The sequence below is a fragment of the Nicotiana tomentosiformis genome, chromosome 1, assembly GCF_000390325.3.
Source record: "Nicotiana tomentosiformis chromosome 1, ASM39032v3, whole genome shotgun sequence".
In the NCBI taxonomy this organism is placed as follows: Eukaryota; Viridiplantae; Streptophyta; class Magnoliopsida; order Solanales; family Solanaceae; genus Nicotiana; species Nicotiana tomentosiformis.
The window spans coordinates 103163040-103234577 of NC_090812.1; the positions used below are offsets into that span (position 1 = coordinate 103163040).

The window sequence follows — 71538 nt, forward strand, 5'->3', positions numbered from 1 at the left end:
TGTCTGGAACGATTTTTCCGTCGCCGCGAGCGCCCAGGGTAGCGTGGGGCGCTAGCCCTGGCGCTGGGAATTTTGGGATACTGGAAACTGCGCCACAAGCAGCGCCCCACACTACCTGTGATGCGCGAAACAACTGAGAGTTTATAAAATGGGATTCTTGTCATTTTTACTTATTTTTGAGTTTATGGAGCTCGGTTTAGGCGATTTTTGGGCGATTTTCATCGGAAAACATTGGGGTAAATGTTCCTTATCCTATATTAATTATATTTTATGATTCCATATTCATTTACATCATGAATCCATGAATTTATGGAAGAAAAATTAGATTTTTATAAAATCTTCCAAAAATATAAAATGAAGATTTGAATGTCAATCCGATGTCGGAATTTGATAATTTTTGTATGGTTGGACTCGTATCGGAACGGGTGTTCAGATTTTATAACTTTTGTCGGTTTCCGAGATGTGGGTCCCATGGGCTATTTTTGAGCTAAATTTTGGATTTTTATGAAAAATTAGTATTTTCATATGGAATTGATTCCTATACCTCGTGTTGATTGTATCGAATTATTTTGACTAAGATTCGAGGTGTTCGGAGGCCGAATCACGAGGAAAAGGTTTATTGGAATAAAGAATTTGTTTGGATTGAGGTAAGTAACTCTTCTAATCTTGGAGTTGAGGGTATGAACCCTGAATATATGTATTTTGTGAATTGTTGGGAGGTGGCGCACATGCTAGGTGACGGGCGTGTGAGCGTGCACTATAGAAATTGTGACATAATTGTTTATGTGGAATGTTATAGTTAAATAACCTTGGTATTTTCCATGCGATTTTATGTGTTAAAGAAATTGAGCTGAAAAGCATATTACAAATCATGTTGAGGCTATGTGCCAGTATTATTAGGACCCACAGAGGTCATATTGCTGTGAATTATTGTGTTAAATTGAAAATTCATACTCAGTCATATTCATTTCATTGCATATCACAACTCAGTTTTATGACTCTATTTTGATGCATAAAAATATTTTGGGCCGAATGCCCTGTTTTACTGAGATGCCCGAGTGGCTTGAGAGGTTTATGACTGAGTGAGGCCAAGGGCCTGATTTATGTTTCATATTCATGGGATCGGGCTGCATGCCGCAGCATGTTGCATATTTATGGGATCGGGCTGCACGCCGCAGCATGTTGCATATTCATGGGATCGGGCTGCACGCCGCAGCATGTTTGATATCGGCCGAGGGCCTGATTTGTGAGGATGAGTGTGGATCGGGGCTGCCCGCCTGCAGCATACCTGAGTGAGGCCGAGGGCCTGAATTGTGAGGATGAGTATGGATCGGGGCTGCCCGCCTGCAGCATACTTTATTATTATCGCACGTGAGTTGTCCGTGCAGATTATAGCGCTTGGGATGAAGGATCCCCTCCGGAGTCTGTACACACCCCTAGTGAGCGCAGGTACCTACTGAGTACCGAGTGCCGAGTGCTGAGTGACTGGGAGGCATGAGTGATTGTGAGGTATGCCCGAATGGCAAGAGTGATTGTGAGGTATGCCCGAGTGGCAAGAGTGATTGTGAGGTATGCCCGAGTGGCACAAGTGACTGTGAGATTTTTGCCTGAGGGGATGTATATGAGTGATATTCTTCCTGAGGGGCTGTTTATGATTTTATCATTGAGTTGCATCGCATTGGCATGCACACATGACATACAGGCATAGAGATGTATTTTTCCTCATGCTGTACAACATCACATCATTCATGATTTCTCACACATTTTTGACAGATGGGCATAGTGATGCATTTATTTTACACTGGTTATCCGGAAGGAAAATGAAACATCTTATTTATTATTGACAAGATTTTGGGAGAAATTTATTGTTTTCAAACTATTTATATTATTGGAAACTTCGGCAAACGATTTGGGTTTTCACTGAGATAATTGAAAGGAAGAACTATAATTTTTGAAATCATTATTTGGCTGAGTATTTTATCCCTAAGTTATTTCTGGTATTATTTGCTTTATGTTGTTATGGATTATTGTGTACTATTGGTTGTGGACCCGACCTTGGTAGAAACTCATCACTACTTTCAACATACGGCTAGGTTTGTTACTTACTCAGTACATGGGGTCGGTTGTACTGATACTATACTTCTGCACATTGCGTGCAGATGTTGGCTGTTGTTGTTGTTGTGCTCGATGGTTGCGGGACTTGAAGATGTACCTGCATTCCTGTTGTAGCTGCCTCTTGTTCAGGGTAGCCTTAGATTTATAAAAGCTCTGTTTATATATTATTCAAATAGACTATGTATTTATTTCATTTCCGCTTTGTATACTCTATTCTTAGAAGCTCATGATTTGTTCTACCAGTTCTTGGGGAGATGTATCAGTTTTAGATAATTTCTTTTAATTAATTTCATTGGAATTGGATAGTTGAAAATTGGCTTACCTAACGGGTTGGGTTAGGTACCATCACGACTAGTGGGATTTTGGGTCGTGACAATATAGATCTTCCACAAAGATTTAAGAGTCAGGGGGAGTATAAACCAGTATGTAGACTCAAAAAATCCTTGTATGGGCTTAAGCAAGTACCAAGACAATGGAATGCAAAGCTGACAGAAGCCTTACTAAAGTTCCAGTTTATTCAGAGTCCATTCGATCATTCCATATTTGTAAAGAAAACTGACAGTGGAACTATTGTAGTGCTAGTTTATGTAGATGATATGCTTTTAGCAGGAGACAACCTAAAACTGGTGCAAGACACTAAAGCAGCTCTACAGCAAACCTTCAAAATGAAGGATTTAGGGGAACTAAAATATTTTTTTGGGATAGAATTTGCAAGATCAAAACAAGGAATTCTGATGCATCAGAGAAAATACTCCTTGGAACTTATATCAGAACTTGGATTAGCAGCATCTAAACCTATCAATACACTTATTGACACAAGCATAAAGCTCACTACAAGAGAGTTTGATGAACACTTCTCCAAAACTAATCTGGCAGAAGATGAACTACTAGCATACCAAGGCAGGTATCAAAGACTCATAGGTAAACTACTATACTTAATAGTTACTAGGTCTGATATATCTTTCAGTGTTCGGACACTCAGTCAATATCTACAACAGCCAAAAAATCCCACATGGAAGCTGCATTAAGAATTGTTAGATATATCAAGAGTCAACCAGGACAAGGCATTCTATTGTCTAGCAACAACAATGAAACAGTTACAGCCTTTTGTGATGCTGATTGGGTAGCTTGTCCACACACCAGGAAGTTAATCACATGGTATTTGATCGAGGTAGGTGATTCACTAGTCTCATGGAATTCCAAGAAACAAACTATAATATCCAGAAGCTCTGCTGAAGTAGAATACAGGAGCCTAGCATCTACTGTTGCTGAGTTAACATGGTTACTAGGGTTAATGAAAGAGATTGATGTAAAAATTGATCAGCCAGTTACTATTTTTTGCGACAACAAAGTTGCTATTCAAATGCCAGCCAACCCAGTCTATCATGAAAGAACAAAACATATAGAGATTGACTGCCATTTCATAAGAGAAAAGATTCAACAAGGCATGGTAAAAACTGAGTACATTCCTACAAAAGAGCAGCCTGCAGATATGTTTACAAAAGGATTGAACAGAGTGTGCAATATCAGTATTTGAGCTCCAAGCTAGGGATGTTAAATGTCTTTATGCCCCTAGCTTGGGGGGAGTGTTGAGAAAAATGTCACTTAACCAATGAGGGCACTTTAGTCATTTCACCCTAAGTTAGTTATTCTGTTAATTGTCAGGGATTAAGTTAGTTAGGTAGTTAATCTCACTTAGCATAATTTAGCTCACTAATATATATTCATATGTATTCGCCATATCAGACTAACTTTCAATAACGAAGACTTATCTTTTCTCTCTCTCTCTCTACCTTCTCTCTATCAAGTTGCTCCTACTTCTCTCTGCTCCTTCATTCTCTTGTTCTTAATTTTATCTTCTGTACTTCAAATTTGAGCATACACACTGTTTTGATGTCACATAAAGAAATTTTCATACTCGATTTGGACATGAATATTAGGTTATAATAGCACATGTAAATTTATTAAGAAGTATAGAGAAAAAGTTTCTCTTTTAAGAAAATGACACATTTTTCGGAATAAAAGGCATAAAACAAAGAGAAGGATATTAATTTCGATATATAGAGTTTAGATAACCCTTTTCGACTCTGTCACCTAACCACTTGAAGGATCAAAATATCCTTTTACTATCACATTTTGCTACATTTTATTAAATACTAAAAGTTATAAAAAAAACTACGACTTTATAGTATTCTTTTATGTAATTTAAATATATAAATCTCACTTAAAATGAAAACGAATTGATCTTCGAATTAAATTGAAAACTAAATAATTTATTGACCCTCATACTTCAAAGTCCGAACACCACCATTCTTTTAGAATGGAACGAGGTATTGTATTTTGCATCGAAACGTTTTAAATTTCAAAATTTTAATAAAATTATAGTACTTGCAAAAGTACGTCAAGCCTTTTAAAATGCCAATAACAAAACAAAGCGATACACAGTTTTGGATAGGGGGACACCTCTCCCCCCTATATTTAAACTTGAAAGAAAAAGGCCAAAGTTGGCTTCAGTTTCTATTTGAGCACTTCAACTAAGGTCATTACCTATTGAATACTTAAACTCTAACAAAAATGTACCTATTGAACACGAATGCTGACATGACATAGTATGTGAAATCACACCCTCTTTTGAGAGCGTGGAAAGGAAAAGCAAAGAAAATAATTTTTTAAATTTTAAATTTTTATCTTCTCTCCTAAATTTTAATTTTTGAGTTTAATTAGGAAATAATTTTTTGTTGTCATCACCTTTAGGACAGCTCTCCCGATAGCCACGACCTCCGACACCAACTCCATCTCCTTTGATTTGGAGTTCTAATTTCATTTTAAAGTTGGATTCCTTCACTGAATTGATTTTATTCATCGTTTTTGCTACCTAAGAATCTAATTTGAGGAGAAAATTTTGACTTCCATTGGAGCATCGAGCTTGAATTAAAAAAAAAATAGATCTGAAAATTCTGAGTAAAAATCAATTGGTTGTTATAGATTCTAGCCGGAAACATTTGTTAGAATCTGAATCTAAAGTTTGAGTGCATTTTTGAGCTGGTTCGAATTGGATTCTTGGGTCAAATATTTCAGAGCTGCTCGACGAGGAAGATGACCTGGGTTTCCTTAAGTTCGAGTCTGTTTGATCAAATTAATTACTGAATTTTGTTCTAATTGTCATTCAGAGTCTATAGTTACATTTGAGTTCGATTGGAGATGTATAGGTCGAGATCGGATTAACAGAAACCTAAGCAAATTTGAAGAACACCAACTCAGTTTATTTTAATTTGTTATTGATTTGTTCGGATAATTTGTGGTTGCTTCTACTCATTATTTGGAGAAGATGGGGCAGGAAAAATTTGGCCAGTGAGGAGTTGGGGATGACGGCGGTAAGGACTACGCAGGGTTGGGGACGATGCAGGCAGGAAATTTTTGTTTTCTTTTATTTTCTTTTTTTCCCTTCAAAGTTTAGCTTTTTCTTGTCTTTGTTGACATGTCATTTTATCATTGGTCTTGTTTGCCAAGTAGATAGCAACTGATATTCACGCACCAAAGATGATTTGAGATTATCAAAGTTGTGTTTAATAGATACACTTTTGTTGGAGTTGAAGTATTCAATGCACCAAAGATGATTTGGGATTATCAAAGTTATGTTTAATAGGTACACTTTTGTTGGAGTTAAAGTATTCAATGGGTAATGACCTTAGTTGAAGTGTCAAAATGAAAATTGAAGCCAACTTTAAGGGCCGCGTATATATTTGGCCAAAAGAAAAATTAGATAGTATCACATCATTGTAGGGATAGTAAAAATAATATAAAGTAAATTCTTTGCTACTCTTTTGTACACCAAATAAACAAGAGATTGTGGTAGCTTTCAAGTTGCCATCAGAAAATGGCAACTTGTGACCCAATTATATTATTTTATATATATAGAAAATGAATAAAGGATAGGGCATTATCAGCACTTTAGATTTTATCCAAGGGAGGGAAGCAATCAATTATGCAGCAGTCTCTTTCAAGAAAAGAAAGAAAGGTTCCACATTGTTCATGTCACATCACTATTCAAGCATTAATTACTTGCTAATCAATAAGGGGGGTTCACATCATTATCCAAGCATTAATTTCTTTTATTGGTAATTATGATGCCTTGTTTCTGTCTTGTCTTCTTAGAAGGGAGAAAGGGATAGCTCATATATGACTCTGCATTATTTAATTGATTAACTACCCCACCCCGAAAAAAAAAATACTACAGTCTCCCAAGTTCTCCTAGAAATCTCAATTAAATCATCACGGATAATAGTGCACATCACTAGACTAACCAAGACAATTATATGTGAATTAAGTGCAAAAACGACATTATATATGTCACCTGTCAACCTGTCATTCAGCCTAATCATGTCATATTTCTATTTTCTTATGAATAGAGCAATAAGAGTAATAATCCAAGTAATGTTAACAGATTGCCAAGATTCATGATATACATCCAAACTCAATTTCAACGATAACTGATTATAAAGGTAGCCTCCTACTGGAGTGCACTCATTCCTGTAACGAGAATGCAATAATGCTCCAGCTTTACCCGAGGCCAATACTCCTCATAACTTGCACCACTAACACATCCTGTGGCTGAAGCTGAACTATGATTTGGTTCTAATACATGGACTTTTTTGTTCATTTGACTAACAGGAAATCACCAAAAAGAAAGATTAAGGTACACTTGATTGAAAATAAGACAAAACATGCCCACTGCTTTTATAGAAAAGAATCAAGTAGCGCAACGAGCTAATTTATCTCCAAAATTTTAGAGAAACCTTGATGCAAATACATGTATTTTTCATGTTAAAATTGCCAGTATTCAAGGTATGAACAGAGCTTCACTTCAAAAACCAACAGCTATGAGCAAAGAGGATTCTACATGCGAGGTAAGGAAGCGGCCAGAAAGATACATCTCACACCTAGCACCTTGCCAGCACAACTCAAACCCTCTTTGAAGCAGTTTATCCAAAGAAAACTGCAACGAAATTCAATTCATTATGCATGACCTATATTCTCATCTGCGTGCAGCCAAGGATCGTTCCTCTACACCTTGTCATTGGATTAACTTGACGCCACACTGACCTCTCACTTCCGAGCGTCAGAACATCAACATCAGAAATCAATTTAATGTCCCAATTCCAGCGCTCTGGTCCAATAACCCCTCCAACGATATAGATATCATCTCCCAGACCTATCATTGCAAAACCAATTCTTCTACGATATTCAGATGCCGAAACTACCATCTTCCGTGTTTCTCTTTCCTGCTTGTAAATGAGCCAATGACTCAGTACATAAAGCTCATCCCTAACGACAGCCATGGGGCCTTGGAGCCAACCATACTCATGGACTGTCCAACCTTGCTTCACATTTTCCAGAACCTGAACAGTTGACAAACCTTTGTGCAATACGTGAACTTTACCGGCAATAACCACTCCCGAGCATGCAGAGTTGTGTGTGCGATGGAGATCAGGTATCGGATCCCAAACATTATTCTCGGGATCATAGATTTCCGCTCTTGATATTGATTTTCTGCAGTTAGTAAAACCCCCTGCAACAACTATCTTCCCATCAAACACACAACAAGCGAACATGGCACGAGGCACAATCATAGATGCGCAGAGACTCCATTCTCTGGTTACCGGGTCATACGACCATACCTCATCAGTGGCAAAACTCCCATCTTGGTCACCAGTTAATGGATCCACAGCATCACTGCCACCACCTAGAACAAAGAGTTTTCCAGCAGTAGAGACCACACCAAAGTGAGCAAGATGTCTGATATTCGAGGGAAGAACAGGGAGGGTAATCCAAAGATCACGCATAGGATCGTAAAGCTGCCACAAATTATCAGGGTCAAAGGCGCAGACACATAAAAATTCTTCAGATGAATTGACCTCCTTTCTTGCCTTAAATAGTTCGCGACTTCGAATAGCAGCTTGCCAGGAACGGGAAACAAGTTCTAGTTTGGGATGAAGATATAACGGAACCCGTGCAAGACACCTGAGTGCAACAGCATCAGGGAGCCCTTCGATGAGTACAGACATTACGGTCAAGCTCGCATCTACCTCAATCAGGAAATACTGAAGTGATGGTGATAACTGTTATTTTTTGAAAGTCAACCTGAAACATTAAAAAGACAAATTAATGTAAAGACACTATAAACCATACAGCTGTACTGAAAATTCCAAATGTCAATTATCTTTATCCATCGATCCCATGACCAAAGCTCCATGTGCATTCTAAATGCCCTCCCCCCACCCCCCCCCACCCAATCTTTATGTTCATTTGGACATGTAAGAAGAAGACAACAGGCCACCTCTCTCCAGACACAAAAAAGGAGTGGGAAAAAAAGAACCTTTAGTAGCACGAACAACAAACCCGCAGGGTTGAAGAGGGAGACAACAAAGAATTTGGTTTATCAACTGCACTCACGTCCCCCTCTATTAGAGATTTGACTATTTGATATCCTCGTCAGGCACTAACAGAAGTGCTACTACATGGAAAAGTCGCAACAATCTTTCTAGAGCACAAAACTTTCATTTGGAAAAGTTAGATTTAAAGACCACCCAATAGGAGAAATGAAAGATTCTCCTTTATAATTTCAATATGCCTCATAAGATCCAAAGCACCAGAGAATAGTGAAGTCACATTAGCATAGGCAATGACAAACTACAGACCTGGAAAGCATTTTCGTTGCAGAGCCATATTAGTCAAATATCATCTGTTCTTTTTATTTTTTGCCGAGAAGGCAAATATTATATGTTCTACATCTATGAACCTCCAAATCATTTCAAAGAGAAGAAAGCTTTTTTTAACAAAGACTAAGAAGGCACCGTATCAAGTACTTGACGTGTCAACTAATTTTCCTGATTTTAGCAAAAGAATATAGCCCTACATGAAGTAGCTACAAAGTCCAAAACTAAGCCAAGTTTTAATTGTGATTAAGGTCTTATACGAGAGACGCCTAGTGTAAACTTGTTCCAAAATTAATCGACTCTTCAACAATCCCAACGTGATGAGCAATGATAGGTAGCATTTCTTTTCATCACTGAACAATTTCCTCGAAAATAGCCTACTTCAATACTCCATTATTTAAAAAGTAAGTTGATATTTTTTCCTACTTCCAACCCAGAAATGCTTTAGAGTGTTATTTAACTTTTGGCAAGAGTTGATGGTTGACACCTCAATAAGTACCGAGTGCTTTAAAATTAAGCAGATCTTATGGCTGGAGAAAATGTATCATTTTCTTTTTGACGAGAAGTAATTGGAGTAAATGAATCTTTACAATATCTCTCAGAAATTTATCACAGTTGATGGATTCACATTAAATTTGCTAAAAGAAAACCCCAAAAACTCAGCTTGCATAAACTGACCAATGAAACTTCTGGCGGACCTGATTTCTCAATGCATCGACAATTTACTATGCCTTAAAAATGCTCATTCGACAAAAGCATACAACTGTATTTTAGCAAAACCCTCCAAACAGCTAGATATACATATTCAGATGTGCTGCCAACCTGATCTCTCAAAATAATTTTGGAACTTAAGAGATAAAATGTACATCTATATTATCAAAATTAATAAATAAATTAATAATAATCATGTACATCTACAGACTCTGGTTGTATCTCATCCCAGAGCGGAGAAAGCACTCGTAGTTTCCTAGAAAAGGGTGAAAAGGGCAGGAAATTTCAAGGAAATCTAGGGGAACAACCAAAGATAAAAGGGGAAAAGACAGTTAAAGTATAGAATAATATGGCTACCACAAATCCTAAAGTAATAATTTATTCAATTTGCATTATCTTCCTTGTCAGTATGTTAAGTCTGAAGACAGCTAAAATGTTACTACCAATTACTGTAGTTAAATACCTGGGCAAAACTGTTCCCTGTGTGATATCTCCTCAGCTACTTTCTGAATAACCAAAATAAAAATGTTAAACAGAAACTAAAAAGACAGTTCAGCAATAAACTCTGGTCGTGACATCACCTACAGATGCGACCACTATCCCTCTTCCTTCTTTGCACATGGTAGAGTAAACAGGAATTGCTCCACCAAAATTCAGCAACCTGGATCGACATTTGGGGAGATTAAGAAAATAAACTTACAATAAAGTTAAGGTACATAAAGATAAGATTAAGTGTTGGAGGATGTAAAAGAAGCAAAAGATTTCCTATTAAAGCTGAAAAGACACCAAATTAAAGTTGTACTTTCACTTGATTGAAACACCTTCCCTTCAAGGAAATAATTCGATTTTCCTTACTTAAAAAAAATTCGAATAGCGAACGGATTAATTTGAAATAATATTTATCTATTTAGAGATTCCCTTGCTAGTGGAGACATATTAGACAGAGAAACTGCCAGCAAGAAGGAAAGAGAACATTAAGACATGGAGAATAAGGTTAACCAAGGATGGATAGAATGCCATCAGTTGACTTGGTTCTTGTAATGGTGAATCAAGTTTCTCCCTACATTACAGCCCCCAAAGCATGGCCTAAAAGCAGAGGAGTTGTTGTAATAACCTCTGAAAACAAAGTTTGAACCCCAGCAGATGCGACACTAGGTGATTCTTCCTATCAGTTTAACCCTAGGTGGTCAGAGTTATCTGATACTTAAATTGGTGGGAGGTAGCACGAAACCTGGGAACTAGTCAAGGTGTTCTCAAGCTGGCCTAAACACTATAGTAATTAAACAAAAAGGATAATCTCTACATTATCAAAAGCAGCATTTGCCCCCACTATAAAATAAAACAGGACAAGGAAGCATTGAAAGGACTCAAAGGAGCTTATCCATTTGTACTTAAAAGAGCATTATCAGCGACCAAAAAGTATAACAATGGACCTTTAAGCCCCTAAAGCATGGAAAATTTAAATAAGGGAAATTTAGGACACAAGTTTCATTGTATACAATCCTAGAAGTAGCGTCAAATAGTTCCAAAAAAATTGACTGTGAGAGATTTAGGACAAAAGTCATGCTATATACCCTACAAAAAGTAGTAAAATTTTATCCTATGCCTATACAAAAGTCCTCATGATAAACCATTTCCATTTTGGGACTTCCTGTTTGTTTTGATTGGAAGAAGGAAAGGGTAGTTATAGATAAAGCAAATCTAACACAGGAGAAGTGGAAGGCCAAATAAATGAAACAGCCAAAAAAGAATGCTAAGAGGTCATTTTAGATCCACAAATAAAGCAAAGTAAGAAATGATAGGCGACACTGACATTGAGGAATAAGCATAAAACTAAGCAATTATCACAATCAAATGCGGAAATCTGGAGGTATTATACAAGTATAAACGATTAGATCCGACAGAATGTGCAAGTAGAATACATAAAAGTATAAATTGAGAGGAGGTTGCTGAAAATGATTTGGCCATGTCCGATATAGACTTCCAAATGCACCGGCTTGTAAGTGCCACTATGATGATTGAATGTGTCAAAAGGGGGACAAGGTACATCTAAAATCATGCGGTCTTAGTCTTAGATAAGAAGAAAACACAATAAGAACAAATGATCTATATAGGCAATACACACTAGTTTGGATTAGGATTATCATTGTGTACAACTTACATTATGTTCGGCATTTTTCAAGAATCTTTTTACTTTGGTTACAGTATCATACAGTGGCAGAACCAAGATTTTGAAGTCATGGTGCTCGCCGAAAAAATTCCAAAAGAAGAGGGAAAAGGAGTTTAGTTTTGGGTGCTCACACAATGCTTATCTAAAATTTTTGATAATTGCCTATTTAAATCTATTAAATTTGGTTAAAGGCGGTGCTTAAGCACCCATAATACTCCATGTAGATCCGCTACTGGTATCATATGTTGGCTTAGAGATAATTGTGAGATTTACATAACCTCTAGTTGTAGAAACTCTTGATTTGTCTCGGAAAGAAAAAATTTGAGTATTAAAATGAAAATAGGCCCAAATCGAATGGTATGGATCATATTCCCGACCCTAGCTAGTTTTGAGTTTGACGCACAGTTGTTGTTCTCTTGAGACCCTCCAGCTTAGTTCTTTAGCCGCAATAATAGAGTAGTAATATATACACCAGCGGCGGAAGCAACAATGACTCAGTCATATACTTAATGTGTCAATATAGTAATTGGACAAAAATCCCATACCTTGATGACAAAAGCCTCATAAAGGGCTGCATTGCTAAGTTGCTACAACTATGTGTTTATTTATTTGGAAATGGAAATCAAAAACCAATTCTTTCACCCATCCAGTTAAATATATTCTGTCTATAAACTAAAAGGTTTTTTTTAAACCCAAAGGAGTCACTTTAGGAAAATATACTAAAAGTACTAAGATTCAGAAGCTCATAAATGGTTGCATCTATAGATTATCAACAAAGAATTGAAGATCAAATGGATTTCTAAAGCTAGGTAATTAACTCTGAGCAAACAAAAACACCCAAATCTTAACATGATGAATCAAATGATGGGCAGCTGAAAAAGTACATAAAAATCATTTCCAAATTAAAACCCAAATCCCTAACATAAATAAAGAATTATAAAACAACAACTTTGGGTGTTTCAACAATTGGGGAAATGGCCAATCTTGAAAAGCAAACAAAATGTTTATGCAAATTCCAAAATTGAGTGCACATCAATCCCGATTCCCAGCTGATTAAGATGAAATCCAAAAAAGAAAATGATATACCTGAACCCGAAATCCCTGCACCCTTTCAACAACTACAGCTGAAACAAGATATGTACCGATGCCTTTTCTTGAAAAAAGTATTTGTTGTGTTACAAATGAAGAACAAAAAAATCAATTACTGGGTGTAATAGATTAGCTTTGGTTTTGTAACAGAAACAATTTTGATTATTCTTTTGGGGAGAGAATTGGATGGATACGTTTTTTGCAGTCTTTGTACGTCAGGCGAGAGTGTTTTAGGACAATTACACAAAAGTGTTTTTGGAAAGTAGATGCGTTTACCCTAAGAAATTAAAAAAAGAATAGAATTAGGCATGAAAGGATATTCCCTCAACATTTTTTTCTTTTTTTATTCCATATTGGTAGTACTATTTTTGGAGCTTGACATAAAAAAATTACTTTGAAGATAAACGTGTTTATCAAAGTCGATTTCATTTCCAACGTCCTCAACATTTCTTTTCTTTAGGTTGACATGTAAAAGAGTTTTTCCTTAATTTCTTTTGGCTTTTAATTTTTTTTTTATTGTTATTTCTTTTGTTTTCACATATCACTTTGTTGTTCAATGTTTGTTAGCCAGTGTTAATGAATTTCCAGCTAAATACACTTCAGTTTTTCTTAATATCATCTTGATTATAGGAATCTCCTTTTTAAGTTTCTTTTGGAGGTACAATTTGACCCTTTTTTGCATTTAAGAATTTATGTGGGTACAATATGTCTCATCTTCCTTCTTCCCAAAAGAAAAAACTACTTTTCAGTGTCCATAAATCTTCTTCAAATTGTTTGCTTAAGAGTTAAGATACATATAATTCTTTTTACTAGATAATTAGGCCAATGCATGAGAAGCTTTGACTAATCATAAGTGTGAAAGCTAGCTGTAACTTGCGAGTAATTAAGTGGAGTATAGAAGTTAAAAAGGAGAGAAAGGATACGGAAAGTGAAGAGTTGATTGAAGAGGAACAAGAGTGATTTTTTTTCTCTTCTCTTTACCTTGTTAGAGTGGTATGTTATGACTAAAAGTGTGACGAGATTTACAAGTTGAGTTACACCTATCACCCTTTCTCCCTTACTTAATTTCCAATCCTATAAGCTTGACATTCTTTCTTTTCGATTGGTTGATTTGGTTCTTCGGCATCTTTTTTCTTTTCTTTTTTTTCACACATTAAATTTTAGGAAAGGGAGAGGACTGTGAAAGTGGATCATGAGATGGGAAATTGAATTGAACCTTCACGTGCATGATGAAGGTTGGGTCAATCCAATAACCTCCTTATTCTTTGGACCTTTCTTTTTTAAAATATAAAAAATTCTCTCTCTAAATATTTAAACTTACAATGATTTCCACTTTATAATATTTTAAATTTGATTTGGCATCTTAATAATTACTCCTATTCCATTTTACGTATCTAAGTTTGATTTGCCATAAAAGAATATTATTAAAAATAATAATACATTTTAAATCTTGTGATGGAACATGTTATGCATATCATTCCAATATTTAAAATGGAGGGAGTGTTTGAACGAAAAACGTAATTTTCGACTAAAACAATTGTATTTATATAATGATGGGTTAAACTTAGTTAATAATAATATTTTTAGATGTGAGTTTCGAAAATGTGGCTAATGTTATATAGATCTGGTGGTGGATGGATAACATGCATTAAATATTCCGAAAAGCATGAGCAATAACGGAGAAATAACTAGCAATAAATAACAATAAATGATATTTAAGTAAATCGGAGAAGTGATTCACCCAATAAAGGATGAACTAGATGATTGTCCCTCCTGACAATGATGAGTGACAGACAAATCCTAGAATGTTCAAATTATTCTCGGATCTGATTGAAAAGTATAGAATAATATGAACAAGAATCTTGATGAGAATGTGATGCTCATATCGTTCAAGAGAGAGGGAATCTTTTATCAAAAGCCCACTCTTATCAAAATGAATATCACATGCCCTCATTCATTATCTTTTTTTCTATTTATATGGGACATATTCCTAACAAACTCTAATAGTACAAGTGCAGAGAGCATTCACTAGAATGTTCTCTTTGATATCATATTCTAAAAACTAGTCGTTACAGCTCTTTCTGTGGTGCTCTACCTCGACCACGAGTATCGTTGTTTCTTGGTCGACCTCGACTGTCTCTTTTCTCAATATTACTTTGCCCTAAATATTCTGGGAAAATTTTTGACCTATACAGTTAGTCCCTCTGCTTATTGAGGTCGGCCTCAGATGACCTTGATGAGCGGATTCTATTTTTTGTGGTTGAGAAGATTAGACGAGTGGGTCGAGTAGCGATGTTTGAGATGAGATGATGACGTGGTCTTTCGTGAGCCGTAACTTTTAGGGTTACGTCATTTCTACACCAGAGTGACATCATGACATTATGCGTCATCATGGTGCATTTTCCCGATGCTTGTGTCGTTTTCCATGCGTCTGTCTGTTGGGACTGCCGTTTCGATCCTAGTGCTGAGTAATGATGGCATAATTTCTTAGTTTTGGTGCCCAAATTCTTATAAATAGGGATGTGACGGCATTCATTCGCTCTTTACACATTTTTCACATTGAATCTTTGTGTCTCCTTCTCTTTACTCCATTGTTGTGCGTCTTCTTTTCTGGTTCCAGTGACTCTTGTTGGTTATAACGCTTCTTTACTTGGATATCCTTTCTTTTGTATGAACTATGGCTAATGTGTCATCTGGTTCCGGTGAGGGAAATAACCATGTCCCCTTGGCGGTGATTATGCCTCCTCATGTTGATGGCGTCTCTGTTACCATTGAAGACGAGAACTTTCCTACGGTGGAAGAAATAATTCCTTGTGGTGAGAAAGTTAGGTCAGACTTCTCAAAGGCGCCTGAAGACGAGCCCGAGGCCTCTGAGTCGGCGATGAAAGGGGGCGATCTAGCAGAGCTCAGGGCTAAATTCAACATTCCCGATCGCATCGATTTGGTCCTTGTAGGGCGGGATGTGGTACAAATCCACCGCCTCGGGTATTGCGCGTTCTACGCATACCCCTTCCAGGTTGGCTACGCCCTTCCCCTTCTCCCATTGGCGAAGGAATTTTGCCGTTACTATGGCATTTGCCCGGCTCAACTCGCCCCATATATCTACAATCTCATCAGGATACTTACTAAATTTGAGGAATTGACCGGGGTCGAGATCACACTCCGATATCTGATGCATCTCTTCGCCCCTAGTTTCTATAGGGGACAATATTACACCTTCGCCATCAAGGGGGCAAATACCTGGTTGTGAAGATGGATGACAAGGTGAACCGTCATTTCTGGCACAATTGTTTCTTTGTCAGAATCGAAGATGTGGTGGCCAATGCGGACGGCTTCCCCGAGACTTGGAATTATACTCCTAAGCGTCTAATCTTTCTTCGTTAAAATATTTGATCTGTATGTTTTAGTCGTAGGTTTTGAACTCTTGTTCCCTTCTTGTGCAGCCAAAACTACGCCCCCTACTTTGGTCGGGGATATTTCCGACTGGGTTGGCCGGGTTCTGCCTCACATTGTGGGAATTCTCAAGTGGCCAGGCTTTGCAAGAAGTTCGGGTTCGCTCCTTCCTTGACCGGTAAGTTTCTCTGTTTTTTTTGTTTTGGCCTCTTAGTCGCCTACTTCTTATAGTTTGCTTTTGATGATAGTGATAACTTTATTTTGATTCTTTCTTTTCCAACCTGAGGATCTTTGAAGAGGCTGAGAGCTCCCCCTCCTACATTCCGTAAGAGGAAAGTTACCTCATCTTCGACGTCTATCCCCCTACGACCGTGGCTAGGCCTTCTCGTTCATATGCTTTTGTCCCCTCCTCGACCGCGGCTAGGTCTGCTCGATCTTTGGCCCCATCTACCGCTGCCTTAGCATCGGTTTCTTCTCCACCTGCAAATATTTCGACAGCGAAGCTTCTTGCTTCTCCTTTATTCCATCTTGTGAACGAGGAAGAGGAATCGTTGCCGAGCGATGGGAATTTGGTTCCCCGCAAGAGAAGGTCGGTGGATGTTGGTGACGGGGTTGCCCAGGCTGTAGATTCCGTGATGGATGATTTTGTCATTCACGAGATGGCGACTATAATACTTGAAGATGACGTCTATATAACGTCTGAGGTTTCGATATCGGTGGAGCTCGTTGAGGATGTATCTCATCCCTTTGCGGCGATAAAAACCGAAGGGCCGGCCGTTGTGGCTTATGATATTTTGTGGCAGGAGGGGCCGTCGACCTCGTAGCCGGCTAGTGATGCTTCTTCACCGGCCGACGGGAGAGGCAAAGGCGTTGCCGAAGATGGCTATGAGACGGGTTCTGATCTTGATGCTGTTGAGATGAGGATGATGGAGGAAGGATTTACCCAGCTCGAGTGAGATTGGAGGGGTCCACGAGGACCATTGCAATCCTCATGGATTGAGATTTATTAAAGAATACGAAAAACATGGTTCCTTCCCTCTGTCCCCTTTGCTCCGACGTGGAGGGTCGAACCCTCCAAGAGCTGGATGATGTTACTTTATCGAGGAGTATAGTCGGCCTCGCTCTCAGAGTAAGTTTTTCGACGCTTCTTATTTTTGTCCATTATGTTCAAAATTTTAAGCTTCATTCTTGTTTTGTCTACCTTCTTTTTCTTTCTCTTTCAGACCATGATCTTGGAAATCAAAAGCGCCCGAAGAGAGGCAAGGCGTAAGGCTATTTTTATGAAGTTGCAGCAAAAATACCGCGAGTACCATGGCAAGTACCGGGAAATTTGTAGGCAGTTTGGTGAGGGCGGAAATTTGCAAACCCTTCAAGATGAACTAAAAGAGAAGGATGACGAGTTGGTGAGGGTCATCGAGAGGTACAACGTCCTTGAGGGGATGCTGAGAAATAAAGAGGAAGAGCTCGAGTCTAGCAGGGTCGTGGAGGCTCAATGTGGTGATCTCCAGACACAAGTGGTCGAGCGACGCAGGCATTTGGAGGAGTGTCATCTGCAGATGGAGGTTCTTTATGGCGAGATTACTGAGAAGCAGAATGAGCCGAAAAGGGCGGAGTCTACTCGGTCGGCGGCTTCGAGGAAGGCGGAGGCCCTCGAGGTAGTGATACGTACTCTCCGTTCCGAGCGAGATAGCGACTTGGAGACGGCAATACTTAAAGAGGAGCGGCTTGATGAGAGGATTGGGGAGATGGATAGAGACAACTCCCTCCTTCAGGACCAGGTGGCCACCTTAGAGGCTAAGAAGGCTCAAATGGATTCACACTGAGACTTAATTGGATGTGTTCCGAGATATACATGCGGTAGAATCTGTTCCTGGGGCTGCCCTTGAAGATGCCCGTGTTAAGGCTCGTGAAGCTCGAATTGCTTGTGGGTATGATCCTACTAGTCTAGAGGTCGGTGATGGGGATGAAGATATAAATCGGCTTGAGCAAAACACCTGGTATGACGCTGCATATCCTGAGGGCAAAGGCAGCGATGGCGAGGGTGTTGACGGTCGAGAGGGCAACGTAGTTGAAGGCCAAGTTGGCGAGGATGCTGCGGGTGATGAGGGCGGTGGCCATTAATCTTCTTTTTTTTTTCCTCTTTTTTGTATACTTTTGTGTGTAGTTGGTGGCTTCTTCATGAGCCTCTGTAAAAATATTCTAAGTTTGAAATATCAACTTTGTTATTTGCATCTGATTATATTCCTGTGGTTCGTACTTGTATGTTTTTTTATTTCGTCGCTTGGTTGTCTTGATTTTCTAGCCGTGATCACTTGGTTCAAATATGGTCTTATCAAAACCTAAGTTTGATTATGGCCGAGAGCTAGTAGATGTTAGTTTGAATAGGGTCGAACATAACGTATGTTTGACTATGGCTGAGGGCCGATAGGTGTTGGTTCGGACAAGGTCGAACATATCCTACGTTTAACTATAGCCGAGGGCCAGTAGATATTGGTCTGAACAAGGTCAAACAAAACTTGTGTTTAACTATGGCCGAGGGCCAATAGGTGTTGGTTCAAATAAGGTCGAACATAACATATATTTAACTATGGTCGAGGGCCAGTAGATATTATTTTGAATAGGGTCGAACATAACGTATGTTTGACTATGGCCGAGGGTCGATAGGTGTTGTTTCAAACAACGTCAAACATAACTTATCTAGGTGCGGAGTTTGTCGACATCGTGAACTTTAAACATTGCTGCCTTGGTTGTACATTTGGAGAAATAGAAATAAACTTCATGTATTGTTGCTTTGTTCATACACTTTGGAGAAATTTATAAATTTTCGAGCGTTGGTTGGCGTTCCAGACCCAATCCCAGTCTATCTAGTCCCTTCATTGGTCGACCTGGAGAAGGTTTCAGAGGTCGAGCACTGAACTAGTCATCCTGTGCCTCTGCCTTTGTGTACTTCGGCTTGAGGTGTCCCATTCGTCGCCTCATTAAAAACCTCCTTGAGAAAACCCAATTGGGACAAAACTCAAGTGAGGGAAAAAAGAGTACGACTTGGGGGATGCCTTATCTCTTAGAAGTTGAAGTACTTGAGGTGAGTGATATTCCAGTTGTTTGGTAGTAGCTTTCCTTCCATTGTTTCTAGTTGGAATGACCTTTTGTTCGTTGTCACCGTGATCTTGTACGGGCCGTCCCAATTTGTTCCCAGTTTGCCTTCCTGTGGGTCTTTGCTTGCTTGTGTTTTAGCTTTAAGCACTAGTCCTCGACTTTGAGTGGCCTGCCCTTTGCCTTTTTGTTACAATAGCGTTCTGCTTGTTGTTTTTGGGCGATCATTCTTACGTGGGCCATGTCTCTTCGTTCTTCGACTTCGTCAAGCTTCTGCCTTATGTTTTCATCGTTCCTCGGTTCGCTCTCGTGGGAGTATCTTAGGTCGGCTCTCTAACTTCGACTAGTATTACTGCATTAGTCCCATAGACTAACGAGTAAGGCGTCTCTCCTGTGCTTGTCTTCGGCATTGTTCGGTAGGCCTAGAGTACTTCTGGTAATATTTCCGGCCACAACCCTTTGGCGTCTTCGAGTTTTTTCTTCATGATGTTCAATATCGACTTGTTGGAGGAGTCCGCTTATCCGTTTCCCGCGAGATGGTATGGCGTTGAGAGTATTCTTTTGATATGCCATTTCTCAAAAAATTTAGCGACCTTCTTTCCGGTAAATTGGGGTCCGTTGTCACAACTGATCTCTTTGAGGAGGCGGAATCGGCATAAGATGTTTTTCCATATGAAGGCGATCACTTCTTGTTCACGTATTTGGGCGAATGCTCCTGCTTCTATCCATTTAGAGAAATAGTCAGTCAAAACCAAAAGGAATCGCACGTTACCTCATCCTGCCGGGAGGGGGCCCACGATGTCCATTCCCATTTGATGAACGACCAAGGGGAAGTGACTGAATGGAGGCGTTTGCCTGCTTGGGGCATACTTTTGGGATTGCTCCCATTTTTTCACGAAGTCCGCGACCTCTTTTTTCATGTTGGGCTAGTAATACCCTGCTCGTATGAGACATTTGACCAAATCCCGATTGTTCGAATGAGCTCCGCAATGGCCTTCGTGGACCTCTTCAAGAACGCGACACGTCTGAGATCCTATGTTTGGGGAGAAGCGTGGACCGCTTCTTTTTCAACTTCGGGCATTATTTTTATGTTGAAGTCGGCGACGAAGTCAGCAAGAACTTGTGTCTTTATCATTGTTCACGGCTGATATATGATATCGTGCTCGCTCAGTTTGATGGCCCTTTTGGCCAACCTGCCCGATAGCTCGGGTTTATGAAAAATGCTTCTTAGGGGGGAAATTCATGACGACCGAGATAAGGTGGCATTGGAAATATGGTCTAAGCTTTCGTGAAGCTACGACTAAGGCCAGGGCTAATTTTTTGAGATGAGGGTATCTCGTCTCGGCGTCGACTAGTATTTTTACTAATGTAATAGATGGGAGACTGCGTACCTTTATTTTCTCGGACTAGGACTGCGCTCACAGCTACTTCGGATACAGCGAGGTAGATAAGGAGACGTTCCCTTGACTCTGGTTTGAAAGTAATTGTGGCAATGGCAAATATGCTTTTCATTCCTGTAGGGCGTGGACGCACTCAGAAGTCCATTAGAGGTCGTTATCCTTCTTGAGTACACTGAATAATTTGTGACACCTATCCGATGATCGCGGAGTGAATCTTGAAAGGGCGGCGATACGGCCAGTCAACCTCTGAACCTGTTTTTTGGTGGTCAGGTGTTCTGGTATCCCTTCGATGGCTCTGATTTGGTTGGGGTTGACCTCAATCCCTCGCTGTGATACCAGGAAACATAGAAATTTTTCTGAGGCCACGCCGAATGCGCACTTTTCGGAATTTAGTTTCATTTTGTACCGTCTGAGTATGTCAAAAGTTTCTCTCAGGTGGTCGATGTGATCTTCTTTCCTTTTGGACTTGACCAGCATGTCGTCTATATAGACTTCCATTATTTTTTCGAGTTGGTCTTTGAACATCCTCGTCACTAACCTTTGGTAAGTTGCCCCTGTATTTTTCAGTCTGAATGGCATGACCCTATAGCTGTACGTCCCCTGATGGGTGATGAAAGTGATTTTATCCTGACCCTCTTCTTCTACGAGGATTTTATTATAGCCCGAGTAGGCGTCCAAGAAGCTCAGCAATTCATGCCTGGCCGTTGCGTCGATGAGTTGGTCGATATGGGGTAATGGGAATAAATCCTTGGGGTCAGTCAGGCATAAGTTCAACTCCTGGATCAATGATACAGTACGCAAAGAAGTGGAAAATCTATTAGAAAATGGCTCTGTTAGGGAGTCAAAATACCCCCATTTTCTAATAGCTTTTCCACTTCTTTGCGTACTGCATCATTGATCCCGGAGTTGAACTTATGCCTGACTTACCTTACTGGGGGGGGGGGGGAATTGGTCGACATTCAGCTTGTGTGTGGTGATTTTCTTCGGGATACCTAGTATATCTGCATGGCTGAAAGCAAACAAGTCCGCGTTAGTAGTTAAGAATTGACGGAATTTACCTGGTTTCTGAAGTTTGCAGCCGATGTAAGCTTTCTTGTTGTGGTTGTTGCTGTCTAATAGAACAGGGTCGAGGTTTTCTATGGTCGATTCTGCAACTTCGACCATATCGAGGTCTCTGATGACGTCCTCGCTATCGTCACATATCGACCTCGACCTTGTTAATATCTATGCCTCTTTTTCTTCATCCTTCATTTGTTGAGTGATTGTGCAGTCTAGGGCGATGCGGTAGCATTCCCGGGATGTGTGTTGTTTTCCTCTATGTTGAATATTCCCCATGGAGTTGAAAATTTGATGACTTGGTATAAGATGGAAGGGATGGCTCTCATGGTGTGTATCCATGGTCGCCCTATTATGGCGTTGTACGATGTGTCTTGGTCTATGATATGGAACGTGGTTTCCAGAGTGACGTCGCCGGCCAAGACGGGGAGTGTGATTTTGCAAGATGTTCGCTCAACTGCATTGTTAAAACTAGTTAGCGTGATGCAATGCGACACTATCTTATCTTCAAGTTTCATTTGTGCAAGTACTCGAGGGTGGATAATGCACGTGCCACTCAGAGGCGTATCCAGGATTTTAAGAACATGGGTTATCTTTACAATTGTCCTCGACGAGTTTTCATACTTTGAAAATGGTCGATAATAGCATCATTACTTACAGTTTTGAATATCCTACGCTATATATAGCAAACTAAATAATCATTCAAAAAATCACCATCCATCCTATTATGTAGATCATTTTTGATGTACTTCATTGATGAAAATGCTCTTTACACGCTTGCGGTAGCAACAAAAATTAGGCATTTGTACATGTATGTTTGAACTTATACAGTTTAATTGTGTATGGATTGGAGCAACGTTTTCAATAACTAATAACTATATTATTTGGTTTTAAAACAAAACTGAAACTTGGACAGAGGTCCCAAGTAACAGAAGCCAAAAGCCTACATATGCCTCACTTTCTCAGTAACTCACTGTTCTAAGGATAAAAACTCAAATCATTCAATCTCCTAGCTATCTTTGGCCTCAAACTTCCCCTATATGCCACTTCTGACACTATCAATCTTGTGAGCACTTCATGACTTCGTTGCTTATCTTGAAAAGCTCTCATATTTTGTTCTAATTAATATGAAATATTTACACTTGTTTAATTTGGAGATATTTTAAACTTAAATTATTGTCCCACTAAATTCCTTGGCATAAATTCTTTTTCATGCATTTCAATCTTTGACTTGGCCAAATATTTTTTTCAAACATAATATGTGCACAAATTCAATAATCTATCAAAATTGAAAACTTCAAAGCCCCAGCTCTCTTAAATTCCCACTAGAAATAGTATTCAACTACTTCTCATTTCAAAAATAAACAATCATAATCACTATCAACAAGATAAAATCTCGGCAAGAGATTCAAACATTGAGCAGAATGGGAAAAGATAGAGCGAGGAATAGCAAGAGGAGAAGAAAGCTGCAACGAGTGAATTGAAATAAAGAGCAAGGAGAAGAGAGAGAGAGAGGAGAGAGAGAGAGAGAGAGAGAGAGAGAGAGAGAGAGAGAGAGAGAGAGATGAGAGGGAGACATCATATTTTGTTTTTAGGGATTTGATCGATTATACCCACATTTCCCCTAAAAACGTGGGATGTGTTTTTAGCCAAAAGGGACTTTTAAATATTAAAACAAAACTTAATTAAAAATACGTAAAGGGACGGGGAATCGAACCCATGACCTAGGGGAAACAGGGGCACCGATTTACCAGTGTAGCAAGGTAGACAATTGAGCATGGGTGGCCACAAACATATTTATATACATAATTGTAAAATTAGTACTATTTATACACAGTCTAGGGAGGGGAGCATGGGTGCATGTACCCCACCCCCTCCACTTAAATCCACCCCTGGCACCACTCCCATCGTCTACCATAATGCGTCTCACATCGATATCTAAAATTCGTAAAATGATAACAAGGGCATCATAGTGAGGGAAAACCAAACCGTTGGTATCTGACTTATCGAAGATGATACTTTCTTCGATTTCATCATACCGTTGGTGGGTGATTGACCGTTTGAGCTTGTGGGTTATGGTGAACTTCACACTGTTGATGGAAGAATCGTTGATGTCGCCGATGATCATGTGTACGGTGCGGGTTGGCGAGGGGCGGTTTCGGCGGTCCTTGATATTGTTCAGGTCCTCTAGCAAAGTTGGCCCTTCCCCAGTCGCTCAGTAATTCTTTGAGGTGTCCCTGTCGTAGCATGTTTATGACCTCCTATCTTAGGGCGATGCAATCTTCGGTTTTGTGCCCTCGTTCTTGGTGGAACTCGCAAAGGGGTCTAACCTCATCTTTAGTGGCCACTTCACCTTTGGTTCGAGCTTCTCCAGGGCGTAGACTATTTTTATAGGTGACACACAATATTTGTGAGTGGATAATAAAGGGGGCATACCTCTTTTGTTCCGGTGAGTCCTTGTCCTTGGTCTGGGGGGGGGGGGGGGCTCTTCGTGGTGTTAGGAGGATGTAATTATCGTTCTGACATATAGTAGATGTCGTTTTCTGTTGGGTCGCGAAGCTGCGAGGTCCCTTCTGATATCATTTCTTCGATCTTTTCTGAATTCGGCATGTACCGAGGTAAGTCGATGAGTTGGTTCATTGAGGTCGTCCTCGTCTGCTCGGACCTCGGCACAATACGCATTGTTTATTTCATCCCAAGTAGTTCGGGGGTACTTCATGAGTCGACTTAACAGTTTTCTTGTCACGACCCAAACCGATGGGCCACGACGGGCACCCGGTACCTTACTCAATCGAGTACCAACAAAACATATCTTTTCGTATCATACTATCATAGATAACTGAGCTGGAGAGGCTGCCGTGAGATAGGTAGAATACAACATGTAATACGAATTTATACATAAGACATATATGCCTCTAAGACCAAAATAACCACTCGTACACTGAACATAGGCCGACAAGGCCATATAATCTTTTACGTACATGACATCTGTCTACAAGTCTCTAAGAATACATAATTGTCATAAAGGTCGGGACAGAGCCCTGCCATACCAAACAATACACATCTAAATCATACTGATCAAACAAGCAACTCCGGAGCAAATGGAGTGCACCAACATCTTCCGCTGAGCTGATCGCCTACTTGGAGGACTCTCGACTTGTCTATCGAGACTTGCGGGTATGAAACGCAGCGTCCCCAGGCAAAATGGACGTCAGTACAAATAATGTACCGAGTATGTAAGGAATAAAAATCAGTAAATAATAGACATGAGAGAAACATGGAGTAAAAGACTCGACATGTACGTCAGCATAGCTCTGTGAATCATTTCATTTTTATAATGTCATGCATATGCGTATAAATATCATACCATGCAAAGGTATATATGTTCATAACATCATCAAGCCTCTGAGGGCATCCCATCATATCATTTCGGCCACTGTGGACAAAACATCAACGTATACCAGCTGATCAGGTGGTGGTGCGTATATAACGCCGTAACTTTTTTCCATATCCCATATACATATATATACATATACACATATATATAACGCCATCTGATTATGGTCAATGTACATGTATAAATGCATGAAATGCATAAGAAATACGTTAATAAGATTTAATAAATGCGTCTTCCTGTATGACCATTCTCTAAATTTCTCATGAATCTTCTTCTGTTGTCCACTCTATTATCGCCGGAACGAAATCTGAAATTCTCATGATGCTGACTATTATCCAATCACACAGTCCCTAATTCATGTTTAGTTTATCTTGTTCACCAGCCCATACTTATTTCTATTGTTCTGGGGTCTAACTTTTCCTTCCGGTAGTTGCGTTAGAGTCACGAACTTATTTCTTGAAATGAGGATATGACTTTATGGCCTATACTTTTTTGTTGTCTCAAGGCTTGTCACCTCTCGTCTTTTCCTTCAATTGACTATAGACTCTGTAATACTGTCATCTTTTTGATCTACCGTTGTCATCCATATATCATATCTTACTCATAATGCTTCATTAACTCTTTTCTTATTTCCCGCTAACATTTATGTTAATCACTTTATTCTGAAAACTCGAACAAGACATTATTTTGCTTTTAGCTCCCCTTTGCTCCATCCAGTGGCTCTTCGGGTTGCTTAACGTTCTCGCTCTACTAGGGACGCGAGCCACACCAAGGTAATATTTGTCCCTTCCAGGCTTTCCGTGCCTATCTTCTAATTTTTTTTTTCATGCTAATATTCACATCTAATTATAATATTCTAGAATGCACCATCTGGGTGCCTCACAAGGAGATCTATTAGCACCTTTGTAATATCCTTCGGAAATGTCAACTAACACAAATAATCAATTTACCATTTTGGGTTACTCTAACCCCAGCCGGATCCTAAAATCCTGTCCTTTTCTTAAACTACACATGTTAGCCTCCAATAGGGTATAACTGAGATGGGTGTGGCCAATTATACATTCATCTGTTACTGTTGAAGGTAAGTCACAATGCTTATATTTTTCTGCCGGAGTTGAAAATACCGATAATCTTCATTAACTGGGTACCTCGTACCCTTCTCATCTTGCTCTTTTTACTTGTTGAAGCTTGTATCTATCTTCTGAATCTCTTATTGCCTTTCACCATAGAGGTTGATAGATATTCTTGTCTTAAGGATCCTTATCAAGAAGCTTACACGTAAGGTACACACATGTTCTGCTGAAGACCTCACATTTATCCATCATAGGAATGATGCAAAATCGAGTTCCTCTAACTCAACTCTTCCACAGCTATATCTCTTACCAACCATCTTTCTAGATGTAGGTATCGTCGTATTATGAATAAGATATAGTTTAAGAAATTGAGTTCTTACAACTAAGCTCTACCACACGATCTAGAGTAAGAAGAAAGAGTGACAGTCTTAAATGCCTTGTAGCCTCCTGCTTATAAGTGTGGTGCACGACACACCCATAAACAAGACTCTACTAGACACGACTTATAGACTCTCTAGGACAAAACTGCTCTGATACCACTTTTGTCACGACCCAAACCGATGGGCCGCGACGGGCACCCGGTACCTTACTCAACCGAGTACCAACATAACGTATCTTTTCGTATTATACTATCATAGATAACTGAGCTGGAGAGGCTGCCGTGAGATAAGTAGAATGCAACATGTAATACCAACTTATACATAAGACATATGGGCCTCTAAGACCAAAATAATCACTCGTACACTGAACATAGGCCAACAAGGCCATACAATCTTTTATGTACATAACATCTATCTACAGGCCTCTAAGAATACATAATTATCATAAAGGTCAGGACAGAGCCCCGTCATAACAAACAATACAAATCAAAATCATACTGACCAAACAAGCAACTCCAGAGCAAATGGAGTGCACCAACATCTTCTGCTGAGCTGATCGCCTACTTGGAGGACTCTCGACCTGTCTATCGAGACATGCGGGCATGAAACGCAGCATCCCCAGGCAAAAGGGACGTCAGTGCAAATAATGTACCAAGTATGTAAGGAATGAAAATCAGTAAATAATAGACATGAGAGAAACATGGAGTAAAAGACTCGACATGTACGTCTGCATAACTCTGTGAATTATTTTATTTTTATACTGTCATGCATATGCGTATACATGTCATACCGTGCATAGGTATATGTGTTCATAACATCATCAAGTCTCTGAGGGCATCCCATCATATCATTTCGACCACTGTGGGCAAAACATCAACGTATACCAGCTGATCAGGTGGTGGTGCGTATATAACGTTGTAACCTTTTTCCATATCCCATATACATATATATACATATATACGCGTATATAACGCCATCTGGTCATGTGTCAATGTACATGTATAAATGCATGAAATGCATAAGAAATACGTTAATAAGATTTCTCGGAATGTCATAAAAATAATATACATGTCGGATAAACTTTATCAAATACGTATTTTTCTGAGACCCATGAACACAAGATATAATAATAATTCACATGGGGAATCAAGAATATAGACACCCCTAGTATTTCTATGAATAGAGTCATTTATGGAAGTTGTGTATTTTACTCGTTTCATTTGTATCATTTGGATCATGCCAAAAAAAAAAGAAGGGATAGCCTTAACATACTTGAACCGATTCTCTTGATATTTCCTCTAACATACGTCTTTTGCGAAAACACGTAACGACGGATCGAAGTAGGGAAATATCTGTTAGCAAGCTTAGCATCCAATGTTGCTGGTCCATGGAGATTAAAACTAATACGTTTCTTTCATGATTCTTAAGATAATGACTAATACGTTGCTTTCATGATTCTTAAGATAATGACTTATGTTGCTTTCAGATTCTTCAGTTAGAGATGTTTTAAATATGGAATGGTGGCTTAACCACGTTCCTTTACCTTTAGTCTTGCCACCTACTCAATAATGACTTAAGAGTCATATATATATTTGGGTGGCTTGCTGCCACGTTAAGGATGATATCCTTATCCAATAATTAAACACCAATCATCTTAATTAATAGTTAATCTCCCACTAAAATTAATAATTATCCGATTAACCACATAATTAAGAATTATCTCAAATTACTTAAGATACTACTCACTTTTAACATACCTTATATACCTCACTCATGGTCATGTGGTACCTTGTATGGTACTAGTCCATAAATATCGGGTATTTTAGCTCGGGCCGTATTTTATCCCAACATGTTAAACTTTGACGAAAATTCATTTTCTTTGATTTGATTACCTTCTCACCTTCACGAATTTACTCATCACATATTTGAAATAGCATAATGCTTATAATCTCAAAATAATCTCATTCTCGAACTTACGTCGATTAGCTTACGACGAAATTGTAACATACCAAAATGCGGGATGTACCATCTCATTTACGAGCTTCTATCAATTTACTTATCGCGTACTTTCACGTACGAACACATGGAGTGTAACATTCCTAGTCGCCCTCGACCCGTTCCTGCTCAACCATTCTGGAAGGCTGCGATTGCCATCCCTTCTGAAACGTTCGGCAGGGTCATCCTTACTCGATTGAAACGGGCGAGGAAGTCCCTCAGTCCCTCTCCCGGGGAAAGTTTGATGGCAAATATGCCGTTCACTCTTGCTTCAGCTTTCTTGGCCCCAGCATGGGCCATTATAAACTTGTATGCCATCTCTTCAAAAGTTTCAATGGGGCGTGCAGATAGTTGTAAATACCATGTCAATGCTCCTCCCATGAGGGTCTCACCGAATGTTTTCAACAAAATGGAGGATACTTGTTCCTTGGCGAGATCATTACCTTTCACGGCGGTGACATAGTGAGTCACATGGTCTTCGGGGTCGTTCGTTCCATCATATAATTTCAGGTAAGGCGGCATTTTAAAGGTTTTTGATATGGCATGTGGAGCGGCGTCATCACTATACGGCTGCTCGACGAACCGACCGGCATCTCTCTTTGGCAGGAGCTTAGGGGCGCCCGGTATCTTATCGACCCTTTCTTGGTGTTCTCTCGTCTGGTTCCAGAGTGCTTTGTTCTCATTCTCCATTTCCTCCATCATTTTCAAAATGACTGTGAGAGCATCGTCACCTGCACTATTAGTGACATTGTGAGTGATACCTGTCGTTGGGGGGGAAGGGGGGGGAGAAGGGACTTGGTTGTGCTGCTCGTCTGCTGGTTGTATAACGCAAGTCCTCGCGTTTTCAGTAACTTTGTCACGAGCGGGCTTATGAAGGATGCTGGTTAGCGTATCAGTTAGCCAGGCCTCAAGGAGCGTTTTTACAGCTGGTGGCGTCTCCTCCACCACAGATGTGGAGGCTCCCTTACCAAGAGATTTTGTGATGCTGCAGTGAGGAGGAGGTGACCCATCTCGTCTAGGGGAGGCATTGGGCGTTGCGTCTCCGTCCGCTATTTCACAGCTCTCATTGATGACGTTCATGAGGTTGGTTGGGAGGTCACTTATTATTCTCGTCCTTTCTTCTCTGTTAACTGTCATACGGGATTCGTGCACACAAAGAAAGGAGATCTTGTTAACTAGTATCATGTTTCTGTGCTGGTTTTATTGAGCTATTAATATAATACTTGATATATTAAGGAATTAATAATGGGGTTCTAAACTTCAGACAACTGATTTATGTTTTGCTTAATTTCCTTCTTAATTTCATAAGTGGACCTCATATAGATTTATCTTCAAAAATAAGTTTATTATACGGTACTCCGACTCCGTAACATTTTTACATAGCACGCATGATGTATCATGCCAAGACCGCTTCTACATTGACGGTAAAATGACATGCACTTATAAGGCCATCTCCGCTGCCTTCATTTGCCACAGCGCTGTCAGTTTTTGGAGAAATTTGACTCCAATGTTGCTGCATTTTTGGCTGCAAACTGGGGATGAACAGTATCACTGACATTATTCATTTTCTCCGTTACTATTTTCTATTATTTTATTATTATTTTTATTATTTAACTCTTTTAATTTATCTCTTTATATATACCTAATTATGTTTATGTAATATCTTTATAATACTAATTTTACATCTTAACTTTGGAGTATAATTTTGATAAATTAATTTTTGTGTATTTATTATTTTTATATAAAATTATAAGTTAATTTTATTATAAGTTCTAATTGTACAAAAAATATATAATCATCTCAAAAAATAAATGGTGCAAATATAAAATATTAGATGTTGCTAATAATAAATAAGAAAATAAAATTTAAATAAAAGATAATAATATAATATTGAAAAGAGAGAAGAATATAAAATAGATTTTTTTTTGGAGTTGGAGATGGCCTAATAATTTAACTATTTCACTAATATTCCTCAATTTGTCCTTTTTAGACGTTCTCTATATTTCATGTCCCCTTATTTCATATGACACGTCCAAGAATTATTCTACTGGAAAATTTAATGTTGCTTTTATATGGTGGATATAGTTTAGAATTATAATAAATCTAAACCTTCCAGAACAATATGAAAAGACCAAACATCTAGTAGTTAAGAGTTAGGAAGTAGGAAATTAAGTACTCAATGATTTACGGTCTGCAAGATATAATGAATCAGGCCATGGAGTGTGTGAAATGTACTTGTATACATTCAAAAAGTGCTTAATTTGTTCAATATTTCTGAAAATATTAATTTCAATAGAGTAATTAAAATCCTCTGCCTTGGCCAAAAAAGAAAATGATGAGACATCCATCACAAGATTGTGACGAATTTGTGATGAACTATCTTTACATAAGCAAAAATTTAAGATAGACAAAAACCTTCTTACAAGGATTCTCTTTATGACAAAAATTAAAGACGGTATTTTTGTTGAGTGAGCTTGAGTTTATAAGATGGAGCTGAATATTGTGACATATGACAAAGTGGCTACATTAAGGGTAAATAACAGAGAGTATGGCTGCAGCTTCAATGAATCTCCATTTGGCGAAAATCTTGAATATCTGTCTCCTGCGCTCACAAGTATATAATTCTCACACCCATTATATAAATGTTGAAATTGGTGCAGGAAAAAAAACATGGAAAAAGTGCAGTTGTTACAGTGCACGATTTGTTCGTATTCGTACCTGAAGGAATGGACGGAGAGATTTCCGGAGAACCAGTTGGGGAAGTTGCTGAAATGTTTATATTCACAGTACAAATTAAAACAATGATCTTTCGTCATAATTAGAGGGAAATGAAAAGCTTCGGGAAAAAATAAAAAGAAAGAAGGGCAAAGACGTTGCTACCCCTTAGAGCCTGTTTGGAAAGCCACATGGAAATTGAAATTAAGTGTAATTGGGTGTAATTATACACTTTGGCATGTTTATTTGACCAAGTAATTATTTGATTGGTGATGAATTGAGTGTAATTGGGAGAGGGTAATTACACTCTCCAATTCTCAAAAGGCGGTAAAGAATTTGGTGTAATTACATGATGTAATTACAAGGCAACCTTTCCAATTCCTTTTTTTTATTTCAATATATAATAGTATTTAATATCTATTATACATATAAATATTTATCATACAGTAAAAAATATTTATTTATTTATGTAATTACACTTGTACAACCAAACATGACACATGTAATTACACTGTAATTACACCATGACAAACAAACAAGCCATTGTAATTACAATACTACGTAATTACCAGGCTGTGTAATTACTATCCTAGTAATTACACAACCAAGTAATTACACAAGGCTTTCCAAACAGACCCTTAAAGATATTGAATGACTTTAATTATAAAAGTAATTATAAGTTGTTATTTATTTTTCTCTTATGGATCGTTTGGTATAATGGTGGGATATCCGAGAATATCCTATGGGGTAGAATATCTCATGCGATTAGTTATCCCGCCTTCTATATTGGATAACTAATCCCACAATTTTAGTGTAAAAGTTAATCCCAAGATTAGCTAATATTCCAAATGAAACATGAGATAAATTTAATCCCAAACTTTATTTCAAAATTATTATTTTTATCTCATGTACCAAACGACCCGTAAACGTCCTTAACGGATATTGTAGTTAAGATGTGTTTGGAAAAACTTTTTAGTTTGTCCTAAAAAGAATATTACCTTTCTAGTTTTGGAAGTAATTTAATTGACTTCAAAATATCCATTTTATCCTTAATAAAATAATTTATAGACATATAAATATCTAAAGCGTGTTTTAGAATACAAATTTCAAAGGTTTATATTTCTTTCTTACCCTCCGTATAATCAACTTTACATAAATTGAGACAGAGAAAGTAATAAATACTTCAAGTTTTTTTTAAAGACAAATATATTAAGAAAATTTAGTTAGTCAAACGACTAGTGTTTGGGAATTAAAGAAGTAGTGATAACTTTAGCGTACCTTTACATAGAGTAAGAAAGGGAGTGTGGGCATTACAAGCTGTAGGAAGAGCCAAAGCAAGTGTCTGATTGATATTAACTCCAAAGGATGAGCCCTCGCCATTCAAAACGTGACACAAGCACTGAGGCTGCGTCTTCACTATAGTGGCGAGCTGAGTGCAGCATCCTGATGACGGGCTCGTGGCATTCCCTTCTATGTATTGCAGGCACGGAGCTAACCCAACAACCACCTGTTCGCAATCCGATTGAGCGCTGATGACATGTAATGAAAGAAGAGCCACTGCCACAACTATTATTGCACTTATTGTGCTCGCTGATATCTGCATTTTACTTGAATACTGTTCTGTAAATTGCTTCTAAGCTAATATATATATAATTAAGAAAAGAGATATTAAATGGTTTATTGAGATATAGGTGTGGAAAAGTCAAGAGAAGTCATATTTATAAAGGAAAAGTTTGGGAAATAAATTAATGCATGCAGATGGGGTTATTACGAATGTGGGTTAACTACTTTTCCTACTTTATAACCATAACTTAGTAAACAACTAATTTCTTGATGATCTCTACGAGACTTAAAAAATGAAGGATAGACACACATGTCGGCATTTGCTATGGTCCATGGTTTTGTGATGGTCAAGGACCACTCTTTTGTTTCCTCGTCTCAAGGATAGCTGCAAAGGTCAATATCACATTTTGTGTTCACGGGTTAAAATCAAAGCCAAAATCGTCTTTTGGCCTTTTATGATTTGGACATTCTCCTTTACGAAGAAATTAACGAATTTTCATGTCCTGCTTAAATCTAAAGTTTGCCCAAAGTAGTAAAGGGGAATCAACTCATTTGATGTCCGCCATAGGAATCAAAAATTCCGTTTCTGAATGCGGCAACGAACATTGCTTTGCAGCATTAGACCAAAAACGGAAGTGCGTGCCAAACAGAGTTAAATTAATGGGTCTGAATAGATATTAATGACTGAGATCTAAAATAGGGTCTTGTTATCGTTAAGATGTTATATATTTAATAATTTTTATAAAAAAGAAATTTCATTATTACTCCTAAACTTTTACCACTAATCACTATCATCATTTCTATTGCTGTCCCTTACCATTACCACCATCCTCACCCACAACCATCACCGCCGCCAAGTATGAATGTCAGTTGTCACTACCACTAGCCATCATTTACAACCATCACCACCGGTCACTATTACCACAACAATGACCAATCATCTTTATCAACCACTACTATATATCATTCATCACTGTTATTAGTCACAACTACCATCAAACACCATTATTAACTACTATTGTTTTTCACCATCTACTACACATAATTACCACTATCAACCAACACCACCACCAGCTACAATCAAGTCGGCACCCACAATCACTATTGTTAGCCATCATCACCATTAACCACTATATAATTTTTAATAATTTTTTTTTGATATAGTATTAAATTAAATAGTACTATTTGAATTTATACTTATTAATTTTTAGATAAAGATAATATTTACACATTGAGATGTAGAGAAAACAAACAATTTTAGTTATCCAGGATCTTAATAGATGTATATTTAGAATCATGCGTCTAATCTTAATTAAAATAAATGAGGCCGTAGTTTCTCTGTTTCTTTCCTTCTTTCTTTGTTGTTTTCTCAACCAAAAGTAAGAAGGTATCATTATGTTCATTTGAACGTTCAACCTTGAAATAATACAAGAGGGACAGATAACTCCTTATGAATCTCTAGTTCATTCTTTATCTGCTCCGGTCCTTCATTTCCTCTCTGCTTTAGACTCTTAATTCATGAAAACTTCTGTTTCCATTGTAGCTGAGTGCGGTTTTATTCTTTCTTTGTTATGCAAAGGCCTTTCCAAGGATCAACTAATTACAATCAGCAACAACCGAAAAATTAAAGAAAGTGAAGGTAAAAGAGGAAAAAAATAAATAGACCGAAAATGAGCATTTAGAGTATGACAATGAGCTAGAATATATTGACTACCCAAGACTTCAATGAATAACTCATAGTAAGTGTAGACACAATACAAGGCATGCACTTATACATGGCACGCTGGTACTACAACTTTAATTTGGGCAAATAGGACAAAATCAAAAATCATCACACGTGGAAAACAACATAGAATGTTCAAAACTCCCAAACAATTTATGAATCTAGAGGAAAGTTGATGCAAAAGCACTGAATGCAACAATGAAAATCGAAGTAGCTGCGATATGAAACGGCAGTTCCACAGCGCTTCCACTAGATGTACTCCCACCAGTAGTCTTCGACCCTGTACCTGCTTTTTTCATGGATTAATTAAATTAATGGTCAGTCCCTGAATAAAATTTCAAAATGCACTTCTGACAGGAACAAAAAGAAAAAGGATATATATACCTGAAGGAATGTCTCGTTCAGATTTCCCATCTGGTGATTCTTTAGAAGAGTCCGCTGGAGGACTATCAGCTGCTGGTCCATTTGCTCCAGCTGTAAAGTATAGAAAACGATTGAATGTCATGTCAATGTAAGCTTTAAATAGTTTTTACAATATCAGCTGTACAGTTACCTTTAGTTATCATTTAAGAGGTTTGATAGTATGAAAATTCTTTTGTCTAACTGTTACTTAGAGAAACATATGCATACCATTGCAGCGGCTAACGGGAGGAGTTTGCACATTGCATGCACTAGGAAGTGCAACAGCAAGAGTTTGGTTAATAGAAACACCAAAAGAGGAGTCACCACCATTTAGCACGGAGCAAAGACACCTTGGCTGTGATGCCACGACCCTTGATAGCTGAGAGCAACACGACGATGATGGCGTTGTTGTGTTTCCAGTAACATAATTTAGACACGGGGACAAGCTCACTAGTGCAGTTGTGCAGCCTGATTGTGCTCTGACTCCGTTCCATTGCATGAGCATGAGCACCACGGCTAGAGTCAGGCCGATCTCAATTCCTTTTGTAGCCATTTAGTGAAATTTGTATGTTTTTGATAATTTTAATCTCTAATATTTATGCTAGTTAGTTGATCAAGATTCAAGGGCATGGAATTACTGGCATGACTCTGCTGTGAATTTATACTGAAACTTGAGATTTAGAGACTGCATCACTTGATATTGTGGGTGTCCAACTTTACCAAATTGAAATATAAATCTCCATAGTCGAGAACTAATTGGTTCTAGACTATTGATAATAAAAGAAAGAAAGGGAAAGTTTGATTCATTGTTCAAACGATATAGCGAGAGACGCCAGTTATTATTGTAGAATAGAAATATATAATGGAACAGGTAGGCTTGGTTGCAACAAGGAAAGAACTGTGCCAATCAAAAAATATATAGGTCATTTTACAGTTGGTAGTGCTTAGGTAATAGGTGGTCTAATTGACACAGAAAGATAGCTGAATTTGTTTGCCTTTGCTGAATTCTATAAGTTATGTCTATGTGTACTACTTATAGAAGTGTCAATGATTGTGGTTGTCACTTTTCTTTGTCTTTTTTTCCTTTTATTATTAAGTTTACTTTCTCTTGCAACATTACAATCTGTAGCTTTTTCTCCCTTTAACTTAAAAGTAATTTTACAACCGGAATACTAAGCTTTTTCACTTAGAAGGTCGTTTGGTTAACATATTAACATATTATAATGCAAATAATATTTATGTGGTAATTAATTATAATGAAGGAATTATTATGTGGTAATTCCTAATGAACTGTTATACAAGAAATACTACACTAATCAAGGATATTTTTGTCTATAAATAGTCTAATTCAGGTATTATTAATACATGTATTCTTATCTTATATCCTACTATAATAATAATTACACTTCAGTCTCAAATCAGCTGGGATCGGCGATATGAATCCTTAGTAATCATATTCCATAAATCTTTGAAATATATACAAAAATATGTATATGCTCTTAAAGTATAAATCTACGAAAGGTTGAACCACTCCGAAGAGTATAAGTTCTAGAGTAAAAATGCTAACTTCTAAAACAAATTCTAACTATATATAATTTTTTTTCTTCCATCCGTGTCCTATATTTTGCCAAGTCTGCATGGACCCTTAGAAATTATCGATTACAAATTTCTTTCAAGTGATTTTCGGTCTACCACCAGAGGCGGATCCAGAATTAAAATTTAATGAGTTTAATTTTGCACTGAATTAATTATATCATTAAAATTATGGGTTCAAATCTAATATTTGTTGATATTTTAGTAGGTTTTTACATATATATCTATGCCCCATATTGAAAGTTATGGGTTCATATGATCCCGTAGGTGAAGGCTACATCCGCCCATGTCTACCACATCTTTTTAAACTCATACTCCCTATAGTTTTACACCTAAAGACTGATACATCCGCAGGTTGACAAATGACATGACCAAACCATCTTAAGTGATATTTTTCTCATCTTATCCACGATGTATGCTACTTGAAATGTAATCATTTCTAATCTTATCCAATCTTGTAGTACCACACATCCATCTTCGCATCAACATTTCTATGGATACTTATTTTGTGAATGTGTTAAATTTTTGCGGCCCAACATTCAACTCCGTACTAGGCATCACCTGTCTTATGACTATTCTATAGAGCTTATAGTTTACTTTGGTAGGCATCTTTTTAAATTCATCCTTTCAAATTCATACTGTAAAATTTGATGCTTTCGACCTCATACAAACAAATCATGAAAAAGAAAAAACAGGACATAGAGATGCAGAGAACAGGGTCCGTTTACAAGTGATCACAATTCACAAAGATGATTATTATATCCAAAACAAATGATGGTACAAAACTACAACGAGCTCTCCGAACATACAAAAAGAAACAATAAATAGCTAAGTTATAACCAATCACACTAGACCAAGAAAAAGGGCCTCTCTGTTACAGTGTTTGATCAATAGCAAAGAGGTGACATAAGAGTAACTGCGAAGCTCCTTCAAAATCCAGGGAGAGCCAAAGCAGTTGATGCAATGAAGAGTAAGAATCCCATTAAACTGAAAGAAATTTTCATGTTGCTTCCTGCATTTGAGGATCCATTTGGTGAGGTATTTGTCTTAGATCCTGTTGAACCTGCAACAAATAATATTAGTGTTCCACTTTTAATGGTACTTTAATGATCAGATAAATAGAGAATAACGAATTTCTTTCTGTTCTTTTTTTACTTTTTCAATCTGCTAGTGTACAACTGATGGAATACTAGAATTACCTGATCCTGATGGAGTTGCTGGGGTTTGATCAGGTGTTTCATCAGATGAATCAGTTGGGGCAGGAGAACCTGAAGGGGAACTTGCAGTTGGCACTGAAGCACTTGGTCCATTGGCTGCTGTTTTTTCAAATGCATAAAAGTCAATAAAAAAAAAATTTAAATTTACACAATCAGGTCACCTAAAAAATAACAATAGTTAATTGCCAATTTAAGTGGAATAAGTAACGTGGAAGGCAGTGTAAAAATTCAATACATTGTCAGTGTATATAAAGAAGGTAAATCCTAATGAGGTATGTGCGTTATGTAGTGCGATTGGCATAAAAGATTTAAGGAATGCAAATTTACCATTGCACTGGCTAACCGGAGGAGTTTGTACATTGCAAGCACCAGGTAAAGCTAGAGCAAGAGTTTGATTTATGGCAACACCAAAACCAGAACCACCACCATTAAGCAAAGAGCAAAGACATTGAGGATTGGATTGGACAACGCCGGACAGGGCAGTGCAGCAAGATGAGGTTGGAGTTGATGAATTTCCAGTAACATAATTCATACACGGGGCCAATCCAACAAGTGTGGTCATACAATTTGATTGAGCTGTAGCCTCATTCCAAAATAAGGCTACCAAAACTATGACTAGAGCCATTATATTCATGACTTTGGATGCCATTTTCTTTAAGGCTAACTACAAGTGAGTTTAGAGAAGAGCAGATGAGTTTGAGTTGGTTGAGAATTGGGATGTTTTGAGTGCTGAAGGAGAAAAAGGGCTGTGGTTTAAATACCCAAAGTCTTAGCGCAAAACAACAAGAAAATATAGGTAGTTTGGTTGGCCAACTCGAACTAATGAACGGCTTCGAAACTTCGTACGAAAAAAAAGAGCTTAATTTCATAACTAAACCTTCAATAAAAAATAAATCAGATCAAGCCTTTGTTCGTAATCTTGACAAGTGTTAACCTATGTAGTTAATTGGGTTACGTGATCTGGATTGAGTCCTCTCAATATAACGTCAAAATTTGGTACCATTTTTAATAGTATGAGTTTAAAGTACTGACCTATATTTTTATGCTATTGGATAAAATTGACCTACATTAATAAGTAATTTTTTGCATCAATTCGAATATGCTAACTCGAAAATAGAGTAATAATTTTATATAATCGTAATAAAATACACTGATAATATAATAATTAATTACCCGGTTAGTATATGTATACAACTTAAATCCATGTCAGAGAGGCTAAAAATTGTGGAAACCAGGAAAAAATAAGAAATAGGAAAATCCCTGGTCCTTAAAAAAACATTGTAAACCAATGAAAAGTCCAATAATATGATTATTCTAGATTGGAAAATTAAGATTGGGAAAACTAGCTATAAGCAGTATAACTGTCCTACCTAAGACACCCATCTTTTTAAGCCAAAGTCTTGGATCAACAATTGGTAATGCCAACTTTACACTATGAGTCAAAGCGGTTTAACTCCAAGCCACAAATTTCATATCTACCGTTTACTCCTTCTACAGGAATCTTTAAAACAATGTAAACTATAAATCATTGGCAAATTTGCATGCACATCCACATCTGGAAATTAACCTATTCAGATCATAAGATCAATTTGGACTTATCAAATTTGATACTGATGGAAATTTTGAAAGTTTCTGCATCAGCACATGTTCTTTTCCTAACCCTTCTAACTTTTTCAGCTTTTAAGATGCTAAATGGTCAAATAAACACGGCGTGTACAAGTTCAATTTTTAGCACATTCACCCCTTGTTTTAATTACCTAACTGGAAGCAGTGGCAATGGCTCTTCACCAACTGAAGATTGCTGCAATTCACTTAAATCATCAATGAGTGATAGCATAGATTGTGTATGTCTCATGGTTACTGGAAATGTTCCTGTTTCCATACCATTTATTCGAACTTTGGCACTTTCGCTTCCTCAAGCATGTAATACTGGTGTGCCAGTTCAGTGCAGTGGTAAACTCATTTATTATTAAGGATCATGAATTTCTCTTTGGTATTATGTGTTATGACCAAAGTTTTAAATTCATTTCTTTTGTTTAATTTGCAGCCTCAGGGGTTCCCCTTCCACCTCCAGGTATTAAAGCTTTCAATACATGCAACTGAAACCTTATCAGACTCACAGATTCAGTAACTTTATCTTAATTCTGTCAATTAATTTGTACCAATGAAATCAACTACGTCCCAATCCCAAAGTCATTACTATCTAACTGTACTTAATTGGACAACCTGCTGGATATACCTGAAGTTACTTTATTATCACCAAACCTTCTCTTTACTCAATTGATAACGCATATTCTCTTTCAATCAACAGGGCTAACTTCATATTTAGGTCATTAATTAATTGGTTATTTGATGATAAACTTGGCAGGTCCGGCCTTGTTCGCGCCACCACCTGCTCCTGCTCCTCACCACCATCATGCTCCCGCTTATCCTCCTCGTCACCATCGTGCTGCTGCTTTTCCTCCCGCTCTTGCTCCTCGTAGTCAACGAGGTAATGTTGCACCACCAACTTATTTATATTACACACAAAGTCATATATATAACCTAGCGAAAATAGAGCACGATGAAAGAAAAAGAATTATACATGCGATATCAAATTAGTTGTGATAAAAGTTCCAATGCTAAAAGACGCCACTTAATTCTATTCTTCAGTTGCTAAAGCATCAGCAGCACCAACTGCAGAAGTTGATCCACCTGTTGCAGCACCAACTATAGAAGGGACTGAGGCTACTGCTGATGTTGAAAAACCCACAACATCTCCTCCAAAATCATCATTAGTTCCAAACACAACTCCTGCAGGGACCAGACCAGTGCTTCCAAATCCCAACACTAGCACTTCAGCCGCTATTCCATCTTATTCTATTTCCTCAAGCCTGCAGTCTCTTACTCTAATATTTATTGCAGTTATAATTTTATTTATTGACAAATCAATGTACTAGACCAAGATTTTGTCCCTTTGTTTAGGGCCATCTTGCATACACTGTAATTTTTGTAAGCGGTCATTCAAGTCGTTATTATATATATATATGCATATGCCGAAAAGTTTCATCAAGAAAAATTCTACTTTATGATCATAAAGAAATGAAACAAGATAAGTGATTTGGATTTCATGGACCCTTACTTGTTTTTTTTGTAACTAATTTTTTTATTTACAAAAGTGAAGAATTATAAGGCAAAGAAGACACAAAAAAGCTAGCAGCAACCTGGACAGAAAGCCCCAGGATTGCTATACCACAGCACTACATAGCTACTAGCAAATTCCTCCCACAGCTCCTATACTTTCAGCAATACTAAGGATAGAAATTAAGTGCATCAAGCCTCTTTTTAATTTTATTTTTTAAATAGAAGCCTCAACTGAAAAATGCGACGTTTGTTCTTTTACTACTGTTTGGTTTAAATATCTTATCAAACATACCCCACTTGTGGGATCACAATGGGTATGTTGTTTTATCCTGATTAATCATAGTATTTTATTTTAGATTTATTTATTATCAGGAAGCATTTTGTTATTTAAACAAAATAACTATTGTTTTAATAATATTCTTTAAGTCTAATTAAATATTTAAATAATTTAAATTAGAATGGCCCTTGCCAATTGCCACACCATCGAAAGATGAATCTTGGGCATTTTCTTGTATGAGTAGCACAAGCAAACAAAATCACTTTCCGCGGATGGGCCTTATGTGTGGAGTGCAGACCTCATTTGTGAGCCTTCTCAATTTTCTTTTGGATGATCTTGGTAAACAGCTATCTTTCAGGTCGGTTATTAGAATTTAGCCATATTTTACTTATATCAATAAAATAGCCATTTATTAATGCGAAAATACAAGTTTGGACAAAAAAATCCTATCTAATAAATACAGATAACTCCAGGAACGACTAATGGACTTTGAATATTTATATGTTCAAAATCCAGGAATTGTTCTTGGAGTTTGAATGACCTGAAGCAGTAGCACTCAATTGTTGAAATATAATGTGAATTCAAAAATCATGAATCATTCCTGGATTTTGCACTAGTAAAGATTTAAAACCCATTTTTTATTCAAGGATTTTATATTTATAGGTTAAAAGTCGCTGAAGTATAATGTGAATTAAAAAATCATGAAGTATTCCCGGATTTTTTTGGATTTTGCACTAGTAAAGGTTCAAAAACTAATAATTTTTCTTGAATTTTGTCTTTAAAGTTTAAAAATTGTTGAAGTATAATATAAATTCAAAACCCATGAATCGTTCCTGGATCTTTCTGAATTTTGCACTAGTAAATGTTCAATAACCAAGAATCATTCATGGACTATGGATGTTGTACTAGTAAAGGTTCAAAGTTGCTCAAGTACACTATGAATTCAAAAACTAGCATAATTTACTGGGAATGCACTTGTCAAAGTTTCAAACTCCAATACTGATTACTGGTTATGTTTTGTATTTTAGATAGGCAAACACGTCAATTTATTATATCAACGGCTTCTTGTCTATTACAATTTAAAATATAGCTGAACTCTAATAATTACTCCAAAATGTGGCCAACTGTAACGATCCGGCAGATCGTTTTGAGTATTGCAGCCATGTTCCCCCATTTACTGCTCAATTTTTGCTTTACAGTTGTTATGTGACTTACCGAGGTAATTGGTTCAGGTTCGGTGATGTTTTAGAATGAATTGGAACACTTAGTTCCAAGGATTTAAAGCTTAAGTTGAAATAGTTGACCGGATATTGACTCATGTATAAACGACCCCGGAATAGAGTTTTGATGATTTCAATAGCTCTGTATGGTGATTTTGGACTTAGGAGTGTGTCCGAAAAATTATTTGGAAGCCCGTAGTTAAATTAGGCTTGAAATGACTAAAATAAAAATTTAAATTGGGAGTTTGATCGGGGAGTTGACTTTTTGATATCGGGGTCGGAATTCGATTTTGGAAATTAAAATAGGTCTGTTATGTCATTTATGACTTTTGTGCAAAATTTGAGGTCAATCGGACTTGATTTGATAGGTTTCGGCATCGAATGTAGAAGTTGAATTTTTTTAGTTTCATTAAGCTTGAATTGGGGTATGATTCATGGTTTTAGCATTGTTTGATGTGATTTGAGGTGTCAATTAAGTTCGTATAATATTTTAGAACTTGTTAGTATATTTGGTTGATGTCCCGAGGGACTCGGGTTGATTCCGGAGGGTTAATGGATCAAAAGTTAGAGTTGTGAGATTGCTGAAGTTGGATCTCTACTGGTGTAATCGTACCTGCAGAGTTTTGATCGCAGGTGCGAGCTCGCAGAAGCGAGTGGTCCATTGCAGAAGCAGCCAGGCGTGGGTTGAAGCAGAGCTCGCAGAAGCGAGCAGATGGTCCGTAGAAGGGAAATCGCATTTGTGACTGCACGACCGTAGAAGCGCTAAAACCGCAGAAGCGCTGAAGCCGCAGAAGCGAGTCCGCAGAAGCGGATACGCGATCGCAAAAGAGGAGGCCAGGCAGCCTAGGCAAAGCCGTAGAAGCGGTGTATTTTCCGCACTAGTGGAACCACAGACGCGGTTAATTATTCTGCAGAAGCGGAAGTACTGGGAAGTATACAAAAATAGAGGGGTCCGAGATTCTTTCTCATTTTTGTACTTCAAACACACGGTTTGGCAATTTTTCAGAGGAAATTCACGGGAAAACTTGAGGTAAGTCACTTATGATCATTGTTAGTCACTAATATGGAATTATCATTGACTATTTCGACTAGATTATGTATTTTTGAGGTGAAATTAGAGGATTTAGGCATAGGGATTTGAAATTAAGATTTGTGGATTTGAAAGTCGAGTTGATGTCGGAATTTAGTAAATTTGGTATGGTTGGACTCGTGGTTGAATGGGCGTTCATATTTGGTAACTTTATTCGGGTTCCGAGATGTGGGTCTCGCAGGCGATTTTTGAGTGCAATTTTGAATTTTGTTGGAAAATTAGTATTTTCATATGGAATTAAGTCATATAATTTGTATTGACTGAATCGAATTAATTATGACTAGATTTGAGGTGTTCGGAGGCCGATTCGCGAGGCAAAAACATAACAGAATAAAGAATTACACTATTTGAGGTAAGTAACAGTTCTAAATTTGGTTCTGAGGATATGAAACCCCGAATTTTGTGTTATGTGATTAGTTTTGAGGTGACACACATGCTAGGTGACGGGAGTGTGGACGTGAACTGTAGGAATTGTAACTAGTTTAATTCCATGGATATGTGTAGTTGAATAATTTATTGTTGTCCGTACATCTTTCCACGTATTAGAGAAATCGAACTATAAATATTGTTTAAACCATGTGTTGACACTGTAGGGACCCGCAGAGGTCGTGTACATGTTGAATTATCTGCTAAATTACTGTTTTGTACTCAGTCATAGTTTTACTTACATATTACATCTCAATATTTATTGTTCATTATTGATGCATTATATCATTTCTGTTGGGGATGATTTTCATGATTTTTGAAAGCCTGTGAGACTGGAGAGATTTATGACTGAATGAGGCCGAGGGCGTAATTGTGAGATATTAATACTATAGCACATGATTTATCCGTGCGGATCTAGATATTATACTAGCACGTGAGTTGTCTGTGCGGATCCAGATATTATACTAGCATGTGAGTTGTCCGTACGAATTATAGTGCTTGGGCTGAAGGAGCCCCTACGGAGTCTGTACACCCCCTCAGTAAGTGCAGGTACCTACTGAGTGCGAGTGCCGAATGTAGAGTGATTGTGAGGTTGGAGTGAATGGGAGGACTAAGTGACTGTTGCTCTGAGAGGATGCATTGATTTCATTATTGTTGTACTTCAGCTGTCATATATCACTGTTTTGGAAAATTTTGAGAGATATTATCTTCTGTTCCAGTTGAACTTGATATGAAATTACTGTTTAGGTCTTAATTGTTGAACTTGCAAGCATGCCTACTTTCTTATGTTGGAAATTACTGTAATTGGACTTAGTTGTGAATCTCGTCACTACTTTCAGTTCCTTATTTAGTATTGTTACTTGCTGAGTTGGTTGTACTCATACTACACCCTGCACTTCGTGTGCAGATCTAGGTGTTCTCGGACACAGTGGGTGTTGATTTCTTCGCGCGGTTTTTCCGGAGATTCTGAGGTAGCTACCAGTGTTTCGCAGACCTTGTCTCTCCTTTTCTATCTTCTTGTTTATTGTATTTAGTCTCAGCCTATTATAGACCGTGTTCTCCACACTTGTGATGCATAGATGCTCATGTACTATCACGACCCAAAATCTAACCATGGTCGTGATGGCACCTATCGTGTTACAAGGCAAGTCTATTTCCCAAAATATTACTACTAAATCGATTATAAGAATTTAATAAAATATTTCCAACATTTGAATTTTTAATAAACTAAATCAACTCTAAATATAATTATAGAAAATACGGAAACGAGCCCCAAACATCGGGGTGTCACTAAGTCATGAGCGTCTAAAACTATGAACTATGATATATAAACTGTCTAACTGTCCAAAAGAAGAAATGACAAAAGGAGTAACAAGGTCCTGCGGACGCTAGCAGCTACCTTGCAGTCTCCAAATATAGCCGGCCTGAACTCAACGACCATCGCGCTCTAACTCACTTGGATCTGAATATAAAGTGTATGGTGTAGTATGAGTACAACCGACTCAGTAGTAACAGAAATAACTAAGGAACTGAGTAGTAATGACGAGCTAAGTAGAACAATTCAATTATTTATTTTCACAATTTACAATAAACATGAATAAACAAGTAAATTCCATAAATTTCAAAAAATGCCACAAAGAAATTAACAGGTAAATGCAACACATCAAAAATAAATGCAACCTCACAACAATGTCACTCCATTACTCAGCACTCGGCACTCAATACTCGCACTCAGCACTCAACACTCAATAGGTACCTGCGCTCACTGGGGGTGTGTACAGACTCCGGAGGGGATCCCAAGGCCCAAGCGCTAAGCACGGACAACTCACGTGCCATCATATCAAAACCTGGATCCGCACGGTCAACTCACGTGCTACGCGGACAACTCACGCGCTATGGTATCAATACCTGGACCCGCACGGTCAACTCACGTGCTACGCGGACAACTCACACGCTATGGTTTAATATCCTCACAACCAGGCTCTCGGCCTCACTCACTCATGTACCTTACTAGCCTCACCATCATAAACAAATAAGGGAACACAACCCACATCAAGTATCATATCATATTAGCAAATAATAGAGACTGAGGTAAACATGTACAATAATTTCTATGACTGAGTACAAATAATGTGAGCATGAATAAAGCCTAAGCATGATCTCTAACATGAAGGCAGATAAGTTCAACAACAAGTAACTACGTAAACACAGATGATGGTCATGAGGCCTCACGGGATGGATCAAGTCTCAATCCCTCGAGGTATACACCCACACGCCCGTCATCTAGCGTGGGTATCACCTCCAAATAGTCACATAATATCAAATTCTCCGGGTTTATACCCTCAAAGCCAGAGTTAAAACTGTTACATACCTTAACAACATAAAATCCTATTTCGGGATGCCTTCGTCTCGGTACTCGGTCTCCAAAAGCTCCGAATCTAACTAAAATAAGAATAGTACTATCAACATAGTTTAAAGAATCGAATTCCACAATAAAAACTACATAAATATGCCAAAAATCTGAAATTGGCTCAAACCCGGCCTCCAGGCTCACGTCTCGAAACCAGTCAAAAATGACAGAATAACAAACCTCGTCCTCACCCGAGTCCAACCATACAAATTTCACCAAATTCCGACATCAACTCGACCCTCAAATCTTCAATTAAAGTCTTTGAAGATTTCTACCATTTTCAACCCAATCTATACCCATTTGAACTCAACAATCTTTCCATAAACCTTATTGATATGTATAAATGATACTATTATACCCAAGGATCATACTCTTAATCGCCCATCTTTACCCAAACTCGAAATTGAAGACTAAGGGTTAGAACCTTACCTTTTGGGTGAAGATCTTGTGATATTTCCTTGTTGGATTTCAAATCTTGAATAAGATCTTGATGAACAAAGCACTTGAGCTTCTTCCTATCTCTAGAATACTCTGCTTTCTCTCTAAAAAATGTCAGATTTTTGCTCCAAAATGAGTCCCAAAGCCTATTTATCAAAATGGGTTCGGGTTATGAAAATAAAAAAATTAACCCTCCGAAAGTAGGTCTGCGGTTGCATAATGGACCGCAGAATGGGTATGCGGGCCGCAAAATACACCGCAAAATCGATGCCTAGAAATGGTCTTCACTGGATAGGTCTGCGACCATTTTGCGGTCGCATAACTACTTCTGCGATCGCATAATGATTCTGCGATCGCAGAATTGGTCGCAGAATCGCACTTTTCCAGACTTTGGTAATTTGGTCATAACATGTTGTAGGAATGTCCAAATGACAAATGGTTTTCAAGAGTTGGAAACTATACACAGAGACCTTTCTTTTGATAGGTAATACACCATATAACACTTCGTATCATGAGAGTTATGCTCATTTGAAGCTAGATCTTGTGCGAACTCAATTGAAACTTTAGTCTTATGAAATTTTCAACTTCCAAACTCCCCGACACCCATCCGAAATCATCCCGAGCCCCTCGGGACCTCAACCAATAATTCAAACAAGCCATATACCACTACCCGAACTTATTCGAACCTTCTAAACACCCAAAACAATACCAAAACACCAATTCAACCTCGGATTCAAGCCTAAGAACTTCTAAACTTCCAAAATTCGCCAACGACGCCGAAACCTATCAAACCATGTCTGAATGAACTCAAATTTTGCACACACGTCACAAATTATACTACGAACCTACTCCAACTTCCAGAATTCTATTCTGACCCCGATATCAGATTTTTCCACTGCCGACCGAAATTACCGAATTTCCAACTTTTGCCAATTCAAACCTAATTCCACTCCAGACCTCCAAATCACATTTCGGACACACTCCTAAGTCTAAAATCACTCAACGAAACTAACCAAATCATAAAAATCCAAGTTCAAACTCGTTTACTCATAAGTCAACTTCCGGTTGAGTTTTCTAACTTAGTTTTCTAACTAAGAGACTAAGTGTCTCATTTCACTCCAAAACTACTCCGAACCAAAACCTACCAACTCGATACAACTCAACATATATGAACAACACATAAATAAGCGGAAATGGGGAAAACAGGGTTATGACTCTCGAAATGACCGGCCGGGTCGTTACATGTACTCTGTGATACCCCGATTGTTGGGACTTCCGTTGTTGGGACTTCCATTTTGAGTTTTGGGTTTCTATCCTTGTTTATGAGAAATTTTGTTATTTAAAACTGCTTTAATTCATTTTCTAGTAAAAGTGTTGGGATTATTCCGTAATGTCGGCTTGCCTAGTACTACGATAGGCGCCATTACGACAGATTAGGATTTTGGGTCATGACAAGTTAGTATCAGAGCCTAGGTTACATAGGTCTCACGAGTCATGAACAGGTTTAGTAGAGTCTTGCGGATCGGTACAGAGACATATGTACTTATCTTCGAGAGGCTGCCGAACCCTTAGAAAGATTTCACTATCCTGTATTCTGTCGTGCGAATTTTTTGTTTCCAGAAACTAAATTTCTGTTATTCTATTCTCTCATAGATGGTAAGGACACGTACTACCGGATCAGACAGTCAGCCATCAGTGCCACCAATTAGGGCCACGAAAGGCCGGGGCCGTAGTAGAGGCTGGGGACGAGGTAGAGGTCAAGGTTTTGCTCGTACAACAGTTGGAGCAGCACCTGTAGCACCACTAGATGCTCCAACTCTGGAGTAGATTCCAAATATAGTTGAGCCGGTAGGATCAGCTCAGGCACCAGCCATACCTATTGTGATTCCAGGCCTTCATGAGGCTTTAGCACAAATATTGACTGTTTGTACTGGCCTTGCTCAGGTGGTTTCGGCCCAGGCTGCACCAGCCACTTCTCAGGCCGGGGAAGGTACTCATACCCCTGTTTCCCGTACTCCAGAGCAGGTAGTGCAGGGACTTCAGATACCGGGGGCACTACTAGCCCATCCGGTTGCAACTACTTAGGCCCTGGTAGTCCTCGTTATGGTTGATGATGAGCAGATGAGACTCGAGAGATTTGGGAGGCTTCGACCTCCATTATTTAGCAGTGCTGAGTCAGAGGATGCTCAGGGTTTCCTGGATAAGTGCCAGCGAATGCTTCGGACAACGGGTATTCTTGAGACTAGTGGGGTCTTGTTCACTACTTTTCTTCTTTCTGGGGCTGCCTTCAGATGGTGGGAGGCTTATGAGAGGTACAGACCGGTCGGTACAGTACCGCTTACATGACATGAGTTTTCTGTTCTCTTCTTGGAGAAGTTCGTGCCGCAGTCTCGCAGGGAGGAACGACGCAGACAGTTTGAGCAACTTCGGCAGGATGGCATATCTGTGACTGAGTAAGAGGTGAGGTTTTCTGAGTTGGCTCATCACGCAGTTTGGTTGGTTCCCACTGATAGGGAGAGGATCATGAGGTTCATTGATGACCTCACGTTTCAGTTGCGGTTGCTTATGACTAGGGAGAGGGTATCTGGTGCCACTTTTGTCGAGGTGGTTGACATTGCTCGGTAGATAGAGATGGTCTGTATCCAGAAGCGTGGAGAGAGGGAGGCCAAGAGGCCTCGTGGATCGGGTGATTTAAGCGGTGTTTCTTCTAGGGGTCAGTTCTACCGTGACAGGCATCGCCCTTATAGGCCCGCTCAGACGACTCGTCCAGCTCATCGTGGTGCATCAGCTAGCCACAGTTATTATAGTGCTCATTCAAGACAGTCTTCATTTATTGCACTACTAGTGCAGAATTCTCACCATGCCTCGTCCGCTCAAACTTCTACAGGTAATTCCTCGGGTTATCAGGAGCAACAGTTCCGTTAGAGGAGGGGTTGTTTCGAGTGCGGAGACTTTGGTAATATCAAGATAGATTGCCCTAGGTTGTTGAGTGGGGATCCAAAGTAGAGTTCTCGACCGATGGCACCAGCACCAGCAGTTACACCACCCGCCCAACCAGCTCGGGGTGGGGCTCAATCAGTTAGTGGTCGCCCAAGAGGGGGAGGCCGATCAGGTGGCGGTCAGGCCTGATTCTATGCTTTTCCTGCCAAGCCAGATGTCGTTGCTTCAAATGTTGTGATCATAGGTATTGTCTCAGTGTGCCACAGGGAAGCTTCTATATTATTTGACCCTGGTTCCACTTATTCGTATGTATCATCATACTTTACTCATTATCTGGATATGCCCCGTGAGTCCTTAGTTTCACCTGTTCGTGTATCTACACCGGTGGGCGATACTATTATTGTGGACAGTGTATATTAGTCGTGTATGGTAACTATTGGGGGACTGGAGTTAAATTTGATCTCTTATTTATTAGTATGGTTGATTTCGATGTAATCTTAGGCATGGATTGGTTGTCTCCATGTCATGCTATTCTGGTTTGTCACGCAAAAACCGTGACGTTGACGTTGGCGATGTCGGGGTTGCCGAAGGTCGAATGGAGAAGTTCTCTAGATTATAATCCCAGTAGGGTAATTTCTTATTTGAAGTCCCAACGTATGATTGGGAATGGGTGTTTGTCATATTTGGCCTTTGTGAGAGATGTTGATGCAGACACTCCTACTATTGATTCTGTACCGGTAGTGTGAGGCTTTCCAGATATATTTCTTGCAGACCTACCAGGTATGCTACCCGACATGGATATTGATTTTGGTATTGACTTGGTGCTGGGCACACAACCCATTTCTTTTCCTCCATATCGTATGACACTAACTGAGTTGAAAGAATTGAAAGAGCAACTTCAGGAACTTCTTGATAAGGGGTTTATTAGGCCTAGTGTGTTTCCTTGGGGTGCATCGGTTCTATTTGTGAAAAAGAAAGATGATATTATGCGGATGTACATCGATTATAGGCAGTTGAACAAAGTTACAATCAAGAATAAGTATCCTTTGCCGCATATTGATGATTTATTTGACCAGTTTCAGAGAGCGAGGGTATTCTCCAAAATTAATTTGAGATCCGAGTATCACCAGTTGAAAATTCGGGATTCATATATATTCTAAAAACGGCATTCAGGACCCGTTATAGTTACTATGAATTTCTCGTGATGTCTTTTGGGCTGACCAATACCCCGACAATATTTATGCACTCGATGAATAGTGTATTCCAGCCATATCTTGATTAATTTGTCATAGTATTTATTGATGATATCCTGGTGTACTCACATACCCAGGAGGAGCATGCACAACACTTGGGTATTGTATTACAGAGGTTGAGAGATGGGAGACTTAATGCCAAATTCTCTAAGTGTGAGTTCTGACTTAGTTCGGTGGCATTCTTGGGACACATAGTGTCCAGTGAAGAAATTAAGGTGGATCCGAAGAAGATAGAGGCAGTTCAAAGTTGACCCAGGCCATCTTCAGCTACTGAGATTTTGAGATTTCTCAGCTTGGCCGGTTATTATCATCTCTTCGTGGAGGGTTTCTCGTCTATTGCACCGCCTTTGACTAAATTGACCCAGAAAGGTGCTCCATTCAGGTGGTTGGATGAGTATAAAGAGAGCTTTCAGAAGCTCAAGACTGCCTTGACCACAACTCCAGTTCTAGTTTTGCCTTCAGCTTCAGGCTCTTATACAGTGTATTGTGATGCTTCTCGGATTGGTATTGGGTATGTCTTAATGCAGGAGGGTAGAGTGATTGCTTATGCTTCGCATCAGTTGAAGCCGCATGCAAAGAACTACTCTGTTTATGATTTTGAGTTGGCAGCTATTGTTCATGTATTGAAGATTTGGAGGCACTATCTTTACGGTGTGTCTTGCGAGGTATTTACAGATCATCAGAGTCTTCAGCACTTATTCAAACATAATGATCTAAATTTGAGGCAGCGGAAATGGATGGAACTGCTAAAGGATTATGATATTACTATTCTGTATCATCCCGGGAAGGCCAATGTGGTGGCCGATACCTTGAGTAGAATGATGGTGAGTATGGGTAGCCTTGCATTCATTCCTATTGATGAAAGGCCTCTTGCAGTTGATGTTAAGACCTTGGCCGACCAGTTTGTGAGATTGGATATTTCGGAGCCCAATCGGGTTCTAGCTTGTGTGGTTTTTCGGTCTGCTTGATATGATCGAATCAGAGAGCGCCAGTATGATGATCCCCATTTGCTTGTCCTTAAGGACACAGTTCAGCACGGTGATGCCAGAGATGTTACTATTGGGGATGATGGGGTATTGAGGATGCATGGTCGGATTTGTGTGCCTAATATGGATGGGTTGCGTGAGTTGATTCTTGAGGAGGCCCACAGTTTGCAGTATTCCATTCATCCGGGTGCCGCGAACATGCTTCAGGACTTGAGGCAACATTATTGGTGGAGGAGAATGAAGAAGGATATAATGGGGTTTGTAGCTCGGTGCCTCAACTGTCAGGATGTGAAGTTTGGGCATCATAGACCGGGTGGATTGCTTCAGAGGTTAGAAATTCTAGAGTAGAAGTAGGAGCGTATGACCATGGACTTCGTAGTTAGACTCCCACGTACTTTGAGGAAGTTTGATGCTGTTTGGGTGATTGTATATCGGTTGACCAAGTCAGCGTATTTTATTCCAGTTGGTACTACTTGTTCTTCAGAGCGGTTGGCTGAGATTTATATTCGCGAGATTATTCGCATACACGGTGTGCCAGTGTCCATCATTTCAGATCGGGGCACGTAGTTTACATCACATTTTTGGAGAGCAGTGCATCGAGAATAAGGTACACAGGTTCAGTTGAGTATAACATTTCACCCTCCGATGGACGGACAGACCAAGCGCACTATTCAGATATTGGAGGATAAGCTACGTGCTTGTGTCATTGATTTTGGGGGTTCTTGGGATCAACTTCTGCCACTCGCAGAGTTTGCCTACAATAATAACTACCAGTCGAGCATTTAGATGGCTCTGTATGAGGCTTTGTATGAGAGACGATGTAGATCTCTGATGGGTTGGTTTGATCCAGGTGAGTCTAGGCTATTGGGTACTAACTTGGTTCAGGATGCTTTGGACAAGGTTAAATTGATTTAGGAGCGGGTTCGCATGGCAGAAGAGTTATGCCAATAGGAAGGTTCGTGATATTGCTTACATGGTAGGAGAGAAGGTACTACTCCGAGTTTCGCCTATGAAGGGTGTTATGAGGTTTGGGAAGAAGGGCAAGTTGAGCCCTCAGTATATTGGGCCTTTGGAAATACTTAAGATGATTGGAGAGGTGGCTTATGAACTTGCATTTCCACCTAATCTATCGGGTGTTCAGTGTTTTATGTATCTATACTCCGGAAGTATATCGGAGATCCGTCTCATGTTTTGGATTTCAGCACAGTTCAGTTGGATAGTGATCTGACTTATGATGTGGAGCCAGTGTCCATTTTGGATCGGCAGGTTTGAAAGTTGAAATCAAAGAACATAGCTTTAGTGAAAGTGCGGTGGAGAGGCCAGCCAGTCGGAGAGGCTACCTGGGAGATTGAGCGGGAGATGCAGAGCAAAAATCCACACCTATTTAAGGCTCCAGGTATGATTCTATATCCTCGAAGCAAATATCCACACCTATTTGAAGCTCCACGTATGATTCTAAACCCGTTTGAGGACGGACGTTTGTTTAAAAGGGGGAGAATGTAACGACCCGACCGGTCATTTTGAGTATTATAGCCTCATTCCCCCATTTACTACCTAATTTATGCTTTACAATTGTTATGTGACTTGTCGGGGTAATTGGTTCGGGTCCGGTGAGGTTTGAGAATGAATCAGAACACTTAGTTTTAAGGATTTAAAGCTTAAGTTGAAATAGTTGATCGGATATTGACTTATATGTAAACGACCCCGGAATAGAGTTTTGATGATTTTAATAGCTCCGTATGGTGATTTTGGACTTAGGAGTGTGTCTGAAAAATTATTTGGAAGTTCGAAGTTAAATTAGGTTTGAAATGACTAAAATAGAAATTTAAGTTTGGAAGTTTGACCGGGGAGTTTACTTTTTGATATCGAGGTCGGAATCTAATTCTGGAAATTGAAATAGATCAGTTATGTCATTTATGACTTGTGTGCAAAATTTGAGGTCAATCAGATTTGATTTGATAGGTTTCGGAATCAAATATAGAAGTTAAAAATTCTTAGTTTCATTAAGCTTGAATTGGGGTATGATTAATGGTTTTAGCGTTGTTTGATGTGATTTGAGACCTCGACTAAGTTTGTATAATATTTTAGGACTTGTTGGTATATTTGGTTGAGGTCCCGGGGGACTTGGGTTAATTCTGGAAGGTTAACAGATCAAAAGTTGGAGTTATGAGATTGCTGAAGTTGGACCTCTGTTGGTATAATCGCACCTGTAGAGTTTTGATCGCAAGTGCGAGATCGCAGAAGCGAGTGATCCATCGCAGAAGCGGCCAGGCGTGGGTTGAGGCAGAGCTCGTAGAAGCGAGCAGATGGTCCGCAGAAGCGAAACCGCATATGCGACTGCACGGCCGCAGAAGCGAGTCCGCAGAAGCGGATACGCAATCGCAAAAGCGGAGGCCAGGCAGCCTAGGCAAAACCGTAAAAGCGGTGTATTTTCCGCACTAGCGGAACCGCAGGCGCGGTTAATTATTTCGCAGAAGCGGAAGTACTGGGAAGTGTACAAAAATAGAGGGGTCCGAGATTCTTTCTCATTTTTGTACTTCAAACACACGGTTTGGGCGATTTTTCAGAGGGAATTCACAGGAAAACTTGAGGTAAGTCACTTATGATCATTGTTAGTCAATAATATGGAATTTTCATTGAGTATTTCGACTAAATTACGTATTTTTGAGGTGAAATTAGAGGATTTAGGCCTAGAGATTTGAAAATAAGATTTGAGGATTTGAAAGTCGAGTTGATGTTTGAATTTGGTAAATTTGGTATGGTTGGACTCATGGCTGAATGGATGTTTATATTTGGTAATTTTTGTCGGGTTCCGAGACGTGGGAATTTTGAGTGCAATTTCGGATTTTATTGGAAAATTAGTATTTTCATATGAAATTAATTCTTATAATTTGTATTGACTGAATCGAATTAATTATGTCTAGATTTGAGGTGTTCGAAAATTGATTCGCGAGGCAAAAGCATAGCAGAATAAAAAATTACACAGTTTGAGGTAAGTAACAATTCTAAATTTGGTTTTGAGGGTATGAACCCCGGATTTTATGTTATGTGATTGGTTTTGATGTGACACACATGCTAGGTGACGGGCGTGTGGGTGTGCACCGTAGGAATTGTGACTAGGTCAATTCCATGGATCTATATAGTTGAATAAATTTTTGTTATCCGTACATCTTTTCACATATTAGAGAAATCAAACTATAAATCATGTTTAAATCATGTGTTGACACTGTAGGGACCCGCAGAGGTCGTGTACATGCTGAATTATCTGCTAAATTATTGTTTCGTACTCAGTCACATTTTTACTTGCATATTACATCTCAATCTCTATTATTCATTATTGATGTATTATATTATTTCTGTTGGGGCTGATTTTCATGATTTCTGAAAGCCCGTGAGACTGAAGAGATTTATGACTGAGTGAGGCTGAGGGCCTGATTGTGAGATATTAATACTATAGCACGTGTGTTGTCCGTGCAATATGTGAGTTCTCCGTGCGATGATAGCGCTTGGACTGAAAGAGCCCCTCCGGAGTCTGCACACACCCCTAGTGAGCACAGGTACCTACTGAGTGCGAGTGCCGAGTGTAGAGTGATTGTGAGATTGGAGTGAATGGGAGGACTGAGCTACTGTTGCTCTGAGAGGATTCATTGATTTCATTATTGTTGTACTTCAGCTGTCATATATCACAGTTTGGAAATTTCTGAGAGATATTATCTTCTGTTCCAGTTGAACTTGCAAGCATGCCTACTTTCTTATGTTGGAAATTACTGTAATTGGACTTAGCCATAAAGCTCGTCACTACTTTCAGTTCCTTATTTAGTATTGTTACTTGCTGAGTTGGTTGTACTCATACTACACCCTGCACTTCGTGTGCAGATCTAGGTGTTCCCGGATACAATGGTTGTTGATTTCTTCGTGCGGTTGATTTTCCGGAGATTCCGAGGTAGCTGCCGGTGTTTCGCAGATCTTGTCTCTCCTTCTCTATCTTCTTGTTTATTGTATTTAGTTTTAGACTATTATAGACCGTGTTCTCCAGACTTGTGATGTATAGATGCTCATGTACTGTGTGACACCCCGATAGTTGGGAATTCCGCATTGAGTTTTGGGTTTCTATCCTTGTTTATGAGAATTTTTATTATTTAAAACTGCTTTAATTCATTTTCTAGTAAAAGTGTTGGGATTATTCCGTAATGTCGGCTTGCCTAGTACCACGATAGGCGCCGTTACGACAGATTAGGATTTTGGGTCGTGACACCAACCCAACTAATTTTTACTTTTCTTTTACAAGAATTTGCGTGTGTTGTGTCCCTGTGCAGATATGATATTTAATATTTATTCCGTTTTATAAACTTTTGCCAAAAATGTGCTTCTTTTATTATTTATATATACACCATAGTTGCTTATTTTAACCTTTTACCACCCCACTTCTTCCCCAATTCTTCTTTCTTCTTCAAGTGACACTTTTAGACGGAAAGCTCATTTTTGTTTCTCAAATATAATCGTATTTGTGAATTTGAAAAATGTATGTCCCATATTTGAAGTGTTGTGAGTGTATATGGGAGTTTGGATGAAAATGTGAATGGTGCCATGAAAATCGTCTTCCTGAAAGAGTGAATTTAGTGGTGTTGTATGCTATTTTACAGCCAAATTCGAGAAGCTCATGCACTGATTAATTTCTTTTCATACAGTGGTTTTCATGCTCAAAATTGAATCCTTGAGTCCATTGCACTTAACTATATTCAATTCCCTATGAGCATACCTCTGAAAATTTAACCAATACCCATGAATGAAGAATGAAGAAAAATGGAACAGAATAATGTATGTAAAGAGACTTTTCATTACCAAGGCTCACAAAAAAAATAAAATAATAAAAGATTGCCATAAATGGCAAATATCATATAGGAATTATTAAGTTTATTAAAAAGGGAAAGAGAAAAGGTGACTAGCAAGGATAATTGCAAGCACAAAAAGGACCCTCAATGCCAATATTTTCAATGCATTGGGCACCAGCTTGGGGTCCAAATTTCTGCTTGCAAAATGGCAAACATTTTGGTTCAACTTTGCCTTGATCGCACAATATTTCTGTATGTATTTGATAGCAGGTATTTGCCGCCTTTGTTGATGGGATCATTGTTCCAACTGCATCCAATAAAAAGAAAGGTAAAATATAAATATTCAACTTGAAAAAATATTTTTTTCGTCTCTTAGTCATAAGGTAATATATATATATATATACATACATACATACATGATATTAGCATGTAAATCTAGTATCTGAAAAGAAAAAAAAAAGAATGTGTGTGTTGTTAAATACCAAGAAAAAGAGCAGCAACGAGAAGGACGAATGTCAAAAACTTAGCCATTTTTGTTCTGCTTCTAGAAATATAGTTAACGAGTCTCCAATAGATCTTGTTGTTTTTCTATAATTTACTCACTTTGGATAATCAAAGTAACCAAGAGTATCCTTTTATAGCTTGTAATACAGCTACAAGATGTGTAAAAATTAAATTCTTATGATTGGAGCCTGAAAATTTGAAATATGTAATTAGATTCTGAAACTTATTTTCTTTCCATTCTGGAAATTTAAAATTTGTAATTAGATTCTGAAAGTTAATCTGTTACCAATTTGGACATTAGAAATATATAATTTAGATTCTGAAAGTTAATTTGTTACCATGGGCGGATTTTTGAAATTTGAAATGTATTTTGAAAGTTAATTTGTTACCATACACGACTATTGTTTGACATTCAAATTGTATATATTCAATCCTCTCTATAACAATCTCGTTTGTTTTGATATTTTTTGGATTTTATAGTGTTATACACCTATAACAACATTTGACGTTTAAAGTTTTTTGGCTTTTATAGATAGAAATTATCCAAAAATCAACTATTTTTCCCTTTTTAATGTTACATATAAAAGATAAGAAAATTTTCAAATTTAAAATCTCAAAAGATATGCATATTTCACTTGTTAAATATTAAAAAAAAAAAGAAGCTAATACATTATTAATAAATTCATAACTAAACGTATAAAGATTTTAACTCTAAGACACACATCTTAAAGCTACCTAGGAAAATGAATTCTTTCAAGATTAATGGAAAAGTTTTATAATTGTAGATTGTTTTGTAGATTTCATTATCTTACGAGCAATATAACACTTGAATTGGCGAAGATTTATGTCCAAATTGTCAGCAAAAAGGCATCTAATAACTTTTTCTTGAAGACAATCTAAGAGCTTAATGGTTAAATTTTCTATCTCAATATTTTTTTTGGCATTTTTCAATGAAAAAGATATCATGTGTAAACCTTGAAATCTTATGTCTTATGCAAAATTGAAACTTTGTTCAATGGAAAAGATTGTGTGCATATTTTTAGAATTATTATTAGTAACCTTAAAATTTTTATATGGCTGTTATAAAAGGGTAATTTTACAAAGAATGTTCTGCTATAAATATGGTTGTTATTGTTATAGGTAAAAAGTTATTATAGAGAGGTAAAATATAACTTAAAAAATTAATTATGAGGAAAACTTGACTTTTATAGTGAATACCTGTTATATAAGGATGTTGTTATAGTAATTAGATTTTTCAAAGTTCTAACCACTTACTACAAAGTACATATACTCATGGATAAGTGCCACTAATTATGAATATGATGGGATTAATAAGAGGGGAAAACTATCCAAATTATCAGTTAATAAATAATTTCAACCAAAACTAGCCCAAAATAAAATATCTACCTAAAATAACCCAAATATCATTTTAATCCAAAAAAATCAATTAATGTCATTTTTTAAAGCATCCATTTTTTTTTATTACATACTCATTTAAACGATACAATTAACATTTCTCCGCACACAATTATTAACACAAATATATTTTGCTAAAACATTAGGTGAAAACAAAGTCAGTTTAAATTTTTGGGACACTGGACTTGAGCACTATTACAATATTCTAAATGCTTTAAATTGAAATTCAGAGAATCAAATATCTTAATTCGACTTAGAAATCACCATTAAACGTTAATTTGTTGGATTGGATCGAATGATTAAACTGAAAACTATTGTAGCTTACTCAAGCTTGAATTAAAAAATTCGGGTTTTCAAAATTAGAATTAATGTCGAGTGGGTATTATTGAAATAGATTGGGTATGTTACGACCCCAATTTCCCTTCGAATGTTATCGTGATGGCACCTAATCTTTACGACTAGGTAAGCCTAACAACTAATGATAACAGAACAGATATAAATTAACCAATTATTGAAAAATAACTGAATAATAGATAAAGCCTTCCAAAAACAGAATTTCACAATACACATCCCAAAACCGGTGGAATTGAGTCATAAGCTCTATAGAATGCAACTAGAGTACTATTACATCACTGTCCGAAAGGAAATACAACATTAATGAAAATAAGGGAAGGTGATTTCGAGGCCTACAAACGCCGATCAGGCATACCTTGAAATCTTCGGTAAAAAAAAAAAGCTAGCAGGATGTGATGACCCAAAAGGTCATCTTATGTTTTAGAACTCGAATCTACGCTCTTAAGCCTTAAAAATCTCATTTTTACCCTTCTCGATTTGCATGCGTAGTCCGGGCAGGTTTTCGAAAAGTTTTTATCTTGAAAATAAGAATTTATACCTTAAAAGTTGATTTTAGTTGATTTCGGTCAATATTTTTGGTAAACGGACCCGGATCTATATTTTGACGGTCTCGGTGGGTCCGTATCGAATTATGGAACCTGGACGTATGCCCGGAATTGAATTCGGAGGTCCCTAGCTCAAGTTATGAATTTTTGATGAAAATTAAAAGTCTGAAAATTATTTGTTTTTAAGAATTTATTGATATTTGACATTATTTGTATCGGGTCAGTATTCTGGTTCCAGAGCCCGGTACAAGTTCATTATGATATTTATGACTTATTTGTGAAATTTGGTGAGAAACAGAGTTGATTTGACGTGATTCGGACGTCCAGTTGAGAAAATAGAAATTTTAAAGTGTTCTTGAGAATTTTATTTGATTTGGTACTAAATTCGTAGTTCTAGGTATTATTTTGGCAATTTGATCGCGCGAGCAAGTTCGTATGATGTTTTTAGACTTGTGTGCATGCTTGGTTTGGAGCCCCGAGGGTTCGGGTGAGTTTTGGATAGGCTACAGAGTGATTTGGACTTAGAAAAATAGCTGGTGTGCTTCAGCTATGTTGCAGGCCTCAGACCTCGCAAATGCGAGGTCAGGGTTGGCATTTGCGATCACTGTTGAGGTTGCATTTGCGAACTTCTCATCGCAAATGCGAAGAAAAGCTGGGCCAGCCTGTGTTCTCAATTGCAAACTTTTCTTCGCATTTGCGAAGGGAGTCTGGGAGGGGTATGGATCGCAAATGCAATCTTTTGTCCGCATTTGCGAGGTTAGTGATCGCAATTGCGACACTTTCCTCGCATTTGCGAAAGGAAGCAGGATTGTGAAGGCTTCGCAATTGCGATAGCCCCTTCACAATTGCGAGCTTCGCATTTGCGAAGCTCAGGTCGCAAATGCGACGTGTGCAGCTGAACAAAATGACTTTTGGACGGGAATTTTCATTCATTTCCCAAATTTTCAAGACCTAAAACATAAGAGGCGATTTTCCAAAGACCATCTCTTCCCCAAATCATAGGTAAGTGATTCTAAAGTAGTTTCTTTCAATCTTTCACTACATTTTACAAGATTTCAACCAAAAATCTAAGGTTTTCATGGTAGAATATGGGGTTTTGGGTAGAAACTAGGGATTTCGGAAATTTGGGGATTTAGACCTCAATTTTAGGTTGGATTCCAAAACCAATTATATATTCGGGCTCGGGGGTGAATGGGTAAATGGAATTTGATCCGAACCTCGGGTTTTGACCAAGCGGGCCCGGGGTCGATTTTTGACTTTTTGGAGAAAAATTTAGGAAATCTAAATTTATGCAATGTAATTGATTCCTTTAGCAAAATTGATATTATTGAGTCATTTTTGAATAGATATGAGTGGTTTGGAGGTGAATTCCAAAGGAAAAGCTGTGATTGAGAATTAAGTGGCCTTCGGAGAAAGGTAAGTGTTGTGTCTAATCCTGACTTGAGGGAATTAGGAGCCCTAGATTACTTGCTAAGTGAAATTCATGTAAGCGGCGTATATGTGAGGTGACGAGTACTTATGCGCCGCCAATTTACCTGTTTTTCATGTTTCTCAGTTTTTCTTTATTGTCTCATTCCTATGCCTAATTGCGATGTGTTATACTAGTGTTGTTCAATTTATCATTCTTATCATGTTTGCGGATCTTCTGGTGATAATTGAGTTTTTGTTTCAAAGTTGAAATTGATGTTATGGAACCAAATGTTGAGTTAAGGTTTGTACTTGCTATCCTATCTCCCTGTTGATATTTATGCATTGCATTATGGTAAGGGAGAGTGTTAATACACGAAGGGTGATGCGGTGCCATATTGTGAGTGTTAATGCACGAAGGGTGATGCGGTGCCATATTGTGAGTGTTAATGCACGAAGGGTGATTCCGTGCCATGATATGAGAGTTAATGCACGAAGGGTGATGCCGTACTGTTTCTATTAATTTTATGGTGAGATTGAGAGTAAAAGCACGAAGGGTGATGCCGTGCATTTTTCCTTACTGTATTCACTAGTCCTGTTGATTCATGGTATATTGACTACTCCTATGATCATTCTGTTGTAGTCCTTTATCTTGTATTCCCCTCAGTATGTTCCCCTCCCGACATTTCCTGTTTAGTTCTTTATTTCTGTTATGTGTATATACATTGTTAAATTGTACAAGTTGATTTGTAGGTGCCTTGCCTTAGCCTCGTCACTACTTCGTCGAGGTTAGGCTCGGCACTTACCAGTACATGGGTTCGGCTATACTAATACTGCACTCTGCACTTTCTGTGCAGATTTTGATACCGGTTCGAGTTGATCGAGATTTTGCTATTGGTCCACTGTCCGGAGACTCAAGGTAGATCTGTCGGCGTTCACAGACCTTGAAGTCCCCGTCTATCTTTTTCTGTTCTGCTGTTTCTTTCATTTAGACAGTTGTATTTCTTTCAGAATATTACTTGTTGTAAATTCTAGAATGCTCGTAAATTGTGACTCCAGATCCGGGTGGTAGTAATTAATACAGTTTTATGATATTCCGCACTTAATATATTTTATCTTAGTTAATTATTATTAATTACTGAATGGGAATAAGGAATTGGTTAATGATTTTCTAACGTTAGCTTGCCTAGCAAGTGAAATGTTAGGTGCCATCATGGTCCCGTCGGTGGGAAATTTTGGGTCGTGACAGTTGGTATCAGAGCACTAGGTTGCCTAGGTCTCACGATTCACGAGCAAGCTTAGTAGAGTTTGGAGGATCGGTACGGAGACGTCTGTGCTTATCTTCCAGAGGCTATGAAGTTTAGGAACAAGTTCCACTTCTATTCTTCTCTGTCATGCGATTTTGCTTTCTCAATGCTGATTGAACTCTTCTACTCTTATCCTCTCGCAGATGGCGAGAACACATACCGCTTCCTCAGCTGAGCAGCAGACAGAGCCTCCATTGGCAGCTCCTACGCGGGGTAGAGGTCAAGGCCGTGCCAGAGGTTGAGGCAGAGGCAGGGCTCAGCCTAGGGCCCGAGCAGAAGCCCCAATAGTGGAGCCTCAGATAGATCTTGACGAGGAGGTTCCAACCCATACTGTTCCTTCCGGACCAGCTCAGGTTCCGGAGGGGTTCATTGCCACCCCAGTACTTCAGGACGCTTTGGTCCGTTTGGTGGGCCTTATGGAGAGTGTGGCCCAGACTGGCACATTTCCTATGGCACCAGCAGTCTCTTAGGCTGGAGGAGGAGCCCAGACTCCCACCACTCCCGCTCCGGAGTAGATAGCTCCCCAGTATCAGGCTCCAGCAGCTCAGCCAGTCGGATTAGTTCAGCCGGTTATTGCGGCACAGGTCGGAGATGGGCCAACTATGTCTTCCGAGGCTTTATGGAGATTGGACAGGTTTATCAAGCTCTTTCCTGTTCACTTCAGTGGTGCTCCTTCAGAGGATCCCCAGGAGTATCTTGATAGCTGTCATGAGGTTCTACGAAATATGGGTATAGTAGAGACCAATGGGGTCGATTTTGCTGTATTTCAGATGACTGATTTCCTCCAAGAAATGGTGGAGAGATTACTTGTTGACCAGACCAGCTGGGTCGCCTGCTCTTACTTCGGACCAGTTCTCTCAGAAGTTTCTGCCTATCACATTGATAGAGGAGCGTCGCCGTCAGTTTGAGTGTATCCAGCAAGGCAGTATGACTGTTACTCAGTATGAGACCCGTTTTGTGGATTTGGCCCGTCATTCCATTCTTCTGATTCCCACAGAGAGAGAGAGGGTGAGGAGGTTTATTGATGGACTTGCTCAGTCTATCAGATTGCAGATGGCTAAGGAGACTGGGAGTGAGATTTCTTTTCAGGCGGCTGCTAATGTCGCCAGACGAGTCGAGATGGTTCTTACTCAAGGAGGTCAGGGGTCTGACAAGAGGACTCATCATTCCGGTGAGTTCAGCGGTGCCTCACCTAGAGGCAGGAGTACTTTTGGTAGAGTCCATCCTCCCAGGCCGTTTTATTCAGCGTTCCAGGCATCCCACGGTGCCTCAGGTGGTCGTGGCCCTCAGATGCATTATTCCGACCAGCTAGCCTACAGTGCACCACCAACTCCTATTAGTGCACCTCCACTCCAGAGTTATCAGGGTGGTTATTCGGGTCAACATGGTCAGTTTCAGGGTCAGCAGTCACCGCAACCAAGGTTATGTTATACTTGTGGTGATCCAAGACACATTACTAGATTTTGCCCTCGAGCAACGGGTAGCTCACATCAGCAGAGTTCTTGTGCCATGGTTCCGACACCACCTACTCAGCTAGCTAGAGGCAGGGGTCAGGCAGCCAGAGGTAAAGGCCAGACTGTTAGAGGTGGAGGTCAGGCCGTTAGAGGTAGAGACCAGCTAGTTAGAGGCTATCCCAGGGACGTAGTTCAGGGTGGTGGGGCCCAGCCCCGATGTTATGCTTTCCCAGCCAGGCCTGAGGCTGAGTCATCTGACGCTGTTATCAGAAGTACTGTTTCAGTTTGCAGTAGAGATGCTTCAGTTCTATTTGATCCGGGATCTACTTACTCCTATGTGTCATCCTATTTTGCTTCCTATTTGGTTGTGCCCTATGATTCTTTGAGTGCTCCTGTGTATGTGTCCACACCAGTAGGACATGCTATTGTTGTAGATCGTGTTTATCGTTCGTGTGTGGTCACCCTTTGGGAGTCTGGAGACTCGTGTAGATCTTCTACTTCTCGACATGGTTGATTTTGATGTCATACTGGGTATGGATTGGCTGTCACCTTATCATGCCATATTAGATTGTCACGCTAAGACAATGACCTTAGCCTTGCAGGGGTTGCCTCAATTAGAGTGGAGAGGATTTCTTGGCCATTCTACCAGTAGGGTTATCTTTTATGTGAAGGCTTGACATATGGTCGAGAAGGGGTGTCTAGATTATTTGGCTTATGTCCGCGATTCTAGTGCGGAGGTTCCTTCCATAGATTCGGTGCCGGTTGTTCGTGAGTTTCCAGAGGTGTTTCCTGCAGACCTGCCGGGGATGCTACCCGACAGGGATATTGATTTCTGCATTGATTTGGCTCCGGGCACTCAGCCTATTTCCATTCCGCCATATTGCATGGCCCCGCCATAGTTGAAAGAATTGAAGGAGTAGTTGCAAGATTTTCTTAATAAGGGCTTCATTAGACCTAGTGTCTCACCCTGGGGTGCACCCGTGTTGTTTGTGAAGAAGAAATATGGATCGATGAGGATGTGTATAGATTATCGGCAGTTGAACAAAGTCACTATCAAGAACAAGTACCCATTGCCGAGGATTGAATATTTTTTTGATCAGCTTTAGGGTGCCAAGGTGTTTTCAAAGATTGATTTGAAATCTGGCTACCATCAGGTCAGGATTAAGGCATTCGATGTTCCTAAGACGACTTTTCGGACTCGGTATGGGCATTATGAGTTCCTAGTAATGTCATTTGGGCTGACAAATGCCCCAACAACATTCATGGGTTTGATGAACCGGGTGTTCAAACCCTACTTGGATTCCTTTATGGTTGTGTTTATTGATGATATCTTGATCTACTCCCACAGTCGAGAGGAGCATGAGCAACACCTTCGGATAGTTCTTTAGACTCTGAAAGACAACCAGTTATATGCGAGTTTTGGTTGAGTTCAGTTGCTTTCTTGGGTCACTTTGTATCAGCAGAGGGTATTCAGGTTGATCCTAAGAAGATTGAGGCAATTCAGAACTGGCCTAGACCCACATCAGCTACAGAGATCCATAGTTTCCTGGGTTTGGCGGGCTATTACCATCGATTTGTGGAGGGATTTTCATCCATAGCATCCCCGTTGACCAGATTGACCCAAAAGGGTGCCCCGTTTAGGTGGTCAGACGAGTGTGAAATGAGCTTTTAGAAGCTAAGACTGCTTTGACCACGGCACCAGTGTTGGTATTACCCACAAGTTCAGGATCTTATACAGTATATTGTGACGCATCTCGTATTGGTCTGGGAGCGGTATTGATGCAGGGTGGCAAGGTTATTGCATATGCTTCACGGCAGCTGAAGGTTCACGAGAAGAATTACCCTGTTCATAATCTAGAACTGGCAGCCATTGTGAGGTATTCACTTATCATCGGAGCTTGCAGTATTTGTTCAAGCAGAAGGAACTCAATTTGAGGCAGAGGAGGTGGCTGGAGCTATTGAAAGACTATGATATCACCATATTGTATCATCTCGGGAAGGCCAATATGGTGAGCGATGCTTTGAATAGAAAGTCAGTCAGTATGGGTAGCCTTGCATATATTCCAGTTGGTGAGAGACCGCTTGCATTGGATGTTCAGGCCTTGGCCAACCAGTTCGTGAGGTTAGATATTTTTGAGCCCAGCCGTGTTCTAGCTTGTACAGTTGCTCGGTCTTCCTTGTTTGAGCGCATCAGAGATCGGCAGGATGATGATCCTCATTTACTTGTCCTTAGAGACACAGTGCAACATAGTGGTGCTAAGCAGGTTACTGTTGGAGATGATGGAGTTTTGAGGATGCAGGATCGTATTTGTGTGCCTAATGTGTATGGGCTTCGTGAGTTGATACTTGAGGAAGCTCACAGTTCTCGGTATTCTATTCACCTGAGTGCTGCCAAGATGTACCAGGACCTGCGACAGCATTATTGGTGGAGGAGGATGAATAAAGATATAGTTGCTTACGTAGCTCGGTGCCTAAATTATCAGCAGGTAAAATATGAGCATCAGAGACCCGATGGTTTGCTTTATCAGATGGAGATTCCTGAGTGAAAGTGGGAGCATATCACTATGGACTTTGTTGTTGGACTCCTATGGACTCAGAGGAAGTTCGACGCCGTATGGGTTATTGTGGATAGGCTGATTAAGTCAGCGCACTTCATTCCTGTGGCAGTTACCTATTCCTCTGAGCGGTTAGTAGAGATTTATATTCGTGAGATCGTCCGTCTTCATGGTGTGCCCGTGTCCATTATATCTGATCGAGTTACGCAGTTTACCTTACATTTTTGGAGGGTCGTACAACGTGAGTTAGGCACGCAGATGGAGTTGAGTACAATATTTCATCCACAGACAGATGGACAGTCATAGCGCACTATTCAAATATTGGAAGATATGCTCCACGCTTGTGTTATAGACTTTGGAGGTTCTTGGGATCATTTCTTTCCACTTGCAGAGTTGGCTTATAATAATAGCTACCAGTCGAGCATTCAGATGGCTCCATATGAGGCATTATACGGAAGGTGATGCCGATCGCCAGTTGGTTGGTTTGAACCGGGAAAGGCTCGATTGTTGGGTACCGATTTGGTACAGGATGCCTTGGATAAGGTCAAGATTATTCAGGATCGACTTCGCACAGCTCAGTCTAGGCAAAAGAGTTATGCCGACCTTAAAGTTCGTGATATTGAATTCATGGTTGGAGAAAGAATATTGCTCCGGGTTTTACATATGAAAGGTGTAATGAGGTTCGGAAAGAAGGGCAAGTTGAGCCCTAGGTATATCGAACCCTTTGAAATTCTTGAAATGATGGGTGAAGTAGCCTAAAGGCTTGCATTACCACCTAGTTTATTAGCGGTTTATCCGGTGTTCCATGTGTCTATGCTCCGAAAATATCATGGTGACCCGTCCCACGTGTTAGATTTCAGCTCTGTCTAATTGGACAATGATTTGCCTTACGAGGAGGAGCCGGTGGCTATTCTAGCCCGGCAGGTTCGCCAGTTGAGATCAAAGAGTTGCCCTTCAGTTCGAGTGTAGTGGAGAGGTCACCCTATTGAGGCAGCTACTTGGGAGTCCGAATCCGATATGCGGAGTAGATATCCCCACCTTTTCACCAGCCCAAGTACTTTTCTATGTCCGTTCGAGAACGAATGGTTGTTTTAGAGGTGGAGATTTTGATGACCCAAAAGGTCATCTTATGTTTTAGAACTCGAATCTGCGCTCTTAAGCCTTAAAAATCTCATTTTTACCCTCCTCGATTTGGGTGTGCAGTTCGGACACGTTTCCAGAAAGCTTTTATGTTGAAAATAAGAATTTATGCCTTAAAAGTTGATTTTAGTTGATTTCGGTTAACATTTTTGGTAAATAGGTCCGGATCTGTGTTTTGACGGTCTCGATGGGTCCGTATCGATTTATGGGACCTGGGCGTATGCCCGGAATCGAATTCGGAGGTCCCTAGCTCAAGTTATAAATTTTTGATGAAACTTAAAAGTCTGAAAATTATTTATTTTTAAGAATTTATTGATATTTGGCATTGTTCGTATCGGGTCCGTATTCTGGTTTCGGAGCCCGGTAGAGTTTCATTATGATATTTAAGACTTGTCTGTGAAATTTGGTGAGAAACAGAGTTGATTTAACGTGATTCGGACGTCCAGTTCAGAAAATATAAATCTTAAAGTGTTCTTGAGAATTTCATTTGATTTGGTACTAAATTCGTAGTTCTAGTTGTTATTTTGGCGATTTGATCGCGCGTTCAAGTTCGTATGATATTTTTAGATTTGTGCGCATGCTTGGTTTGGTGCCCCGAGGGCTCGGGTGAGTTTTGGAAAGGCTACAGAGTGATTTGGACTTAGAAAAATAGCAGGTGTGCTTCAGCTGTGTTGTAGGCCTCAGACCTCGCAAATACGAGGTCAGGGTTGGCATTTGCGATCACTGTTGAGGTCGCATTTGTGAACTTCTCATCGCAAATGCGAAGACAAGCTGGGCCAGCCTGTGTTCGCAATTGCAAACTTTTCTTCGCATTTGCGAAGGGAGTCTGGGAGGGGTATGGATCGCAAATGCAATCTTTTGTCCGCATTTGCGAAGTCAGTGATCGCAATTGCGACACTTTCCTCGCATTTGTGAAGGGCAGCAGGATTGTGAAGGCTTCGCAATTGCGATAGCCCCTTCGCAATTGCGAGCTTCCCATTTGCGAAGCTCAGGTCGCATATGCGACGTCTGCTGCTGAACAAAATGACTTTTGAACATGAATTTTCATTCATTTCCCAAATTTTCAAGACCTAAAACATAAGAGGCAATTTTTCAAAGACAATCTCTTCCCCAAATCATAGGTAAGTGATTCTAAACTGGTTTCTTTCAATCTTTCACTATATTTTACAAGATTTCAACCAAAAATCTAAGGTTTTCATGGTAGAATTAAGGGTTTTGGATAGAAACTAGGGATTATGAGTGATGCCGTGCCATATTGTAAGTGTTAATGCACGAAGGGTGATTCCGTGCCATGATATGAGAGTTAATGCACTAAGGGTGATGCCGTGCTGTTTCTATTAATGTTATGGTGAGATTGAGAGTAAAAGCACGAAGGGTGATGCCGTGCATTTTTCCTTACTGTATTCACTAGTCCTGTTGATCATGGTATATTGACTGCTCCGATGATCGTTATGCTATAGTCCTTTATCTTGTATTCCCCTCAGTATGTTCCCCTCCCGACATTTCCTGTTTAGTTCTTTATTTCTGTTATGTGTATATACATTGTTAAATTGTACAAGTTGATTTGTAGGTGCCTTGCCTTAGCCTCGTCACTACTTCGTCGAGGTTAGGCTCGACACTTACCAGTACATGGGGTCGGCTGTACTGATACTGTACTCTGTACTTTCTGTGCAGATTTTGATACCGGTTCGGGTTGATCGAGATTTTGCTATTGGTCCGCTATCCGGAGACTCAAGATAGATCTGTCGGCGTTCACAGAACTTGAAGTCCCCGTCTATATTTTTATGTTTTACTGTTTCTTTCATTTAGACAGTTGTATTTCTTTCAGACTATTACTTGTAGTAAATTCTAGAATGCTCGTGAATTGTGACTTCAGATCCGGGTGGTAGTAATTAATACAGTTTTATGATATTCCGCACTTAATATATTTCATCTTAGTTAATTATTGTTAATTACTGAATGTGAATAAGGAATTGGTTAATAATTCTCTAACGTTGACTTGCCTAGCATGTGAAATGTTAGGCGCCATCACGGTCCCGTCGGTGAAAAATTTCAGGTCGTGACACAGGAAATCTCTATTGACCGGCACAAGCGGACGTGCATGGATCTGCACAAAAAGATGTGCAGAAGCATAGTATGAGTACACTACAACGGTACCCAGTAAGTATCAAGCTTAACCTCAGTAGAGTAGTGACGATGCCAGATCAAGACACCTACTAGGATATGAAGTAGACAGTATAAAAATGTAATATGGATAAGTAACAGAAAATGAAGAATAAATGGTACGACACAAGATAATAGCGAAAACTAGTACTGAAAATCAACAATAGAAATTGCATAAAAGAAGCAACTAAAGTGCTACAATGATCATGTACGAACTACAATTGCTAGAATGATAAAGAATGGAGCAACAAGAAATATTCTTCCACAACATTTTGCAACACGACACAAACAACAAGAAACACAACGAGGTAGCGCCTCGTGTATAATGAAATCAAACCGAGGTAGCTCATCGTATAATCAAGAATCACAATCGAGGTACCGCCTCGTATTCACATTTCTCAATTTCAATCACAATATTTCCTTATACCGCCGCGTGAGCCTTACATTTGAAAAAAGGTTTTGAAAACAGTTTTTCCGAAAAAGCTACACGCACTTTAGCCCACCTTATGATGCCGCGTGGCTTTACGTAGTTCCCCTACAAGCAATCACGCACATAACTGACATGCATATATCGAGATGTACCATTTCTTATTTCAGTTGCACTTGGCGTATCTTACCTGTTTGAGCTTTAACTGTTAAACTTGAAAGCATGCCTATATTTCTATACTGTATTTCTGTAATTGGACTGTACCTGTGAAGTTCATCACTACTTTCAGCCCAAAAGTTATACTTGTTACTTACTGAGTTGGTTGTACTTACGCTACACCATGTACTTCGTGTGCAGATCCATGTACTTCTGGGTGCGGTGGTTGCTGACTTTGGGGCTATTATTCAGTTCTGAGATCCTCGAGGTAGCTGCTTTGGCGTCCGCAGCCCTTGACTCTCCCCCTTTATCATTTAGTTCTATTTGTACTGTTATACTCTTCTAGACAATGGTTTAGACTATGTTATTGTATAGATTCTCATGTACTTAGTGACACCTGGGTTTTGAGAAGTTTCTATATCAAGTTGTGACGGTTTTTATTCAGTTTTATGAGATTTTTACTTATTTAAACCTGTTTTAGTATATTTTGAATTTGGAAGTGTTGGTATGTATGAGTTGTCGGCTTACCTAGTATCATGATAGGCACCATCACGACAGGTTGAGTTTTGGGTCGTGACATATGGTTGTTGTTGTTATAGGTAAAAAGTTATTATAGAGAGGTAAAATATAACTTAAAAAATCAATTCTGAGAAAAATTTGACTTTTATAATGAATGACTGCTATATAAGGATGTTATAATGACGTTTGATATTGTCTTAATTAGATTTTCTAAAGTTCTAACCACTTACTACAAATTACATATACTCATGGATAAGTGGCCACTAATTATGAATATGATCGGATTAGTAAGATGGGAAAACTATCCAAATTATCACTTCATAAATAATTTCAACCAAAACTAGCCAAAAATAAAATATCTCCTAAAATAACCCCAATATCATTTTAATCCAAAAAAATCAATTAATGTCAGTTTTTTAAGTATCTATTTTTTTTTATTACGTACTCATTTAAACGATATAATTAACATTGCTTCGCACACAATTATTAACAAAAATATATTTTGCTAAAACATTAGGTGAAAACAAAGGCAGTTCAAATTTTTGGGACACTTGACTTGAGCACTATTGCAATATTCTAAATTCTTTAAGTTAAAATTCAAAGAATCAAACATCTTAATTCGATTTAGAAATCACCATTAAATGTTAATTTGTTGGATTGGATCGAATGATTAAACTGAAAGCAGCTATTGTAGCTCGTTTAAGCTTGAATTAAAAAATTCAGGTTTTCAAAATTAAAACTAATATTGAGTGGGTATTATTGAAATAGATTGTGTACATCTTCATGAGTGTGAAT

General features: G+C 38.9%; 5 protein-coding genes across 8 annotated transcripts; 1 reads left to right on the forward strand and 4 right to left on the reverse strand.

The window, feature by feature from the left end:
• Positions 1 to 6538: 6538 nt before the first annotated feature.
• LOC104104977 (F-box/kelch-repeat protein SKIP30) lies at positions 6539 to 13119 on the reverse strand. 3 transcript variants are annotated; one of them, XM_009613201.4, is made up of 5 exons: positions 12799 to 13119; positions 10124 to 10203; positions 10006 to 10048; positions 8043 to 8256; positions 6539 to 7970 (listed from the first exon to the last, which is right to left on the reverse strand). In XM_009613201.4, exons 4-5 carry the CDS (start codon positions 8178 to 8180, stop codon positions 7143 to 7145), a joined length of 966 nt encoding a protein of 321 aa, XP_009611496.1. In that variant the 5' UTR covers positions 8181 to 8256; positions 10006 to 10048; positions 10124 to 10203; positions 12799 to 13119; the 3' UTR covers positions 6539 to 7142. The 3 variants fall into 3 exon arrangements, with proteins under 3 accessions (XP_009611496.1, XP_009611495.1, XP_009611494.1); XM_009613200.4 differs by having other exon boundaries at positions 6539 to 8256; positions 10128 to 10203; positions 12799 to 13117; XM_009613199.4 differs by having other exon boundaries at positions 6539 to 8256; positions 12799 to 13117.
• Positions 13120 to 30809: 17690 nt separating this feature from the next.
• LOC104104978 (non-specific lipid transfer protein GPI-anchored 5-like) lies at positions 30810 to 33110 on the reverse strand. The gene is made up of 3 exons (XM_009613202.4): positions 32582 to 33110; positions 31307 to 31354; positions 30810 to 31190 (listed from the first exon to the last, which is right to left on the reverse strand). The coding sequence occupies exons 1-3, from the start codon at positions 32904 to 32906 to the stop codon at positions 31069 to 31071; spliced, it is 495 nt and encodes a 164-aa protein (XP_009611497.1). The 5' UTR covers positions 32907 to 33110; the 3' UTR covers positions 30810 to 31068.
• A 1433-nt stretch (positions 33111 to 34543) lies between these two features.
• On the reverse strand, positions 34544 to 35879 carry LOC104104979 (non-specific lipid transfer protein GPI-anchored 5-like). The gene is made up of 3 exons (XM_009613203.4): positions 35220 to 35879; positions 34974 to 35063; positions 34544 to 34875 (listed from the first exon to the last, which is right to left on the reverse strand). The coding sequence occupies exons 1-3, from the start codon at positions 35542 to 35544 to the stop codon at positions 34751 to 34753; spliced, it is 540 nt and encodes a 179-aa protein (XP_009611498.1). The 5' UTR covers positions 35545 to 35879; the 3' UTR covers positions 34544 to 34750.
• Positions 35880 to 37324: 1445 nt separating this feature from the next.
• On the reverse strand, positions 37325 to 38541 carry LOC104104980 (non-specific lipid transfer protein GPI-anchored 5-like). Of its 2 annotated transcripts, none has more exons than XM_009613205.4 (3): positions 38129 to 38541; positions 37784 to 37897; positions 37325 to 37647 (listed from the first exon to the last, which is right to left on the reverse strand). In XM_009613205.4, exons 1-3 carry the CDS (start codon positions 38448 to 38450, stop codon positions 37514 to 37516), a joined length of 570 nt encoding a protein of 189 aa, XP_009611500.1. In that variant the 5' UTR covers positions 38451 to 38541; the 3' UTR covers positions 37325 to 37513. The 2 variants fall into 2 exon arrangements, with proteins under 2 accessions (XP_009611500.1, XP_009611499.1); XM_009613204.4 differs by having other exon boundaries at positions 37784 to 37900; positions 38129 to 38538.
• Positions 38542 to 39340: 799 nt separating this feature from the next.
• Positions 39341 to 40911, forward strand: LOC104104981 (non-specific lipid transfer protein GPI-anchored 16-like). The gene is made up of 4 exons (XM_009613206.4): positions 39341 to 39754; positions 39849 to 39875; positions 40170 to 40292; positions 40454 to 40911. Exons 1-4 carry the CDS (start codon positions 39343 to 39345, stop codon positions 40738 to 40740), a joined length of 849 nt encoding a protein of 282 aa, XP_009611501.2. The 5' UTR covers positions 39341 to 39342; the 3' UTR covers positions 40741 to 40911.
• The last annotated feature ends 30627 nt before the right edge of the window (positions 40912 to 71538 follow it).

Excerpts from the sequence above, each read along its gene's own strand:
- LOC104104977 (XM_009613200.4), bottom strand. The coding sequence starts at position 8,180 with ATGTCTGTACTCATCGAAGGGCTCCCTGATGCTGTTGCACTCAGGTGT.
- LOC104104978 (XM_009613202.4), bottom strand. The coding sequence starts at position 32,906 with ATGCAGATATCAGCGAGCACAATAAGTGCAATAATAGTTGTGGCAGTG. Across the intron at positions 31,355-32,581 it reads CTTTCTTACTCTATGTAAAG|CAACTTCCCCAACTGGTTCT; the intron begins GTACGCTAAAGT and ends TAAACATTTCAG. Across the intron at positions 31,191-31,306 it reads CTCTCCGTCCATTCCTTCAG|GAGACAGATATTCAAGATTT; the intron begins GTACGAATACGA and ends TTGTGAGCGCAG.
- LOC104104979 (XM_009613203.4), bottom strand. The coding sequence starts at position 35,544 with ATGGCTACAAAAGGAATTGAGATCGGCCTGACTCTAGCCGTGGTGCTC. Across the intron at positions 35,064-35,219 it reads TCCCGTTAGCCGCTGCAATG|CTGGAGCAAATGGACCAGCA; the intron begins GTATGCATATGT and ends TATACTTTACAG. Across the intron at positions 34,876-34,973 it reads TGAACGAGACATTCCTTCAG|GTACAGGGTCGAAGACTACT; the intron begins GTATATATATCC and ends TGAAAAAAGCAG.
- LOC104104980 (XM_009613204.4), bottom strand. The coding sequence starts at position 38,450 with ATGGCATCCAAAGTCATGAATATAATGGCTCTAGTCATAGTTTTGGTA. Across the intron at positions 37,901-38,128 it reads TCCGGTTAGCCAGTGCAATG|CAGCCAATGGACCAAGTGCT; the intron begins GTAAATTTGCAT and ends TTGAAAAAACAG. Across the intron at positions 37,648-37,783 it reads AGCAACTCCATCAGGATCAG|GTTCAACAGGATCTAAGACA; the intron begins GTAATTCTAGTA and ends TATTTGTTGCAG.
- LOC104104981 (XM_009613206.4), top strand. The coding sequence starts at position 39,343 with ATGCACATCCACATCTGGAAATTAACCTATTCAGATCATAAGATCAAT. Across the intron at positions 39,876-40,169 it reads GGTTCCCCTTCCACCTCCAG|GTCCGGCCTTGTTCGCGCCA; the intron begins GTATTAAAGCTT and ends TAAACTTGGCAG. Across the intron at positions 40,293-40,453 it reads TGCTCCTCGTAGTCAACGAG|TTGCTAAAGCATCAGCAGCA; the intron begins GTAATGTTGCAC and ends TCTATTCTTCAG.